Below are 72,089 nucleotides of genomic sequence, written 5' to 3'. Positions count from 1 at the left end.
ATATATATATATATATATATATATATATATATATATAGACACACACACACACACAACACACGAAATCGCGTAAGCGTATCAACGCAGACGGAATGGCAAATTCAATCATAATAACCCTTTATTTGTTGGCATTCTCTTGTTTTGCCTTGTACACTCCAGCATCCTCCAGCAGTAACCAAACAGATTTGCTTTCGTTGCTTGCCTTGAAAGAAGCCTTGAATGTCGATCCAAACGGAGCTCTAAACTCATGGAATCGAACTACAAACTTTTGCACGTGGAACGGAGTTACATGCGGCCGGAGGCACCCGAATAGAGTTATTGCCATAAACTTGAATTCTCAAGGCTTGATGGGATCACTTTCACCTCATATAGGTAATCTTTCATTCCTCAGAAAAATCAATCTCGCAAATAATATCTTCAATAGCCGAATTCCCCAAGAAATCGGTCTTTTAAGAAGACTTGAGTATATAGAATTTAGCAACAATTCGTTCACATGAAGAATAGTGCCTGAAAATATTTCCCAATGGAGAAATCTAGTTTATCTTAACTTGATAAACAACAATCTCTCTGGACCTATACCTCCGGAAATCCAATTTTTGGAGAAACTAAGAGATCTAGGCTTGGGTAAGAACAAAATCTCGGGGCTAATCCCTCATTTTTTTGGAAACCTAACATCTCTAAGAACCCTTTATTTAAGGTCTTGCGGCTTTGAAGGAGAAATTCCGCAGTCCCTTTCCCAACTTGAAGGACTAAGTTATCTTGATTTGGGTGACAACAATCTCATAGGCACTATTCCTTCAGCTATGTTCAATATATCTACTATCGAGCAATTTCAAGTTGATTTTAATGATATTCATGGAACCATACCCTCTACTATAGGCCTAACTCTCCCTAATCTGAAGCTTCTAGTCTTGGGAAAAAATCAATTTAGTGGGCGTGTTCCGATCACTCTGTCGAATGTTTCCTCCCTTGAATTATTGGTTTTGTCGGTTAATGATTTTAATGGGATAATGCCAAGGTTTGGGGGACTTTCAAAGCTTGATTCTTTATATGCTGCAGCAACCTTGATTGAAGATGATATTAGTTTCATTTCATCGTTAACAAACTGTACAAGCCTACGAGTTCTTGATTTAGGAGATAACCCTTTAATTACTGGTTCAATTCCGGAAACAATTGCGAATATGTCAACCCATTTTGATAGACTCGGAATTTATGGTACTCAAATAGTTGGAAGGATTCCTACAGGGATCGGAAACCTTATTCGTCTCACGCGCTTACAACTTTCTTACAACAATCTTGAGGGTCCTATTCCTTTGAGCATCGGTAGACTATTTAATTTGCGTGTTCTTGACTTGGAAGATAACAGAATTACATGTGATGCACCATCCGCAATTGGAAACTTGACTTTGTTGTACTCTCTATCCTTACAAAGAAACAACTTCTCTGGAATTATTCCCACGAGTCTTGCTAATTGCACCAACATGCGAGAATTAGATCTTTCTCGAAACAACTTCATTGGCCCAATACCCAGAGAGATTCTTATTCCCACCTGTTATGTTTTCTTGAATTTGTCTTACAATGCACTCACGGGTTCGATTCCAGTTCAAGTTGGTTCATTGACAAAGGTGGAAGTCTTAGATTTTTCTAATAACAGGCTGTCTAGACTTATTCCAAACTCTTTAGGGACGTGCAATAGTTTGGAATGGCTACATTTGGAGGGTAATTTATTCGAAGGACAAATACCTCAGGGACTAAGTTCTTTGATGGGCTTGACAAATCTAGATCTCTCACGGAATAATTTGTCTGGAACAATCCCAATTTTCTTGAGTGAGTTACATCTCCAAAAATTGAACCTATCTTTCAATATGTTGCAAGGAAAAGTGCCGATAACTGGAGTCTTAAAAATAAGACTGCGATTTCGTTGGAAGGAAATGAAAAACTGTGTGGAGGAATTTTTGAGTTAAATCTTCCTCCATGTTCTTCATCATCAATTTCCTCGAAGAATAACTTATCCACTCCTATAAAAGTAGTGATCCCAATAGTTGGAGTTGCAGCAATCTTGTGCCTCATCATTATTCTTTACAAGAGAAGAACTATCAACACAAGTTTGTCTTCTCTACCATTATCTGCCGGAATACCCTTTTTAAGGCTTTCATATGCAGACCTCTTACACGCAACAAATGGATTTTCCGAGTATAATATTTTAGGTCGTGGGAGATTCGGATCCGTTTACAAAGGAATTATCGATAATGGCCACAAATTTTTAGCCGTGAAAATTCTTAATCTTTTTGTAAATGGAGCTTCTAAAAGCTTCATGGCGGAATGCAACGCACTGAGTGGCATAAGACACAAAAATGTCGTGAAAATGTTGAGTGTTTGCGAAAGTGTTGACTTCCAAGGAAACGATTTCAAAGCATTGATTTACGAATTTAAGGCTAATGGGAGTTTGGATAAATGGTTGTACTACAATAGGGAACAAGAGAAAGGGCAATCTGAAACCCAACTTAGATATCTTGACATTAAAGAGAGGCTCAACATTGCTATTGATATTGCTCAAGCAGTTGAATATCTCCATTGTGGTACTAATTCAACAATTGTTCACGGCGATTTGAAGCCAAGTAATATTATTTTGGATCAAGATATGACGGCTTGCGTTGGTGATTTTGGATTAGCCAAGATTATTTCAAGCATACTTTCAGAAAGTAGTGGCACAATTGGAATAAGGGGTACCATTGGCTATGTCCCTCCAGGTATAATTTTCATTGCATTATATAATCCCACCAAATTTTATCTATTTAATTGATATCTTGTACGTATTTGTAGAATATGGCACGAGTAACACGATCACAACAAAAGGCGATGTGTATAGTTATGGCATCCTTGTATTGGAGATGTTCACAAACAGAAGACCAACGGATGATTCATTTATGGATCATGTCAATCTTCATAATTTTGCTGTCGCTGCGTTACCGGATCGTGTAATGGAAATTGTGGATCCTCTCATTCGAATAGGCCCTCATCAAAATTGTAGTAAGATCGAGGATTTTATGGCTTCTATTATCAGCATTGGAGTCTCGTGTTCAAAGGAAGTGCCGAGAGAAAGAATGTTGATGAAAGATGTTATTAATGAATTGCAAAAGATTCAAAAAGAAATATGTGGCTGATTTAATAACAAAGTTCATAAGCCATCTTTTCTTTGTATTTCCTTTTGTTAGAATTTGTGCTTTTCTCATTTTCTTTGTACTTCTATATATCAAATTTGTATAAAGTTGCTACATTTCTTTCTTCTTTTGTTTCTCTCTTTTTTTCTTTTTGCTCTAACTAGTATATACAGACTTGTGAAATTCTTATATAGATAATTCACTAAGCATAACTTTTGTGGGGACATGATTTATCATCACCAAGAAAAGGTGCAACACTCCACGTATAGATCAATTACCATACTAAAATAACATTTTAAATGATTTTTGCATACACATCGAAAATTCGTAAGATTCATATGTCGTTTATATGTGAAATGGGCACCCACTCTCATTGACTTAGGGGTTAAATGAGAATGTGTATTTTACTAAAACTCCGATAAATATAATTAAGAGGTGGTAAGTTGGTGCAAGTATATATTTAAAGTAACTCCAATTCAAAAGTATTAAAATGAGTTTGCAAATATTTATTTAATATACAATATTTTATTTTGATCTTAATTATCTTAAGGTATTTACTTCAACTGTAGGTATCAAATGGTTATTAATTAAAAATATTTCAATTAATTTATATATATAATTGCCATATGTCATTTTCTAAATGGACATGGGGTGGTTAAATTCATCACTCATTTTTGATATTTTACTCTGCAGTATGTGTTTTTACATTGCGAAAGATCAAATATCAAAATACAACTCTCATTAAAACGTAAATAATTATTTATTAAATATTTTCACATTGTAAATATTTCACTGTCTTTTGGTGTTATAATACATGAGTTCTTTTGTCTAACTTAAAAGTTATGTATCTACATTAGTGAAATAAAATTAAGTTTTCTATTTGCCCATCATATATAATAAGATAAATTTATTTTGTTAATTTTCATTTTTTTAAATATTTGTAAAATAAAATTATTTATTCTATAATATTTATAAGAATCAAAAATATATTATAGGGGTTACAAATAATCCCATCAATGAGTACTTATTCATAAAGAGATCCAGATAAAAAACTCATTTACCAATAAGTCCACGCATGGTCCAGATTTTTGTAAAGGACTAACATAACCCCTCATACTTTAATATGCTCCAATTTCATCCTTAACTTAAATTAACCTCAATTTGACCCCAAATTTCACAAATTATTCAATTTTGACCCAAAACTTTTTTTTTTCAAAAAAAATAATTAGCAAATTTTTTTTTTCCCGCCAGTCTCCGGCGTTGACTTTTCAATATTTTATTTTTGTTTTTTTTTTCTTCCGGATTTTTTGCCGGTTTCCGGCGTTGACTTTTTCGATATTTTTTTTAACTGTTATTGACAGTATAATTACGTTAATCTACTGTTAGTGACAGCACAATTACGGTCAACGTTTAGCGACGGACGTAAAAAAATAAATACAAAAAAAAAAAAAAGCCAATGCCGCGATCCGGCGGTGGAAAAAAACAGACCAGAAAAAAAGTCAACGCCGGAAATGGCAAACTTGTTAATCAATAATGGAAGACGGCTTAATCCCACTTTACACCTTTGAAATGTACCATTTTGGCACTTTGTACCCTTAAAATAAATTAATATTATTTTGCACCCTCGAAACATAATATATGATGCATAATGCACCCTACATGGGTTTTTAAAGCTAATAAAGATAATTTAATATTCCTAGTGGTATTTAAAAATTATATTTTTTATTACAAAAAAATATTTTACGAAAAAAATACCTTCAGCTATTTCGTTATCCAGTTATCTGAAAATTATATTTTCTTCCAAATATTTCTACCTAATGTTTCCACCAATTAGAATAAATGACCTATTAATCGAATAATTTAGTGATAAAAGTTTATTTGATAATTAACTTCATTAATAATTAGTAACAATAAATTTGGAATCATATACATGCAGTAAATTATAGATTTTTGCAAATAAAGTATATTGAATGTAAATTTTTTCGGAGAATATATATTATGACTACGATGAACATAACACATGATTTATATATTCAAATTTTTACACTAATAATGAAGGGAAAGTAAAAAAAGAAAAAAAAATTAAATTAAACTAAAATTCAAAAAAAAAAATCTTGGTAAAAGTATAACATTGAAATGTAAAATTGATTTTAAATATGTTGAAAAAATATTTTCTTGATATATTCATCATTTATTTAAGGGGAAAATTCAGTTTGCATTTCTCCCTGTCCATTTCTCTATTTCCCCCGGTCCCGTGTACGTGCTACATAGCTCAAATTTTATCTGTCGATTCTACAACATGAATTTCCTCTTTGTGTAATTTTTTTTTCTCATACTGTGTAAAATGGCAAATTTTCAGGTTGTATTCAGTGAAAACTTCCAAAAATCATTTCAGAAATTGAATCCTTCCAATGCTAAGAAGCTGGTCATAAGTGTTTTACTTAAGCTTGCAAGAATATAAATGTGGACTGGAAATGCGAGAGCTCTTCGTACATTGTGAAGCAAATTAAGGTGGGAAAATACTATGTTGTGTGCTCAATCGACATAGTTAAGGATCCTGTTTACGTGCAAATTTTCAAAGTGTGGGATATATTGCCTATGACGGATAGACTACAAAACTCTTGAAACGACTAGACAACATTTTTGCTATGTATACGGATGATTTTATCAACCGCTGCAATGAGAAGTTGTGCGAGGGGTACGTAAATTAATTTACGATTTCCTCTAATTCCAATTCAAAAATCGTGATTGGTCGCAATTAATTCCGGTTTTTTTTTTTTCAGAAATTTGGAGGTGCCAAAGAGTTGGTCGGTGTCCGATGAGATAATCCGGTTCAAGAATCAAAACGACAACAATGTAAATGCTAGCGTTGACTGCAGAAGTCATGTTGAAAATGCCAGAGTGAACGAGAGCTTACTGTTGATGAAATTTTACTCATTGTCGAGTGGTGCTGTGAATCATTTGCTTACTAATATCGAGGGTAGAGAAGTTGATCTTCCGTTTGAGGTCACCGATGAGGAGAGAGAAATAATAATGTTTCCAAGGAGCAGCTTTATATTAGGTCGATCTGGTACTGGGAAGACGACTATTAGGTCATCAGTACTCCATTGCCACACGGGATTCTATGACAGCTGGCGATGTTGCGCCTATTTTGCATCAGCTTTTTGTTACCGTTAGTCCAAAACTCTGTTATGCTGTCAAAAAGCACGTATCTCATTGATGCGATCTCTTGAGTATCATAAATATTTCCTACGAAACGTAAGATCTATTCTTTAATATTTCTCTCTGCATAATAAAACCCTAGCACAAGACGACTATTTAAAGAGAATAAAACCCTAGAATCCTAATCTAACTAGGAAAGATAATTACCTAAACTAATAAAATACTTAATATATATCCTAAACCTAAACACACGACCTTATATATGTTATAAATATACTAATCTAATTAATTAATAATAAAATACTAACTAAACAATTAATTAAACAATATATTAAATAATAAATCGTATCAAACCACCCCTCTTGAAATGAACCTTGTCCTCAAGGTTCTGCCCAATAATCGTCTCTCTTTTTTGTGTTTCCACCTATGCTTGACTTCATCGACTTTCTTTCCGAGCAAGATGTATTCCTTTGTCTTACCAATCTTCACAAGCACATGACTATCTTTCTTGATTTTATGAGTTAAGTCATCTCTCTCGGTGGAATCATGAACCTGGTCTCCAAAGCGACCCACTTTAGCCAAACAAAAACTAGATAACTTGGAGTGGTATTCCCCTTCACAATAAACAACTAATTCCACCGAATTCTCATCATGCTCCACAATAACAGCCTCATCAATTTGTGGCAAATTGTCGTTATATTTTTTTTCGAACAGTACTCCCTCATGCTCCACGACAGATTGATGATTTAAAATATTAGGTACTTCGACAATTGCACTTAAAATTGGATCTTCCTTAAAATTATGAAATTCTTTCAAAATTCCATGCAATTCTTCGTTCTCCTTCTTCGACAATTTCTTGTCTTCGTCCCAGATTATCTCGGTTGAATCTGATAATTCTTCTTTCGCAACACTAACGAAAATTTGAGCCTCTTCAAAAAATTCATCGTCGTCATCTTCCTCTGCCTCTTGCGATAGGCTTGGCATTGGTGGCGGCGGCGGATCTTCGAAAAAGTCATCTTCATCCTCTTCATCTTTCTCCGGTAATAGGTTCGGCGGCCGCGGCAGTGCTGGTGATGGCGGCGGTTGCGTTGGCGGTGATGCACGGTGGTCCCTTCGGCTTTTGTGGTGGCGTTGACGTCGTCCGTGACTTTGTTCGAGCAATTTCTGAAAATCAATCCGTAATCTCTCTATGGATTTCTCCAATCGCTCTAACCGTCTTGTTTCGGACATCATGATTTTCACAAAGTATTGATGTAATCTCAACTTTGCTCCAGCGTAGCTTTGATGTAATCGCTGCCTTGCTAACGAAGCGTTGGTGTTATCGCAACTTCGCTCTGATACCAATTGATGCGATCTCTTGAGTATCATAAATATTTCCTACGAAACGTAAGATCTATTCTTTAATATTTCTCTCTGCATAATAAAACCCTAGCACAAGACGACTATTTAAAGAGAATAAGACCCTAGAATCCTAATCTAACTAGGAAAGATAATTACCTAAACTAATAAAATACTTAATATATATCCTAAACCTAAACACACGACCTTATATATGTTATAAATATACTAATCTAATTAATTAATAATAAAATACTAACTAAACAATTAATTAAACAATATATTAAATAATAAATCGTATCACTCATCTAAAGAGGTGCGTTTAGAGCTCCAATTCATTGTCTTTTTTTTTCAATATGGCAAAAATAGCAAGAAATAGTTGGATAAACAAGCAATATGTTCTGTTTGAATCATATACTGATCCTTACTTTACTATTTGTATAGCTTTGCTAGTGAGAACGCCTCCGAAAATAACAACTTCGCGGATATGGATGATTTAGACGAAATGGCTGAATTTAGAGATATACCGGACACATATGTTGACATCGAACCAGAAAAATATCCTCTGATCATAACATTTCATAAGTTTTTAATGATGCTCGATGGTACTTTGGGTAATTCTTACTTTGAGAGATTTCGTGATGTAAGAGGCTCCTCACAGTACGAAGGAACAAGATCTATTGCACTGCAGACTTTCATAAGGAGAAACGAGGTTACTTATGACCGTTTTCGGTCCTTATATTGGCCCCATTTCAATGCTAAGCATACAAAAATTCTCGATCCCTCAAGAGTGTTCACTGAAATTATGTCGCATATCAAAGGAGGTCTAAAAGAAGGGGAATCGGGCGAAACCAAGCGAAGCAGGGAGGGGTACGTTTCACTATCTGAATGTAGGGTGTCCACTTTATGTGCAGAGAAGAGGGATGCGATTTATGATATTTTCGACGACAACGAGCAAATGAAAGTGGAACGTGGTGAATTTGATCTTGCTGATTTTGTGATTGACATTCATCTACGGCTCAAGAACGAGGATTTAATGGGTGATAAAATGGATTTCGTGTACATCGATGAAGTGCAAGACCTCACCATGAGGCAAATTTCCCTTTTCCGATTTATTTGCAAAAATGTGGACGAAGGATTTGTATTTTGCGGTGATACAGCACAGACGATTGCACGAGGGATTGACTTTCGGTTTGAAGACATTAGATCATTGTTCTATAATGAGTTCTTTATGAAATCATCTAGAATTTGTGAGCCTTCAGCTTCAGGGAGGAGAGAGAAAGAGGTTATATCGGATACGTTTTGTTTGTCGCAGAATTTCCGTACTCATACTGGTGTACTTAGGCTGGCGCAAAGTGTCATAGATCTTATTTGCCATTTTTTTCCACAATCGATTGATGTATTGGCTCCAGAGAGTAGTTTTATGTACGGTGAGTCACCTGTTGTACTCGAACCAGGTAGTGACGAGAATTTGATTATGAGTATTTTTGGACATAGTGAACATGATGGTGGAAAATGGGTCGGGTTTGGTGCTGACCAAGTAATTTTAGTACGGGACGATTCTGCCAGAAACGAAATTTTCAACTACATTGGCAAAAAAGCTCTTGTTCTGACTATAGTTGAGTGCAAGGGACTCGAGTTTCAGGTTAGAAAATTTCTAGTAAAGTTCATTTTTATTTTTTATTTTAGTAATTGTATCTTAACCACATTAAATTTGTGTTTTTTTTACAAACTGTCCCAACACCTAGCGTAAGTAACCCGCGTAACAGTAAAGAAAAACTCTGACACAAAAGTATATAATATTTACACGGAATTAAAGTAAAATTTTTATAATTATGTTTCTACATTAATGTAAGAATTATTCATGTAGGATGTTTTGTTGTACAATTTTTTTGGTTCATCACCAATGAGTGATCAATGGAGGGTTTTGTACGAATTCTTGAAAGAAAAGGATCTACTTGATTCCACTACTCCAAAGTCATTTCCATGTTTTAGCGAGTCAAGGCACAATATCTTGTGCTCTGAACTGAAGCAACTATACGTGGCGGTCACTCGAACGAGGCAAAGATTGTGGATATGTGAAAACGATGAAGAGTTGTCGAAGCCAATACTCGACTATTGGAGAAGGTTGTGCCTTGTCCAAGTGCGTAAAATAGACGATTCTCTTGCCTTAGCAATGCAAAGAGCTAGCAGCCCTGAGGAGTGGAAATCACAAGGAGTCAAGGTTTTTTGAATTGTATTTTCCCGGGTTTTTTTTTTTTAATTTTAATTATATTTTTTTGCATTATTTATTCTAATTGTATTTTTATTTTTGCAGCTCTTTTCGGAGAAAAATTATGAGATGGCAACAGTGTGCTTTGAAAAAGCAGGAGAAGAAATATGGGAGAAAAGGGCCAAGGCTTCTGGTCTTAGAGCGTCGGCAGACTCTATGCGTGGTTCAAACCCGAAAGAGGCACGTGTAATGCTTAAAGAGGCTGCCGAAATATTTGATTCTATTGATCGAGCTGATACTGCAGCTGAATGTTTTTGCGACTTAGGGGAATACGAAAGAGCAGGTACACTCATTGAATGAATAATTCTTGCAATTGGATTACCAAATGTAGAAAAAATTGAAAGGGTTTTTAGTTTTTGCATAACTCACTCACCAACCGTCTATATCTCTTTGGTCGATAAATCCATATCTTTAATATGTATTATAAATAAAGGCAAACTTAATGTATATGACAAAATTACCTCAACCCTTTAAACTCAATTCTTAATTGTAACCCCAATTTAACTTCAATTTCATCAATTTTGACCACAAAAATCCAATTTTGACTTTTTTTTGCCGCCGTTTTCCGGCGACTTTTTTTCGTCGTCGGTTTCTGACGTTGAATTTTTATGATTTTTATTTATTTATGCCTCCGGTTTCCGTGCGTTGACTTTTTTTTCTTTTCAAAAATTTCTATCCTCTTTTTTTTATGTTCGTCGTTGAACGTTGAGAGTAATTGTACTGTCTTTTTGACAGTACAATTACTTTAAATACAATAATACTACTGTTAATCACATCAATATTATTTTTTTTGGCTTTTTTAGTTTGTTTTATTGACCGGTCAACGTGATAATTTACTGTCTACTATTGTAATATAACTGTGGTTTACAGTAATATTACTGTCAACCACATGAATATTAATTCTTTGGTTTTTTATAATACTTGTCTTTGTTGAACGGTCAACATATTAATATTACTGTATTACACAATAATAGTGATTTTTGTTGTGTTAATATTACTGTGCTAGAGAGTAATATAACAATATAATATTGCGTTAAACAATAATATAATTAATATTACTCTCAACCACAGTAATGTTACTGTTTAAACATGCCAAAAAATGTTCAGAAAAATAAGGTTTAAAGAAAAATTCAACGCTGCCGGAGACCGTCTTTGATCGCCGATCAGTGACGACGGAAAAAAAAGAAAAAAAAAAAAATCAATACCGGAGATCGGTGGCGACGTAAAAATTGGGTTAGAGGTCAAAATTGAATAATTAGTGAAATTTGGGGTCAAATTGAATTAAATGATGAAATTGGAGCATATTAAAATATGAGTGAGTATTTTAGTCTTTTACACAAATCTGGACATTATCGATTTTTTTTGTAAAAGAGTTTTTTGTCTGGACCATTTTATGAATAAGTAGCCCATGATGAGCTCATTTGTAATAAGCCCAAAATTGAATAATACCTAACACCAAATGTACCTAGTCTTGGTCCTATGTTACCATCATTTTTTTATTTTAGGACGCGACAAAGAAACTTGGAAATGGTGGAGATAACATAAAGGTAGGGGCTGACATGAATCACCACTTCCTGAAATTTCAGAGAAATTCATGAAACTAATAGTTCGTTAGAACTCTATATTTTTAACTACATCATTAGGGTAAAATTCAATGTTCGAGTGAAATAGGAACCAAAAATGCTAATTTTGCATAGTTATTGTTGCTTGTAGCATTGAAACAGGACAACTTACAAACAAAAAGTAGTAGTAGATTGATTTTTTTGATTTAATTTCCTGGTGCAGGAAGGATTTATTTGGAAAAATGCGGTACGTCTGAGCTTCGAAAAGCAGGGGAGTGTTTCTCATTAGCTGGAAATTACAAACTTGCAGCTGAAGTTTATAACAAGGGGAATTTTTTCGACGAGTGCTTATCAGCTTGCACCAAAGGCAATCATTTTGACCTCGGTCTGCAATATATCGAGCAATGGAAACAACAAGCATCATTCGATACCGAAATTATTGCACAACAGTTTCTCGAAAAATGTGCTTTCGAATGTCATAAGAAAAAAGACAGTGCATCGATGATGAAGTTTGTTCGTGCTTTCTGTACGGACGAATCCAAACGCAACTTCTTGAAATCAAAGGACTGCTTTGAGGAGCTTCTAATATTGGAGGAAGATTCCGGAAATTTTATCGAGGCTGTACATATTGCACAACAGTTGAGGATTATTTTACGTGAGATTGATTTGCTCGAAAAAGCTAAAGACTTTCGAAATGCTTCTTTGCTCGTAATTTCGTATGTATTGAATAACTCTCTCTGGGTTAATGGAAGTCAAGGTTGGCCTCTAAAATCATTTCCTGAAGAGGAAGAGATTTTAGCGAAAGCTATTTCCGATGCAAAGAAGGTTTCGGAAAATTTTCATGCAACAATTTGTGCCGAGGCCAAATTTTTGTCAATGAGTTATAGGATGAACTTGTCCGAGTTGATGCAGTGTTATAGTGCTTCGAAGCAATATAAATCTCGTATGGTCGAAATTCTATCCGCCAGAAAATTCCTCGATGCCCAATTTCAAGTGCATCCGACAAAATACGAATCGGATCCTGAATTAATGCTCATTGATCGAAGTTCATTCGAAGAAAGAATGTCAAAGAACAAAGTCTCTGATGGAACGCTGGTTTTCGTTTGGAACCTATGGAAGGTGCAAAGCTTGGAGATCTTTGAATGCCTCGACTCTATCGAAAGGGCTGACCTCAGCGAATGTGAAGACACTGCTCGATTCTGTTTTAACTACTTTGGAGTGAGGTCGACAAATAACTCGAGTAACACCTATATATTGTCAAACCCTAATTCTGCATGGGTTCGAAATTCCGACAAGAGGTTCATTTTGCGGAAAAGAAACGTGGCAACTCTTGATGCCCGTGATTTTGCATCAGCTGCTCGAGAATATTGGAGTCAAGAAATAGTTTCGACCGGTCTAAAAGTTTTGGACGCTCTTCAATCTTGCTTGATGAAGCCCTCGTTGTCTATGTACTGCCAAAGTGTGTGCCTCGTTCACATTTTCGACATAACAAGGTTCGTCGAGTCAAAATCACCCACCACAAAGAAACTGCAGAACTTTCTGTCGTTATGCGTCGAGTCCAAATACTTCAACTCTGTTTTTCCTTTGGACCCTCGGCACTCGTTATCTGAGGATATGGTATCTTTAAGGGAATCCGAACTTTCCAATAATTTACTCGAAGAAATTTTCTCGAGAAATATTGTTAGCTCAAGGAATAATAATGAACTGACTTATAGGCAGATAGGAGAGGCGGCGATGACAATGCTCGGGTCTGGATTATTGCAGAGAAACGGAATTCATGAGAAAATTATTACAAGGCTGTCTGATAACTCTTCGTGGAAGTCATTCATCGAGAATCTGATCAGTGTGGAAGAATCTTCGAAAGATTCTCTTAGTCGCGAGTTTCATAATGCACTTGTAGAAACTTACAACATAAACTGGAGGGCGAGTGACTATATTTCTCCGAAATGCTTCTTTTATCTCGCGGAGAGGCTCTTGATTTTGGTTCCTCACTCCCGAGGGTTTTTTTTCACTACAAAATCGTCGTTCTTGGAATATTTAATGTGTCTTTCACCGGATGCAAATCCGAGTTCCGGTTTAGTAACGGACAAGAAATCGTATGCTGCAGACACGTTTAACTTTGTGGCGAGGGTGGTCAGAGAATGTCTTGATAACAGTGAAGCTACATTAGAATGGATTGCTCGTTCTAATATCGATGGCAACTACTATCTTCCGGTGCTTATGCTGAGGTTGTTCGTGATTCTTTGTTTAACGTGTCTGAATTCCAAGTTGTCGTTCAACGTACTTTTTGAGGTGCTTAAAGTGCCCCATATCAAATGCCAGCTGCCGCGGAATTTTTGCGAAGCGATTCGGTGTAGAAGGACGAACAATGTGTCGGATGAAGCTGCAGTTGCTGGAGCATTCAATATTATCGGGGATCCTCTTGTTATTGTAGCCTCGAACGAGAATAGTCGTCTCAAGTTTGTATGCCCCGATGCCGTTTTTCTTGACTTGAAGTCCTCGTGTAGAAATGAGGTCATCGGAAAACTATTTCCCAAGAGCAGTGATAAAGAAGCTAGCGTCGAACCTAATGTTGTTAGTGAACAAGTTACGGAATCTTCTAAAATGACAGAGGGTATTATTCTGGAATTACTTGACGCCTTACGGAATAGAAACGATGGAGATTCGAAGAGCCTTGTCATGATAAAGAAGGTAAGTGAAATTATTATTATTATTTATTTTTTTATTCGGGGAGTTAATAATCGGCTGATAATTTTTTTTTTTTTTTTATGTGTATGATATATCTCTCGTCTGCTTGTTTTTTTTTTTTTTTTTTCAGGAGGAAGTGGAGAAGCATATAAAGTTTTTAACTGGTGACATGGCAAAGTTAAGTGAGCGGAAGAGGTCTCGGTTTCACTCCGGTGAAGATGAAAATGATGTGCCGGCCGAAAACACCACCAGGATTGATGAACTGACCAAGATTTGTTCTTTGTTAGACACGAGGTTAGTCGTAAAAAAAAATATCATTTGGAATAACAAAAGTGAGAGAATATATACGATTGATATATAATATGGTATTAAAGCCTTTGTCATGATTGCAGTGACTTTGATACTAAAGCGGGCATGCTCAAGATTGAAGAGATTTTGAAGAGATTGGAAGAAAGAAGGCCAAATGTGAGTACTGTCGGATCTCAAAGTTGTGTTGTTTCTGATGACGACGAGGATGAAGATGGAGAAAATAATAGCAAAAACGGGGGGAAGAAGAAGAAACAGCACCCGAAAAAAGGGAAAGGAAAAGGAAAAGGAGGTAAACGAAAGTAAAAAAAGCATTGTCTACGGTACGTATTTTTGCTCCCTATTTGAGCATCTCTGATGTTACTTTTTGTTTTAAGCCCCGGGGTTGAATGCTCGAATCAAGTATTAATTTTCTCGTCTCACATTTTACACACTTTATGTGTGTGTGTGCGTGTGCTTAAGTATGTTATTGTATGGCCATGTGTTGAACTTCTCCTATTGTAAGCATATCTGGAAAATTGATGTCGGATTTTTAACAATCAATTATCCAATGGTCGATTCGTCCTTGCCGAATTGAAGCCAAAGAAGCATATGCCAAGACAAACGAGGCAAATTTGGTTAGTAGAACCCGATCGATTTCCCCGTCCAAATATTAATCGGCTGCAAGACCGAAGAAACAACGTAGGGTTTGTGAAATGATGCACCAATGTATCTCCACATAGATATAGCTATATCAGAATAAAAGTATAGGGTATAAATTAATCGATCATCACGAGTAGGATCGAGCCCCACAAGATGGATTTCATCTCGTAAATACTTTGAGGAAATAGTGATAAAACTTATTATAACTAAATGGCAAGCCCAAATAAATATTTGGTTCACATCATTTATAAAATTCATTATAGGGAAAATTAGAAAGACCACCACCACCACCACCACCCATTGGAAAAATCAAGTAAGGTGAACTTTCTTAGCTGATGCATATATCATTAATAAGAGGGTGTTTGGCTAAGCTTATAAGATGTTAAAAGTAGTTTATAGGATGTTTTAGAGCTTATAAGCTCTTCCAAAGTGTTTGGTAATTTAAAAAAAAAAATCTTAATTTTTTAAGCTGTTAAGAGCAAATAAGATCTCTTTAAAAAAGTACATCTACCCTACCTTTTTATTTAAGATCTTAGAGCAACTTCAATGCTAAACATCAAAATTGGATTATCAAATACTCATTTGATAATTAAGATAATATTTTAATATTCATTTACAATTTATCTACTCCAACCATGGTTATCAAAATTAATAATCAATTGGAAGTTTTTTAGTGGTTTTATTTGTAATTGCCACGTGTCATTTTGTTATTGGATGTTTAAGTAGTTATCTTTTTGATAACTCAATTTCCAGGATGTATTTTTACATTCAAAAAGCTATAATATCAAAATACTTACTCATTTTGATACTTCCATTGGAGTAGAAATTTTTTATTTCGGGATATCAGAAAGGTGGTTTATGGATTTGATAATCCATTTGATACTCCCATTGGAGTTGCTCTTATAATGAGTAAAAATAAAAAATAAGCTCATTATCCAAACACTCTAAATATTAATCCTAAAACAGCTTATTAACTCTTAAAACATCTTATCAGATGTAAGAACTTATCAACTGTTTAAAATAAATTTAACTAAACACCCTCTAAATCTCCTCACGTGCCATTAAGTGGTAATTTGCCTGAACCTGTGTGGTCTGGTGAACCCGCTGATCTATCCAACTTGAAAGTGTTTGGTAGTACTGCATTTGTGCATAAAAACATGATAAACTTGAACCAAGATCTGTTAATTAGTGTGTTTTTTTGGTTATCTTAAAGAGTAAAGGTTTTTAGATCTTGATTATGAGTACAAGTGTTATGTTTAATGAAAATAAATTTCCTTGTTTGCCTGCTCCAAATATTGTTATTGTTGATTTTGGCTCAAATGAGGTGGAGATTCCTTCTTCTGATACTTTTTGTGATTAAAATGATAATTATGACTATGAAAATGAATCTGATCAAATTGCTGAAAATGTGTATGATCAAAATGTTGAATCTAATGTGCCTTAACGTTAATGATAATTTGGATAACTATCAATTGACTAGAGATAGAACTAGGAGAACCATTAGAAAACCTCAGCATCTTGATGATTTTCAACTAGTATCTTTTGTGCTCAATATTCTTAAAACTTTAGATGGAAATGAACGAGATAATTGCATAGAACGCCCTGTGAAATCTCGAATGGCTAAAAAACCCATCGTGTTAAAAATATTAGCGTAGACCCCCTTATATTATTTTTAACAAAGCACACTATTTCTTATTTTGAAATTAACAGTTGACTTATATGAAATGACTAAACTAACCCCATGTTGTTTAATAATTTATGTTTCAATTAAATAAATAAAATACAAAAAGAAAAAAAAAATTATCACCCACGGCCATCATCTTCCTCCCCCAACCCAATTCTTCCATCGAGCCCTCCGTCGCCGTATCACCACCACCACCTCACCACCTGCCTTCCCACCCCAAAAAAAGACTATGCTTTATGTTTGATGGATTCATCCAGATCTCTTGTAAATCAAGATTTTGGATCGAGTTACATTTTGTGCGTGTGTGTGTGTTGCTGGGGCCTATGTTTTTTGTGCTTGAAGTGCCTTTGTCTGCCGGTGAGTTTAGATGAAGAAATCAACTTTTGTTGTTTTTTCTTCTTTTGCAAACGGGCTGGTTATGAAGATGAACCGCTGTATATTGTTTCTTTTTTTTTTTCTTTTTTTTTTTTTTTTTTGGCGAGGAGCATATCTGAAGAATGAGAGGGAGAAAGAAGATGATGAAGTTTTGAGAAATTATAAAAATTGCAATTTAGAGAGAGGGCTTTTCTAAAATTATTAGGGTTTGAATTGAAAATTCTGAAAACTCAGTAAAACGCAATTTGGTTAAGGTTAGGTTTGACTTTAGCAAAACGCCAACCCTAAACTCAATAAGTAATACTCCATATTTTCCTAAATATGTGTCGTTTTTCACATTGACACAAGTCTTAAGAATCTCAATAAGTATATCTGGATTTTAGGAAAACAAATACTAATTAATGCAGAAAGAGTGTTGAAAAATGAAAAGTTAACAAGGGTATAATTGAAAAATATGTAATTAATACAGCCTTGGAATTGTAAAATTACAGATAATATGGAAAAAACAAAAAAATCCTAAAAGAGACAAATATTGTGAAACAGATGGGGTATTTTATATCCATCAAAATATATCTAAAGCAAAAGACAGAGATAATTTAGTAGCATTGAAGGTTAATTTTGCTTTTGTTAAAGACTCAAATAACCTCAAATAATTTTTCATTTATTGCTTAATCACCGTCTTCCATTATTGATTAACAAGATGGCTCTTAAATGAGTTGGTTAATTCTAGCTTAATCCTCGTCATACTTCACAAGTGTATTTTCAACTATCAACTATATATTTTTTTCTTACATAATGCCTCGTGGTACTATTTTAATTATGGTGCGTGGCTGGATGTTGACGTATGCATAGTTGAATTTTCACATGTACATATCCTAATTTGGCGGAATGATGGATTAAAATAATAGAAGTAATGTCAAATAGGCTCATGACAAGGGTACTTAATTAAAACATGGACATTCAACTATATATCTTTTCTTACACAATGCCTCGTGTTACTATTTTAATTATGGTGCGTGGCTGGATGTTGACGTATACATAGTTGAATTTTCACATGTCCATATCCTAATTTGGCGGAATGGTGGATAAAATAAAAATAAAGCTCGAGTAATGCATGTAATAATATTTATACATAGGAATGGCAAAAGAATTTGATCCGCTAGCATACATGGATATATGATTAGTTTAAAATTCAATATAACATTAGGTGTGAAAGTGATTCTTTTAACCAAAACTGAGGTCAGATTAATTAGATGTTGCGTCTGGTTATTTACATTGGGTGAATTTGATCTGTAGATATATACATAATAAAAAATGCACCCATGTGTATGTATGCTTAGTGTGTATTTATATAATTAAATCTACGTTCAAATCCACCCGATATAAATAACCAGGTGTCTCATCTAAAGCCCTGAAAATGAGAGGCCGAAAAACTAAGGAAATAAATACAAAGAATATGTTCAACATGTTAGTGATTCTGATTTGCTACTGCAGCTTCTCTGGTTTGACTTAGTTTTGTAGCTAAACAAATTGTCTTTTGGCATGCCACAATTAGTGAATCCTATGTAATTTATAGTGAAATAAACCGCGCCACTTATGTATTCTCGATCAAATTCGAATGTGATCATTGTCAAAATCGAGCTTGAAATTAAACTACTCAGTCGACCAACTCAGTTAACCTTTACCTATTGAATCAACCTTTCGACATACTTTTTTTTAGTATTTTTATCGTATTTGTTTTTCATCCGATCTTCAATCAAAGATAATTCAAAATGATTCCAACTCAAAGAGCTAAAAATCTTATGGTTTATATTTTCTTACATTCAAACACCTCAAATAGACAATTGCTGCCAAACCCAGACTAACAACGTAATTTGAGGGACTCTAATCCAAACCTAAAATTTAATTTAACGATTTTATATCTAATAGGGCCCATATTAATTATCTCATCAGACGTTAACGTTATACCCACTTCTGGGCGACTAAGTATATTTAAATCCAACTATACTTTTCATTGTTTCTCATGACAGTGAAAATTATAGTTTTCATCCCTCAAGTTTGTACTTATTTCACATTCGGTCCTCCATGTTCAAAAAAAACACATTTCATCCCTCATGTTTCAATAATTTAAATGTTTGGTCATTTCCGTCAATTTATCGTTAATTCCTCAGTTAAGGAAATGATGGACACATACTCGATTCTGTTACTAGTAACGAAAAATTGACGGAAATGACTAGAAGTGTTTAATTTTTGAAACATGGAGGACCAAATGTATTTTTTGTGAACATGAGGGACCAAATGTGAAACTAGTACTAAGTTGAAGGATGAAAACCGTATTTTACCCCTTCATGATATTTTTTGGGCAAATTACACCCACCCCTGAGTTATGGTCAAATTACGATAACCCCCTCCTATTTGGGTAATTACAGCCACCCCCTCAACTATGTATTATCTTACGAAAAACCCCCTCCAGAGGTAAATTTAGGGATGTTAAATCGGTAAAACCGAACCAAAATTTCGGTACGCCAACATTTCATAACGTTTACCGAAATGAATAAACGATTTGGTTCGGTAAATAATCGAATTACATAAATTTTATGTAAAAACATTTAAAAAATGAGGGGTGACTGTAATTACCCAAACAAGAGGGAGTTTTTCATAATTTCACCATACTTCAGGGGTGGGCGTAATTTACCCAATATTTTTTTTAATAGTGCATGGCTGGACATTTGGCATTAGCTGCTCAAGAACCTTCACATGTAAATTCCCTAAAGCCAGCTCAAAGTTAATTAGCTTTATAAAAAGACATTACTCACAAGAAATGTATGTAATACAACAATCAATTCAACCCTGATAATATATCTAACCATGAAAGTTAAGGTTGTTAGCAGTAAGTTGATAAAACCATGTACCCCAACTCCTCCAAACCTTAACAAGTACAAGTTGTCTTTCGTAGACGAGCGCGTCCCGCCGATAAACGTGGGCGTCGTTCTGTTTTATCCAACGTCGTCAAATATTCGTAAACATCGCTTGGAGGAATCATTGGCTAAAATCCTCCCCGAATTCTACATTCTTGCCGGAAGATACGTCAAGAATGACTACGTCGTCGATTGCGGTGATCACGGTGTTGAGTTCGTAGAAGCAGAAGCCGTCGAAGTGGAGTTGGTCGATTTATTGGAAATCAAAGAAGCAGGGCTACTAAATGATCTCCTTCCGAGCAAATTCTACCGAGTCGACGAATCTTCGGAAGATCCGTTTCTATCGATCCACGTCACGGAGTTGAAGCCGTGCGGCGGGCTTGTAATAAGCGTCAGCGTTTGTCACAGAATTTTCGATGCATCTTCTCTCGGGACATTCGTTGCCGCGTGGTCAAATGCCACAAACGATAGCAACCATCCGATCGGGATTCGCCCGAGTTTCGAGTCGCCATCGTTGTTTCCGGGGACGAATCCGGACCAGGATTCGTCGCCCGTTAGGACAACCTATGATCCTAATATTGTCGTCAAGAGATTTTCGTTTGACAAGGATGCGATAGCGAGCCTTAGATCGAAACTATCACAAGGGACAAAACAAAGCACGAGAATCTCCAGAGTGCGTCTAGTGTGCGCGGTCGTAGCCAAGGCGTTGATCGGCGTTGACCGGGCGAAGCACGGAGGAGAATCGAGATCTTGCCTCATGTCGCAAGCGGTGAACATGCGTGCGAGAACAATCCCGCCTCTGCAAAAGCACTCTTGTGGGAATTTGATATTATTATCACCCACGCCGGGCTTTATTTCTCCGGCCGAAACAAGAAATAATAATAATAATAATAATAACGTGGTAATTGGGATCGAACGACAACTGGTTGATATTCTCGGTGATGCTCTCGATAAAACCATAGCTGATTGTGCCGAAATGTTTTCTCCGGGTCGTTGGCGCAGTGTAATGATGGGCCCCGTGGAAGATATGTACGGGAAACTAATGAGTGGGGAGGTTAGTTATTCAATCATGTTTAGCGATTGGAGTAAGTTTGGATTCTACGAAGCTGATTTCGGGTGGGGGAAGCCCGTCGGCGCCCGAATCGGGACAATGACTCTTGAAAACAGCGTAATACTAATGGATAACAAAGAGGGTGACGGAATCGATGCGTGGGTGCAGTTGAATCGCAATGACGTGCCTCTCTTCGAACAAGACCACGGCATCAAGTTATATACAACATGATGTCGTGAACAGTTTGAGATTATGTATGTTTTTTTTTTTCTTCGAATTTTGAATTAAATAAATTTCATTGTAATGATTTCATTCGGTCGATAGTTAAAACTGATTCGAGTGTGTAATGGCTTCGATCGCTTGATACTTTACTATGTGTAACATGCATCTAGTTATTTGTTTTACTTAAACGAGCACATCTTTTGCTAATTCTTATAATACATGAGACGAGATAAATACTCGATTCGAACACTCGACTCCCCGGGCTTAAAACAAAAAGTAACATCGGAGATGCTCAAAACGGGAGCAAAAAGACGTACTTTAGACGAGGTTTTTTACTTTCTTTTACCTCCTTTCCCTTTCCCTTTCCCTTTCCCCTTTTTCGACTGCGGTTTCTTCTTCCCCTTTCCTTTTCCATTTTTGCTATAATTTTTGGCGTCTTCATCCTCGTCATCATCAGCAACAACCGAACTCGAAGGAATCGTCTTGTCACCATCCGCCACTTGAGATTCAATAGTACTTACATTTAGTGGATCGTTATTCGAACTCGACATTAATCGAGGCCTTGTCTCTTCCAATCCTTTCGTAATTTCTTCAATCATCATTTCTCCCATCTCCAGCATCTCTTTAGAATCGAAGTCACTAATAATCATCATGACAATGAGTTAACATGATTTATCAATCGTTTTCTTTTCAATTTAGTTATTTCCGAAATGATTTTCTTACAACTAACCTCGAATCTAACAAAGAACAAAGCTCGGTCAATCCCGCAATCATTGTCTCGGTTTCGTGCAGCGCATTTTCATCTTCTCCGGAGTAAAAAGCAGTTACAAACTTTACATGCTCCTCCACTTCCTCCTAAAAGAAATCGAAAAAAAAAGCAGAAAAGATATTAGCCAATAATTCGACACGTTAAAAACTAAAATCGCATGCACTTATTACCTTCTTTCTCAGGACAAGGGTCTTGGAATCTCCATCGTTTTTATTCTTTAACGACTCAAATGCGTCAAACAATTCCCAAATAATAACCCAATTTAACTCTATTCGAAGATCCCCTTTTCCAATCCCCGAGTTTTCCAAATGTGAATCGGTTTCCAATGTCGGTTTTGAAGATTTCGTAACGGTAACTTGTTCACTAACAACATTTCTTTCGACGGTAGCTTTTTTATCTTTGTATAAAGATGCTTCAGTACTCCTCCTAGGAAATAGTTTCTCGATGACCTCATTTCTACACGAGAAGGACTTCAAATCAAGAAAAACGGCATTCGGGCATACAAACTTGAGCCTATTCTCGTTCAAGGCAACAATAACAAGTGGATCCCCGATAATATTGAATGCTCCAGCAACTGCAGATTCGTCCGACACATTGTTCATCCTTCTACACCGAATCGCTTCGCAAAAATTCCACGGCAGCTGGCATTTGATATGAGGTACTTGAATCACCTCAAAAAGTACGTTGAACGACAACCCCGAATTCAGACACGATAAACACAGAATCATGAACATCCTCAGCATAAGCACTGGAAAATAGTAGTTGACGTCGATAGTAGAATGACCAATCCATTCTAATGTAGACTGACTGTTATAAAGGCATTTTCTGACCACACTCGCCACAAAGTTAAACGTATCTGCAGCATACGATTTCTTGTCCGTGACGAAACCGGAACTCGGGTTAGCATCCGGTTTAAGGCACATTAAATACTCCACGAACGACGACTTCGTAGTGAAAAAAAACCCTCGAGAGTGGGGTACCAAAATCAAGAGCCTCTCCACAAGATAAAAGAAACATTTCGGAGAAATATAGTCACTCGCCCTCCAGTTTACGTTGTAAGTTTCTACAAGTGCATTATGAAACTCGCGACTAAGAGATTCTTTCGAAGATTCTTGCACACTGATCAGATTTTCGATGAATGACTTCCACGACGAGTTTGCAGACAGCCTTGTAATAATTTTCTCATGAATTCCGTTTCTCTGCAATAATCCAGACCCGAGCATTGTCATCACCGCCTCTCCTATACGCCCATAACTGAGTTCATTATTATTCGTTGAGCTAACAATATTTATCGAGATAAGTTCTTCGAGTAAATTATTGGAAAATACGGTTTCTCTTAAAGATACCATATCCTCGGATACTGACTGTCGAGGGTCCAACGGAAAAACAAATTGGAAGTATTTGGACTCGACGCATAACGACAGAAATTTCTGCAGTTTCATGGTTAGTGATTTCGACTCGACGAACCTTGTTATGTCGAAAATGTGAACGAGGCACACACTCTGGCAGTACATAGACAACGAGAGCTTCATCAAACGAGATTGAAGAGCCTCCAAAACTCGTAGTCCAGTCGAAACTATTTCTTGACACCAATATTCTCGAGCAGCTGATGCAAAATCACGGGCATGAAGAGTTGCCACGTTTCTTTTCCGCAAAATGAACCTCTTGTCGGAATTTCGAATCCATGCAGAATTAGGGTTGAGCAATATACAGGTGTCGCTCGAGTTATTTGTCGACCTCACTCCAAAGTAGTTAAAACAGAATCGAGCAGTATCTTCACATTCGCTGAGGTCAGCCCTTTCGATAGAGTCGAGGCATTCGAAGATCTCCAAGCTTTGCACCTTCCATAGGTTACAAACGAAAACCAGCGTTCCATCAGAGACTTTGTTCTTCGACATTCGTTCTTCGAATGAACTTCGATCAATGAGCATTAATTGAGGATCCGATTCGTATTTTGTCGGATGCACTTGAAAATGGGCATCGAGGAATTTTCTGACGGATAGAATTTCGACCACACGAGATTTGTATTGCTTCGAAGCACTATAGCAGTGCATCAACTCGGACAAGTTCATCCTATCACTCATAGACAAAAATTTGGCCTCCGCACAAATTGATGCATGAAAATTTTCCGAAACCTTCTTTGCATCGGAAATAGCTTTCGCTAAAATCTCTTCCTTTTCAGGAAATGATTTTAGAGGCCAACCTTTACTTCCATTAACCCAAAGAGAGTTATTCAATACATACGAAATTACGAGCAAAGAAGCATTTCGAAAGTCCTTAGCTTTTTCGAGCAAATCAATCTCACGTAAAGTATGTCCCAATTGTTGTGCAATATGTACAGCCTCGATAAAATTTCCGGAATCTTCCTCCAATATTAGAAGCTCCTCAAGGCAGTCCCTTGACTTCAAGAAGTTGCGTTTCGATTCGTCCGTACAGAAAGCACGAACAAACTTCATCATCGATGCACTGTCCTTTTTCTTACGACATTCCAAAGCACATTTTTCGAGAAACTGTTGTGCAATAATTTCGGTATCGAATGATGCTTGTTGTTTCCATTGCTCGATGTATCGCAGACCGAGGTCAAAATGATTGCCTTTGGTGCAAGCTGATAAGCACTCGTCAAAAAAATTCCCCTTGTTATAAACTTCGGTTGCAAGTTTGTAATTTCCAGCTAATAAGAAACATTCCCCTGCTTTTCGAAGCTCAGACGTACCACATTTTTCCAAATAAATCCTTCCTGCACCAGAAAATTATATAAAAAATATTGTTTATATGCAATAACTATGCAAAAGTAGCATTTCACTCGAACATTTGAATTTTACCCTAATGATGTAGCTAGCAAACTCGTCGAAATTTATTTATACGAACGCTTAAAATTTACAAATACTCCTCTAATTTAGCTTGTAATTCCTCCTCTCGTATAATCTAAATTTTATCAACGCTAAGTTAGATGTCGAATTTAGGATTTTTAATATGAGTAAAATCTTCCAAGTTTCTTTGTAGCGTTCGTAAAATAAAAAAATCATGCAACATAGGACCTAGACCGGGTACATTTGGTATTAGGTATTATTCACTTTTGGACTTATTCATAAAAATCCGAACAATATTCAGAGGTGTGTAACAGATTAAAATACCCCTCACATTTTAATATGCTCCAATTTCATCATATAATTCAATTTAACATTAATTTTGACCCCAAATTTCACCAATTATGCAATTTTGACTACAATTTTGACCATTGCCGCCATTGACCTCCGGTCTCTGACGTTGATTTTCCTTTTTCTTTTTTCCGCCGCTGCTGACCGGCGATCAAAGCTGGTCTCCGGCGGCGTTGACTTTTTTTTTCTGAACATTTTATGGCCCGTTTAAACAGTAATATTACTGTTGTTGACAGTAATATTAAGTATGTTATTGTTTAACACAATAATATTGTTATATTACTATGTAAACACAACAAAAATCACTACTCTTGTGTAATACAGTAATATTCCAATAGTAGACAGTAATCAGTGTACCTGCTCTTTCGTACTCCCCTAAGTCGCAAAAACATTCTGCTGCAGTATCAGCTCGATCAATAGAATCAAATATTTCGGCAGCCTCTCTAAGCATTACACGTGCCTCTTTCGGGTTTGAACCACGCTTAGAGTCGGCCGAAGCTCTAAGACCAGAAGCCTTAGCCCTTTTCTCCCATGTTTCTTCTCCTGCTTTTTCGAAGCACACTGTTGCCATCTCATAATTTTTCTCCCAAAAGAGCTGCAAAAATAAAAATACAATCAGAATAAATAATGCAAAAAATATAAATAAAAAAAAAAAACCCGGGAAAATACAATTCAAAAAACCTTGACTCCTTGTGATTTCCACTCCTCGGGGCTGCTAGCTCTTTGCATTGCGAATGCAAGAGAATCGTCTATTTTCCGCACTTGGACAAGGCACAACCTTCTCCAATAGTCGAGTATTGGCTTCAACAGCTCTTCATTGTTTTCACATATCCACAATCTTTGCCTCGTTCGAGTGATCGCCACGTATAGTTGCTTCAGTTCAGAGCACAAGATGTTGTGCCTTGACTCGCTAAAACTCGGAAACGACTTTGGAGTAGTGGAATCAAGTAGATCCTTTTCTTTCAAGAATTCGTACAAAACCCTCCATTGATCACTCATTGGTGATGAACCAAAAAAGTTGTACAATAAAACATCCTACAAGATTAATTCTTACATTAATGTAGAAGCATAATTATAAAAATTATTAGTTTTTTAATTGAAACATTATTAATTGTAGAAGCATAAAATATAAGGAGTAAAAAAAAACCCATTAAATTTAGTTGCAAGAAGCATTATTTCTGACCTGAAACTCGAGCCCCTTGCACTCAACTATAGTCAGAACAAGAGCCTGTTTGCCAATGTAGTTGAAAATTTCGTTTCTGGCAGAATCGTCCCGTACTAAAATTACTTGGTCAGCACCAAACCCGACCCATTTTCCACCATCATGTCCACTATGTCCAAAAATACTCATAATCAAATTCTCGTCACTACCCGGTTCGAGTACAACAGGTGACTCACCGTATATAAGGCTAGTCTCTGGAGCCAATGCATCGATTGATTGTGGAAAAAAATGGCAAATAAGATCTATGACACTTTGTGCCAACCTAAGTACACCAGTATGAGTACGGAAATTCTGCGATAAACAAAACGTATCTGATATAACCCCTTTCTCTCTCCTCCCTGAAGCTGAAGGCTCACAAATTCTTGACGATTTCATAAAGAACTCATTATAGAACAATGATCTAATGTCTTCAAACCGAAAGTCAATCCCTCGTGCAATCGTCTGTGCTGTATCGCCGCAAAATACATATCCTTCGTCCACATTTTTGCAAATAAATCGAAAAAGGGAAATTTGCCTCATGGTGAGGTCTTGCACTTCGTCGATGTACACGAAATCCATTTTATCACCCATTAAATCCTCCTCGTTCTTGAGCCGTAGATGAATGTCGATCACAAAATCAGCAAGATCAAATTCACCACGCTCCACTTTCATTTTCTCGTAGTCGTCGAAAATATCATAAATCGCATCCCTCTTCTCTGCACATAAAGTGGACACCCTACTTTCAGATAGTGAAACGTACCCCTCCCTGCTTCGCTTGGTTTCGCCCGATTCCCCTTCTTTTAGACCTCCTTTGTTATGCGACATAATTTCAGTGAACACTCTTGAGGGATCGAGAATTTTTGTATGCTTAGCATTGAAATGGGGCCAATATAAGGACCGAAAACGGTCATAAGTAACCTCGTTTCTCCTTATGAAAGTCTGCAGTGCAATAGATCTTCTTCCTTCGTACTGTGAGGAGCCTCTTACATCACGAAATCTCTCAAAGTAAGAATTACCCAAAGTACCATCGAGCATCATTAAAAACTTATGAAATGTGATGATCAGAGGATATTTTTCTGGTTCGATGCCAACAAATGTGTCCGGTATATCTCTAAATTCAGCCATTTCGTCTAAGTCATCCATATCCGCTAAGTTGTTATTTTCGGAGGCGTTCTCACTAGCAAAGCTATACAAATAGTAAAGAAAAGGTCAGTATACGATTCAGACAGAACATATTGTTTGTTATCAAGGTTCCATTTATTTTCAGGTTTGAAATAAACGGAATCACATTTCTTGCTACTTTGGCCATTTCCACATTCTATTGTAAAACGACATGTAACGCATTTTGAAAAAAAACAAAGACGACGATGAATTGGAGCTCCAAACGCACCTCTTTAGATGAGATACATGCTTTTTGACAGCATAACAGAGTTTTGGACTAACGGTAACAAAAAGCTGATGCAAAATAGGCGCAACATCGCCAGCTGTCATAGAATCCCGTGTGGCAATGGAGTACTGATGAAGCTTCTGGTACAACTTCATAGTCAAAATAGTCGTCTTCCCAGTACCAGATCGACCTAATATAAAGCTGCTCCTTGGAAACATTATTATTGCACGCTCTTCATCGGTAACCTCAAACGGGAGATCCACTTCTCTTCCCTCGACATCGGTAAGCAAATGATTCACAGCATCACTCGACAATGAATAAAATTTCATCAACAATAAGCTCTCGTTCACTTTGGCATTTTCAACATGACTTCTGCATTCAACACTCGCACTACTATTGACTTTGGTTTCATTTTGATTCTTGAACCGGATTATATCATCGGATACCGACCAACTCTTTGGCACCTCCAAATTCCTGAAAAAAATAAAAAACGGAATTAAATTGCGACCAATCAAGATTTTTTTTAAGTGGAAAAAATGAAGATAAAAAAAATCAATTGAAAATTAATTTACGTACCCCTCGCGCATCTTCTCATTGCAGCGGTTGATAAAATCATCCGTATACATAGCAAAAATGCTGTCAAGCCGTTTCAGTAGCTTTGTAGTCTCCGTCATAGGCAATATATCCTACACTTTGAAAATTTGTACGTAAATAGGGTCCTTAACTAAGTCGATTGAGCACACAACATAGTAATTTGCAACCTTGATTTGCTTCACAATATACGAAGAGCTCTCGCATTTCCAGTCCACGTTTATATTCTTGGGCCGCCAGCCACTTGCAAGCTTAAGTAAAACAGTTATCGCGAGCTTCTTAACATTGGAAGGATTCAATTTCTGAAACGACTTTCGGAAGTTTTCACTGAATACAACCTGAAAAATTTGCCATTTCGGAAATTGAAGAATCGACGGATATAATTTGAGTACAACATAAAGAAACGAGTTGTACCTTCCAACTTGAATTTTTGAAGAGTGGACTATTGCCACTAAGAAGGTCTTCGAGTTGTTCCAACTCTTTCTTAACGTCTACAATAGCTTTTTGAATGTCGCAATCTTCGTCGGCAGTGAAGAAACGATCGTGTTCCTTAGCATCGGATATTAGTGCTTTCCAAACTGCATCACTTTCACTCAAAGTTCTTTCGTTTCCTAATATCCAGAGACAATGACTAGGAAAAAAGAAAAAAAAAACACACAACATGATCATTATCGAACAAAAAACCGTAAATTAAATCCAAGTAAAAAAACCATGATCATAATCATTTGAGACGGCATACCGAGCTCTTGTCAAAGCTACGTTGGTTCTTTGAGGGCTCGACAAGAAACCAATGGATCCACCTTTACTAGACCTTACAGTTGATATAATTATTATATCTTCCTCTCCGCCTTGAAAGCCGTCGATTGACTTCACGTTGACTATAAACTTTTCGAGGTTCCCGTACTTGCGCTGAACCTTGTCTTGAATTGCTGCAACTTGCGCCGCGTATGGGGAAATCAAGCCGATGCTGAGTTTCTCATTTGATCCATACCATGCTGTTCATAAAGTTCGTAAACGACAACATAATAAGACTTCAGGATTATTGAAGTGAATTAAATTTTGGGATTTTTATGCATACGTCCTATATCTCATTCGCCAATAAACTCATTCCATTATAAATAAAGGCAAACTTAACGTATATGACAAAATTACTTAACTCTTTAAACTTAATTCCTAACTGTAACCTCAATTTTACTTCAATTTTATCAATTTTGACCATAAAAATCCAATTTTGATTTTTCTTTTTTTTTTTTTCTGCCGGTTTCAAAAAAAGTTTTCAAAAAAAAAAGAGAAAATAAGTCAAAGCCGCAAAGAGTTGTGTTGACCGCCGGTCAGCGGCGACGGAAAAAAGAAAAAAAAAAGGAAAAAACAAAGGTTAATGCTGGAGACCGACGGCCAACGACGGCGACGGTCGAAATTAGAGTGAAAATTGGGTTAGAGGTTAAAATTGAATAATTGGTGAAATTTGGGGACAAGTTGAGTTTAAATTGGATTAAAGAATGAAATTGAAACATATTAAAATGTGAGGGAGTATTTTAGTCTTATACACAACTCTGAACATTGTCTGGAAAAAAGAGCTTTTGGTCTGGACCCTTTTATGAATAAGTAGTTCATGATGCACTTATTTGGCCTTAAATTCATGACACGACAAGAATTTGATGAGGCTTCCAATGAACATTGTTAGCATACCTTTGAAGAGTTTGTGCACTAGCATCACAGCTACAGCCACCTCAACCATATTTCTTCGACTGCGCCCGAAATCATCAAATTCTTCGTTAATCCCGGGAATATTTATAAACGAATAAGGCCCGTATATCCTCCCTTGAAGATAGCATCTTTCGTAGCTTCGGCACTGCACAATAGGCGCATCTAATATCTGGTTCCGATAGAAACTCGAATTCGGAAACCGACTTATTGACGGATGCATTCGGTATTGCACATTAAGCAGATGCTTAGGGTGACCTAACAAACTCAATCTTTCAAACATACTTCTCCCAAATCCAGCTTTTTCCGATATCTGCGCGAGTATAAAAAGTATTATAATTAATAATTAATATAATGAAATTAGTTAATCAAACATTTATTTACCTTGCTCTTAACTGTGGCTGGTAATTGGTATTCGTCTCCAACAAGAACTGCATGCATCAAACCCGGGATCTGAAGTGCTATGTTCGATTCACATTCCTTCACTTGAGCAGCTTCGTCGATCACCAACATTTTGAAAAGTTCCGTTTTACATTTGTGCAGCGTATATGCAGTTGAAGTGGTGCAAAAAATTAAAGTAGCATTTCCGAAACAAAAATCTGCGGATGTGGAGGTTATTCCAACGCCATTTGGCAGTCCGAGTTTATCTAGAGAAGCCCTAACGGATCTCAGAACATTCAGACATTGGCTTCTGATATATATTATGGACGATGTATCAACACAATTAGTTCCGTCTTGTAAAAAGATTCTCTCTAGTTCTTCAGATGTCAAGCTGCTCTTGTCGTCAAACAACAACGTCTCAATCGAATCGAGAAGAGACATTAGTTGCATTATGCTTCGAAACATCTGCTCGCGAACGAAACTTGTTGGTAAATGAGTGATTAGCGTCGACATGCAATCTCTCAGCGGTGGTGCTAAATTTGCGAATCCATCCCTAGCAAACTCCAAAAGTGATTTGATTAGCCCATTATTATTCTCCACAAAGATTTGATGATGAGAAACACAGTCTTCAAGAAAATCGAGCATCGATGCAACGCAGTGCTTCCAACCGGTTATTGTCGATAAGCAATGTACAAGCTTCTTAACACGATAATCCAAATAGATTTCTTCGATGTCGGCGCCAACTTTAAGACGATCGTTGTTTCCAAATATGAACATGTCTCCTAAAGGACAAGGCAATAGGTTGCCTCGAGACTCGGTTAAAACAGAGTTTCTTACTAGTGCTACCACACGAGAGGCGAGTTCTTTAACTGCGGCGTTTGTCGGTGCACAAACGAGTGTCCGAACGTTCTTTTTCAGGAGAAGATGAAGCAAGTTGCTTAAGGTTGACGTTTTTCCAGTTCCGGGTGGACCCCATATGAGTTCGACTGATGACATGTGGCTGCACTCGGATTTGGATAGACATGCCGAAATCGCGTCGAGTTGCGATTCATTTAACTTGGACGATAAACTCGATCGCAGTTTCTCCTCCATCTCAACATTGTATTGGAAAGGGCAAACTTCACACATTTCCACTCCCTGTTTAATTGGTAAATATATACACTATGTGAGGCATATTTCGAAATGCAATTGGACAGAGTTTAATAAACGGAAAAAGAAGTCGAGACAAGAATTAAATTCTTTCTCCATAAGACATTATTGACTCGTAGTAGTGCTAACGGTTCTAGCCAATTGTTCCCAAGATACAACGACTTGTGGGTATTAGAGTTTGCAGCATAACAAGGCTCGAAGTACAGGCGAACAAAACGAGAGCTTTGGACTTTATAAGAAATGGACTTGATAAATGCAAGAATATGCAATGAGATGCTATGATGAGAAGTGAATTCAATTTATGAATTGAATTCCATGTGAAAAATGAATTATACAAATGGTGGACAAATCTATTTATAGATTTTCAAAGGTTATGACCACAACTCGCAGCTCTTAGAAAACTAAATTCATGAAAAATTATCACACCTTTTCTCATTAATTAGACACCTATTCCATTTAATAGGTGATTAAACCCTCCAAATTTTCCAATGGTGGCATTTCACTTCTTCATTTTCAATATATTATATTAAGGGATTTTATTAATTTCTCATTCATTAAAATTAATTTTGGAAACTAAATTTAATCCACTTAAATAATTAACCAAAATTAGTCTAACACTCAAAAATTTCCAACAATCAATTCATGCACGATTTTGAAAAAAAAACGAGTAATACAGTAGTCTTTACCAAGTCATTCGCGGTGATTGATTTCTCGACAAGGTTCAAATTCCGACGCATACGTAACGCTTTCCATATTCTTTTATGTGGAATTATGTTCATCAAGTGAATCACATAGCGCGGCCTTTTTTTAACATCCTCGGTTTCAATCTGCTCGGCGGTTTTGAGTACGAAACTATCATCGTTCTTGATATTATTTATACATGCAAAAATATACGTCCCGCCGATAAGTTGTGAGCGGGAATTAGCTTCGGGGTTCGAATCCGAAAGAAGAACAACATCACCCGGCAAGATTCTGTGCCGCTCACTACCAGAACCACTGGCAACATTTCTCCATTGACCAACCTTAACATTGTACACGAATTTCCCGTGTGTTCGCTCCGTAAAAGATGCCACCTCAGTAGAAGGTGCATTACATACAGTTTCGGTGGCGGAACGAAGTTCGGCACGTGTTTCTTCTAGTAAAGGAAAGATGTACGAACCAAGATACGTATCAACGGATTCAAATGACTTTGGAATGTTCTCCACCTACATTTATCATAGAAATTGAGCCATATTTGTATTGTATAATTTACACATTAATTCATTTTAACGAGCATGGTAAAATATTGATGAAGTGAAGGTAAATCAAAAGTTACATGGTTGGGGGCAGAGTCTTTTAGTTTTTCTTTAATTAGTCATAGAAATATTTATTGAAGAAGTAAATATATGTAACATTTGTTTTAATGTAGTAAAATTTAAATATAGTATATTTCAACTTGTTGAAACTCTTTGAAGTTAGCGATGAACAATGTGAATTGTTAAAAAATGCAAAGATTGCTGGAAAAAATATTTTAAAATCTCGAAATGGATAAAAATTTGATTGAAGAATTAATATCTAACTAATTATAATTCATGTAAGACATTTCAATCACATCAAATGCAAGAATAAGTGTAAACATTTCCAACAAATACTTAAACTATGTAAAATAATAATTCAAAATTTCAAACTATTTTTATATCAAATATCATTTAATGCTAGTATCTATAAATGATACAAAATATTATTTGGGGGCCCCTATTTTTTTCTAAAAATCAGGAACCCGAGGTGACCGCCTCTCTCGCCTATAGTCAGAACCGGTCCTGTCATCTTTTCCTATTCATTTTCTTAAAAAAATTAGTCCGTCATTTTAGATTAAATCCATGAATTTTACAAATAATTAGCTGTAATCCATAAAAAAATAATGAGATAAAAACAATATTTTTAATTCCAACTTTTGACTATAACCAGTAGTGTACTATCCAAAAGTCTGAACGAATATAATTGTGATTATTTTAATGATTAAATTATAATGAAACCAAAAGAAGCCAAACAACAATGATTATGAAAGAAACCATATTAAAGGACCATTTGTAAAAAAACTATAATATTAAAGAACCCAATTAAACAATTTTCATCATAAATCAGTTAGATGTTACATCTGATTATTTATTTGTACCGGGTAAATTTGAACTGTATATTTAATTAAATAATTATTTACTAAACACACATGCACATGAGTGTGTAATTATATATACATCTACTGTTCAAATCCACCTAGTGTGAATAACCAGATATAACATCTAATTTCCCCATTATTACAAACCTATAAAGACGTACGTTATGCGCCGATGAATACTAACTTACTAAGAATTTTGATTTTATTTCGAAACAAAAAATCACAATACGGCGTTGTTTTTAACAAAAAAGTGCATTGCAAAGCGTAAATGCAATTTAATTCCGATCTACATTTGATGACATATAACTATGTTTCTCGGCTGAAATGCACAGGTAGATAGATCTTTATCATTCATATGCACTAATGCACACAAAGACACACACATACACATCAGTATGTGTAGATCAACGGTAAATAAACACCTGGTATATATAACCTTCACCAATAACCTTCACCAGGTGTAGCATAAAAATAACCGATTATGCCAAAAAAAAATTTTATATATATATATATATATATATATATAGGAAAAGAACCTGGTCTTTGTAGAGATTATCATTAAAGATGTCTTGAAGAGACCATGAAAGCACCAAATCAGTGAACTCGTCTTTCGGCGACGACCGATTGCTTGTGCCGGCCGAACGATTCCAATCCATTTTCACTTCTGATCAAACCAACTTCAAAAACACACACACTCTCTCTCTCTCTCTCTCTCTCTCTCTCTAAACTGCCACGTCAGCCAATCTCTTGAAATATCCTTGCTAATTTCATCAGTAAATATGAGCATAGAACTGTTGCATGAATGAAAAATGAAGAGTCTTTCAGTGGAAGTAAAACACATCATACTTAAGTGTGTAGAAAAGAAGAAACAAGAATTGATATTCCGTACTACAACCCCACTAGTAAGTGATCAAAGGCTTTAATTTGAGCAGATAAAAAGTCTTTGAATATATTTATGGTCTTTTCCATTTTCCCATTCTTTGCTGACTTATGGTCTTCCTTTTATTCTATTTTTAATTTTCTCACTCTATGTTCAATTATTAAAGAAAATTAAACCTTTTGCTTTCTCTCTTTTCTCCCTCTTCTTTTTTATTTGTTTATTTACTATTTTTTTTTTGGCTTTCTTTTTAGATATCAAGAATAAAGCCACAAAACTTCCTAGCTAAGTATCAATTCTCAATCATCATCCATATAAAACATGAATATCGATGCATAAAATAGAAAATAAATAATAAGTAATAATACTCCTTTCGTCCCAATTTAATGACATTTTGGATTGTTGTGCACATATTAAGAAAATAAATTAATTTGAATAGATTATAGTAAAAAACATAGAAAATCACTAAAATACTCTTGACATTAGTTACAACTAATTAATTATGAATGATAAAGGCTAAAATTGAAAATAATGCAATTAATGTTTCATTAAAAAACCAAAATGACAAATAATTAGATACAAGAAAAAAAAACACTCTCTAAAAAAACAAATAATATAGGACATAGGGAGTAATAGGGCTTTTTATAAGGAGGTCTCTCATGACTTTGTACAACCTACACCTGGCGAAATACGCCATGTGCATTTAAACCGTAGATCTACACATAATAACACACACCCATATGTATGTGTGCTTAGTGGGTAATTATTTATATAGATTTACGGTTTAAAATCACATGGTGTATTTCACCCGGTGTAGAATCTCAAAAGTCATAAATAAAATTTTGTTGTAAATACATTGAATAACTATTTACGTTAATGGATGTCTATTAATAAGCATTGACCCAAAATCCAATTATTCGATTTTTTTTTCTTCGGAAAACTTTCTATTTCTTCAACATTTTTTGGCTATTTAATCAGCAATATTGTTATGATTGACAGTTAAATTAACTATATTACTGTTTAAAAAATTAATATTAACTATTTACTTTCTAGCACAATAATATTAACAAAAAAAAATCAATATTGTGTAATAAAGTAATATTAATATATTGACCATTTAACAAATGCAAACATAATAAAAAGTCAAAAGAGTTAATATCAATGTGGTTGACAATAATATTACTATAACGAGACAATAATATTACCGTCAACCACAGTGATATTACTCAAAAAAAAAAAAACCACAGTGATATTATTGCGTTTACAGTAATATTACAATAGTAGACAGTAATATTATTACAGTAATCAGTCAACAAATCAATCAAAACAAAAAAGCCAAAAAAAGAAAATAATAATATTGATGTGGTTGAAAGTTATATTATTGTGTTTACAGTAATTTTATCGTTAACGACAGTAATATTATTACGTTTACTTGTCAACAAATAGAACAAAAAAAAAAACAAAAAAAAAAAAACAATAATATTGATGTGGTTGACAGTAATTGAACTGCCAATGACAGTACAATTACGTAAATGTACTGTCAACGACAATATAATTACTGTTAGTACAATTACGGTCAACGATCAACGGCGGGCGTAAAAAAAATGGATAAAACATTTAGGGAAATTCAAACAAAATCAACGCGGAAACCGGCGGCGGAAAAAGCCGCCAAAAAAAAAATTAAAAAAATTAAAAAAGTCTACGCCGAAAATCGGTGGCAAAAAAAAAAAACAGAAAACAAAGTTTAAAAAGAAGAAAAGGTATTGTGGTCAAAATTGATGAAATTAGAATTAAATTGGGGTTACAATTATGAATTGGGTTTAGAGGTTTGGCGATAATTTTGTACTATACAGTAATTTTGTTTTTTTTATAATACATATTAAATGGATGAACTTATTGGCAAAAGATATATATAACCCCTGAATTTAAAGTAATAAAGATAGTTGGTCAATGACTTATGCATGGTTCGACAAAGCTGGCAACGTCTTTGAAACGATATGGGTTTGATCAATCATACTCGGATTATTCACTTTTTGTTTACACTAAAAGTTCGATTTTTTTGAGTCTACTTGTTTACGTTGACGATTTGGTTATTGGTGGAAATGACTCTCAGACAATCGCCTAGCTCAAGAAGTATCTTGGACGTTGTTTTCATATGAAAGATCTTGGTAAACTCAAATACTTTCTTGGCATAGAAGTGAGTGGTAGGATTGAAGGCATTAGTTTGTGCCAACGGAAATATGCGCTCGAGATTGTGGCCGAAACGGGGCTGCTTGGAGTTAAACCATCAAGCGTTCCAATTGAAACAAATCACCATCTTTCCTAATTGTCTGACAAGCCGCTCATTGATGACCCAGAACGATATCGACGGCTGGTAGGACGTTTGATTTATTTGACAATCACACGACCTGAGCTCAGCTGCTGTGTGCATGTGTTGGCTCAGTTTATGCAACAGCCGCGAGAGGATCATTGGGAGGCAGCCTTGTGTGTAGTTCGGTATTTTAAGGGATTTCCGGGTCAAGTTATTTTGTTAAGGTCGGACAATGACTTGCATTTACATGCTTATTTTGACTCAGATTGGGCGAGCTGCCCAATTACTCGTCGATCATTAACGGGTTATTTTGTGTTTTTTGGGCAGTCGCCTAGTGCGTGGAAAACAAAGAAACAACACACCCTATCCCACTCGTCTGCTGAAGTTGAGTATCGCTCGATGGCCACTACGTGTTGCGAATTAAAATGGTTGAAGGGATTTTTGCATTGTCTTGGTGTGTCTCATCAAGACCCAATCCGCTTGTATTGTGATAGTCAGGCGACCTTACATATTGCAGCCAATCCCGTTTTCCATAAACAAACAAAGCATATTGAGATTGACTGTCACTTTGTTCGGAAAGAGATACTACAAGGGAACATGTCCATTTCTCACGTGCGTGTACTTCAGAACAATTGGCTGATATTTTGACAAAAGGACTTAGGAAACAACAGTTAGAACAGGTTATTCGCAAGTCGGGCATTCACAATCTTCATGCGCCAACTTGAGGGTGAGTATTGGGATTTGGATATATCTGGTATATGCGTATATAAGATATGCTTATATAAGATAGGAGATATATATTCTTAGTAGTTTACTTTGATAAGTATCTTTTCTCATTGGTAAGAGTTGTAGCTATATAGTTTGGGTAACCTTATATATGTACAAGTCGTAGAATCGAATAACACACAGAGAGGAAAATTCTCTGAACATGTATTATTCTAAACAATATATTATTATTTTGAATCTTTAATATTTTTTATTTCTGAAAATTATTCTGAATTTTATTTTAGTTAATATACTATTGACATTTAATACTAATTAATAAGTATACATAATTAATTTTAAATTTGGTATATCAATTTCATAACTTGATTGATATATATATATATATATATATATATATATATATATATATATATATATATATATATATATATATATATATATATATATATATTATAAGTAATTGTTTAATTTTAGTTATTACTAGTACTAAGTAAAATAATAAGATGTGACACAAGATGATGTCACATGCACTGAGCCGTCACACTTTAGGATCACTGAAGTGACACAGGGTGATGTCACATGCACTGAGCCACCACACCTCAGGTATGCTACTCGTAATCTCGAGAATCATAGAAATTTAAACACAATTTTTCTACCCACAGGAGAAGAGGATTCTGAGGATGATGAAGAATGCTCCATTGAGAAGATTCAACAACAACTGAACGATCTTCTAAAGCAATGTCATGAGGTTGGTGATGAAAACAAGCGTTTGAAGGAGAAAGTAAAGGAACTGGAAGAGGAGAATGAAGCAGTTAAAATCAACCTGAAGGACAAAATCGATGAGCTTGAATTGGAAAATGAGGTACTGGAGGTAAAGCAGGATTTTGCTTTGAATGATATTGATAATCTAAAAGAATTGCTAAGACATTTGCGAAACAACGATTGCAATAAGACAAGGCAGATCAAGAAAAATCTTGCTCCAATGAAAAATGCTGAACCCTGCCTCAACCTGAAGTGTGACAACTCCCCTGTTGCAACAACGTTAGAGGCATCAGTCAGTAAGTTAAATCGCACTACGATTCTTCCTTCAAACAAGTTAGATGAAATTTTAAATGCTCATCCCTCAAATCCTGATAAACTTGGTATTGGCTATATTGGGAGTAAGTTCGATGGTAAACCAAATCCAAATCGAAAAATTAATTTTGTGAATAATACTGTCAAACCTACTCCACAACATGTTGCCTCACAGTCTTATACAAAAAAGTTTGTGCCAACTTGTCATTTCTGTCACAAAGTAGGACATGTTAGGCCAAAATGGTTTAAAAGATGGAAATTGATAAATAAGAGTTTAGCATATCAATCATTCAATTTCGCTGCATGGGATCACAATTCCCAAAGAAGATACTCTGATAATAAATGGATGAATAAGTATAATGCAAACTGCTTTCCTGCTATTCTTTCTTTAAAAGCATGTACTACTAACTCTTGGTATTTTGATAGTGGTTGCTCCAAGCATATGACAGGTGTACCTAATTACTTAAAGAACCTGCATAATGTGTCTGGTGGAAAAGTTACTCTTGGTGATGGAAACAAGGCCTTTGTGAAAGGAGAAGGTACCTAACCTTGACAACGTTCTGTATGTAGAGGGTTTGAAATCAAACCTACTCAGCGTAAGTCAGCTATGTGATCTATATGACTCAGTGTTGTTCACCAAGCGTAAGTGTGAAGTGTTTGATCAAAACAACAGGTGTGTTCTATCTGGTTATAGATCCTCTGATAACTGTTATAAAATTGATCAAACTGACCAAGTTGAACAGTGTCCCCTCACCACCTCTAATATCACAGATCTGTGTTGTCATCGACTGGGGAATTTGAATTTTCAGGATCTAACACGAAATATCAATGCAGGTTATGTGAAAGGTGTTCCCCAACTAAACTCCAATACACCAGATTTATGTGGCGACTTTCTAATGGGGAAGCAAACTGAGAGCATTGGAAGAGAAATACCAGAAGACAAAATCACAGAAGTATCAGTGCCGACATATGATGTCACAACTGAAGATGTTACCACTGGTAAAGAAGGTATGAAAACTTGCAATAAGCCCAAGGTTGATTTACAGGAAATCTTCAGGTATGTCTATTTCACTTCCACTGTTGAACCAAAAAACATCAAACAAGCAATTCTTGATGAATTTTGGGTGTTAGCCAAACTTGAGGAACTTGAGCAGTTTTCTCGAAATGACATGTGGGAACTGGTCCTGAGCGATGACAAGGTAAAACAACTAGAGGATGGGATATTTATCTCAAAGAGCAAATATGCCAAGAACGTGGTAAGTAAATTTGGGTTGAAAAAGGAAAAGCCTTTAACAACACCAATGACCTCAATTGAGAAGTTGGGACGAGATTGTGATAGCACAGACATTGATTCCACACTATACAGGAGCTTGATAGGAAGTTTGTTTTATCTTTCTACTAGTAGATATGATATTTGTTTCAGTGTAGGTATTTGTGCTAGGTACCAAGCAAGCCCTAAAGAGAGTCATTTGACTGTTGTAAAGCCGCATTATCCGATATGTTAGTGGAACACCCGAATTGAGAAAATGGTATTCAAAAGATACTAACAATTGTCTTGCAGGGAACAGTGATGCTGACTGGACAGGAGATGTGGATGACACAAAAAGCACCACATGAGGTTGTTTCTACATAGGTAACAATTTGGTATCTTGGTACAGTAAGAAACAAAATTCTATTTCCTTATCTAGTGCTGCGTCTGAATACATAGCTGCATGTAGATGTTGCACTCAACTCCTTTGGATGCAACATATTTCAAAGAATCCTGTTCAGCATTCTAGGACAAAACATAGAGATATTCGTCTTCATTTCATCAGGAACTTAGTAGAACAGAAACGTGTGACCATAGACTATGTGTCCACAGACAATCAGTTGGCTGGTATTTTCACAAAACCCTTGGATTTCCTTAGATTTGATTCCTTGCGTAAAGCGCTTGGAATTTGCAATGTGCAAAATTAAGCTATAAAAATGATAGTGCAATCATTTTTTTATTTTGTCCGGATTCCACTTGATCTACTAATCGGACATATTATGTGTCACCTTCTTATGTGATAACATCGCACATCTTATGTTAATCCTTGTTTTTCTTGGAATATTAGTGATGGAGGTATCATTTTGACTAAATGTGGTTTGCTAGTTTTTGTGGATTAACCTTTTGTTTCCGCGGTAAGTTCCGATAGAAGTGTGTTGCCCCCTCTATCGGGAGTGATCAGTGCCTATGGCCTCATTCATCTCAAAGATCATACTCCAATAGGAAGAATTATGCCATTTACATATGCATTCCCGACTTCTTATTAAAAGCTATGTGAATTCTTAAAAAGGTTGCCCTCCTAATATTTGGTTGAACTTCATGTCAACAAATCACAAAAAAAAAAAAAAAAAAAAAAACTCCACGGATTTTTGCCAAAATAATTAAAAAACCGGGGGGGGGGGGGGGGGGGGGGGGGGGCAAGGAAAAAAAAAGAAAGAAAAGGGAGATGTGATTTTTTGGGATGTTGTTCAGGTATGTATTAGTGAAATTCTTCTTGAAGTTCACGATCGAATTGCTGTGCTAATCGCATATGCATTCATAACCCCATTAAAATACGTAATTTATGATTTCTTGAGTATGGTCATGGGGCTCTAGGTATATCGTGCATCCAAGAGCATGTTGGTGGCATTCTATCGTGTCTTGCTCTAAGTTCTTTTGGTTAATCCTTGAAAACAAGGCACTCTACATTTTTGCTCTTGTGACCTCCTTGGTTTTCTTTCCTTGTAAAACTTGGGTTCTACATACTACTGCAATATCCCAATATATATATATATATATATATATATATATATATATATATATATATATATATATATATATATATATATATACTTCTTCTTGATTTTTTTTCACATCTCTGGAAATCTAGGGTTTCTGAATTTATTGTGGCCTCTGGCTGACTGTTGACACATGGCTATCTTGATACGTGATCTGTTCGAATCTCTGAAGAAGTGTGTGGGAATATACTTCTGTTTTATCATGATGTTTTGTGGGATCTGTTATCATCCTATCTTTAGGGCTTCTAGGATTTCTCAATTTTTCTTATACTCGACCTCTCTCTCCAATATCTCTCTATGTTTTTCGAAAGCTACTCGTCTCTTCTCTTTTCTGTGCTCCACAAATTTTCTATGGAAAGAGACAAATCGGTCGAGGGGTCTGAAATGAGGAAGCACAAACAACTGTGCATCGCCGTCCGACAAGAAGTCTGGAAAAACGTCATGGTATGTGACGACAACAATGGTCTCTATAGTTCCCATCTCTCTCGTGGCCACAATTCCGGAGCCCATACTCACACATGTGCAGTCACTCCCAAGCTCCAAATAAGGTATTGTCTTTGATCCTCTGGACAATATTCTTGTTGAAAGTGATCCTTCTATGTCTAATCCAGAAGACGTCGGTGGTGAAGACCATGTCGCAATTGAAGAAGCTACTTTCAGCGCCCATGTGCAGCTTCTCCGGCCTCAAAGGAAGTTTGAGAGCAGTTATGGTCTTGAGGATGAGTCATACGCTTCGAGTGGCCACCAATCTCTTTATGAGCAGACTTATGCCACCTTTACTGCCGTACATCCAACTAGATCTGAGTCATCAGAATCTTCACGGAATCCTAACTTTCTGTTGATTCTCCGTTGTTGGGTCTCGCGGTTACTTGCGAAGGGAAATTTTTCAACGTGGCTCCTGAATTGAATAAAGATTTTTACCGGTGTAAGAATCAAATCATTATTAAGCCCTTTGTATCAATGACACCATAGCCGTTGTGATCACTGTATGCTGGGTTTCCCTAAAGCGTCACTCATGTTGTTTTTATCAACATTGGGGAGTGCATCTTTGCTCAAAATGGAGCTCTTGCTAACTCTCGCTCAAAAAGTTGGAGTGTCTGTCTTTTCCCTCGTTGATCTATCACTCACTGTCACAACATTTCTTAGTGGGAACTTCAGCTTCTATGCCTGAACGACCAATCACTATTCATCCTAAGGTATTGGTTGAGCATTTTGATGATCCTCAAGAAGATGCTTTGCATGTGGTCCAGGTTGCTCTCAAGGCGAAAAAGAGTTCACTTAATGACTTTGCCTCTATGACCTCTATTGTTGCTACTGAATTTAGTATATCAACGAGGATTTCACAAAAATTCACGTGAGCATTACATCTGTTCTCCCAGCAATGCATGTACAATTTGCAACTTTGGCACAGTCTGGTCAGAAAGGGGGAGTAGCAACAACTCTAGATGCCCCAGCAAAAACTGCCATACACAAGGGAGAAACATCAATGAGGAAGCAGCAGTCCACGACCGCAAGGCAAAGTGTCCAACAGTTCTAATGATAATGATCTGCTCTCCGACTATGATTATTAAGGGAAGTTTCCTTGAAAAATATTTTTGTTGTCCTTTTTTGAACTGCTTAAATTTATGTCTTATTTAGGACTGTTATGGTTATGATTACTTTCCTCCCTTTTGGATATCACCTTGGTTATCTTTATTTTGTGCCTTGGGCTTGTTTTGGATAACTTTGTGTTGCAGGAAATTTCTCTGTTACAACATCTATGTGTTGCAACTTTGATTGTACTAACAGTAAGTGATGCAGGGGGATTTAATCATTTCTGCAGATAGAGAAAATCTCATATGCAGGGGGAGTTCTTGTTAAATATGGATTCTGACCAATCTATGCCAAAGGGGGAGATTGTTGGCGCCAGATTTCCGAATATTAAAGATCGAGGAAATCCGCCGAGTTTTGGAATTAAAAGATTGGCAAAGATTTATTTTCCATATTTATTTTGGAATTTATTAGAGTCCTATTTTATAATACTTATATTAGGACTTAGATTTATTTCCATGTTGTTTATTCTAGTTATGAATCTTTTGTATTTATCTAGAATAGAAGTAAAAATCAACTAGGATTCTATTACTAGTTAAATAGATTTCTTGGGATTCAAGTTAGGTCTTAGGGCTCATTTTCGTGGTTATATAAGCCTCCAAGACGTACAAGAACCATGGGCATTATTTGGGAGAAAAACCACTTCATAGCATCGAAGCTTTGCCAAGGCGTTCTGCAGAGCAGGACTGTGCCATCGTTTCACTGTGCCAACATATACAGATTTGCTGTATAGATCTCAAGGGAGATCAGCCACATTTTCTGAAGGGAGTTCAGGCTTGAAGAAAGTTCAAGACACGCGGAGTGGAGCTGCTGTAGATAGAGACACAGAGTTCGAGTTGTGTACAAGAACGGCGTAAAAATTAAAGAGGGAGTCTTTATTATTATTAATAAGTCCTATTAATGTACACTGTAAATCTGAACTAGTGAAATCGTGTTTGCAGGTCCACATGGATGTAGGGCACATTTGTGTCTGAACCACATTAATTTCTTGTGTTCATTTATTTGCTTTAAGTAGTTTATAACTGTGTTAACACAATAATTGTAGTTGTAACTGAATACTGTTTCCACAAGTTAACTGTTACAACTTAGGTAAATTGATTTCTATAGGCATATAAATCTACAGTGAGGATGACTGAGATGACATATTATTGCCGATGAGTTGTAGGGATGAAGGGCAATCACTCATTCTTAAAACCAGCAAGAGAAAAAAAATGTATTAGCAAAGATTGAGGGTTTTTTTTATCGTTACAGAGATCGCTCTGGTACAATAAAGAATTTGATAACATTGTTTTGTATATTTCATTGACACAAACAACACAGTACAATATATAGAAATTACAAGGGTCGGTGTCCTATTGATATGGACAAATAAAAGGAAACAAATCAAAATAAATAAGAAAATATTACAAGCAATAAAATCAGAAGAGTTAATGATTCCAACCAAAGTTTTTGTTGATTTAGGTCCTCAGTTTATGCTCTGTCGCTTTTAAATATCGTTATTCTAATAGGTACGACAATTGTAAAAGGAATATGTAATAAATAATTTTAAACAATATGAAATGATGTTGAGGACTCACAGTTCAAGTATTTTCGACGAAATTTTATGATAGTTTGGCCCAAAAAAATGTCATTGCACCAAGAAACTAACTGAAAATATAAAATCCAAAGTTACTATTTGTGGATGAGAATTATCTAGAAATATGTATTAATTTGTCATAAAGTTTTTGAGGTTTCGATGAATTTTCTAAAAACATCGTATTTGTATTCGTATTCGTATTCGTATTCATATTCGTATTCGTATTAGTATTAGTATTAGTAGTAATATTAATATTAATATGAGTATTAGTATCAGTATAAAGCTGACCTCCGTGCAACGCAAAGGTGAAGTACTAGTACTAAGAAACCGAACATGCTACTAACTAAATAATTAATTAGTCAGTACGGAGTTAATCCAATCTCATCTAATTCAGTATAGGTAACCGAACGAGCCCTAAATGATATGGCCCTTTATGTCGTATGACAAATAAGAGATGCAGCATTCGTCGAATCCCAAGAACTTGTAGCTGTACTGTGGAGCTGTATTGGATCTTCGGTGAAGAGAATTCAACCCAAATGAACAAAAGCCGTGCATCGAACACTATACATTGATCTCAAATTTCAATATCGGCATTATCTCTTTTATATAACTTGAGTTCGTAGGATTAATGGTTTCGTTAACCATACTGATTGAAGAGGAAATTTAGTTCATCCCATCTAGCCAATGGCAGGCATCCTTCAATGAAACCAAATGTCAAGGTTATATAAAGTATTAATTCGATTTTCCCCAATATTTCACTAATATTTTTTTCAAATATTATATCTACATATATATACTTGCTCGTGATTTTTTAACACAATGCCGGTATTTATTTATTTAATGACTTATAGTTTGCAATGGGACGACGGAGATACGGGCCCGTCATCCATTTGAATGATAATGCCTGCACGGATTTCGAATCTATGGAGAAGGTATTACATAATATCTTTGCATTTAACAATATTTCGAATTATGTAAATTATTCATATCGTTTTAATTAGAGCTTTTAGTGTGTTTTAATGTTAATTGGTGCTTGAAATGTTGATTTATTGTATTTTAGGTATAAATTGATGAATTGGATAAATAAAGGGTCAAAACTATAATTTTGGAGAAAATATGGGCGAAAAGTGAAAAAGTAAAAAATCTGAAGAAATATAGCCCGGACGGCCGTGTGGGAACTTTTTACACAGTCGGAGAGCAAGAGAAGCAAGAGAACGGAGAATCGAAGACGAAGACTTGACGAATCTTCATCATAATTCTTCTTTTATCTATATTTTCTAAATCTATGTCTTATATTTTTATTATGTTTTACGTAGAGAATATGAGTAGCTAAGTTTTTAATCTAGGATTTTATTAGAACCCTATGTGGTGATTTGAACCTATTTTTCTACTTATTATGCAAGTTTAATTACATGATTATTTCTTCTATCTGATCTTATTTAGTGCATGAACGTAGCTAATTTATGTTGCTATTTGTTATTGTGAGAATTGATTGACATATCGTTTTAATAATTAGAACAGGGCTAGAAGAACCTTCCAGTAGTTTTCACCGGATGAGTGTGTTAATTGCATGTATTATCGTAGACATAAATATAATACCTTACGTAGCTGTTTACGAGACTTGAAATTTAATGTTTTATTCATAATTGATTTGCATAGACATATAGTGAATCATTTATGAAGAATAGACTCATAATACACGCGACAACGTGTTATGAGTAATTGAGTGTCTCGGGTTAATAATCGGGAATCATAACTTGCATGATAGAGGATTAATTGGGTGACGATTTATCGCATAGGGGGAAGATAAAATCCTACATCCATTTTTATATTGATATTTTCTCGTATTTGTTTGCTTTCATAATTAGTTTAAATATCTAGTTGAATAAATTGACAACCTTGCGTAGGTTGGATAAAAATCATAGTTGTTACAATTTGGTACTTATGATTAGATAATTTGAGTATTCCGTGTGGGATCGACATCCGACTCTTACGAGTCCACTTTTACTACTTGTTTGCGATACGTGCACTTACGTGTTAGGTATTCGGCTAAGTTATCTATTTATTCTAATATTTAATTTGAGCATTTTTTCTTACTTTAGCCGTTTTATTTATTTTATTTAATTGTTTTATTTACTTATTTTATTTTTATTATTTCTGTTTTAGGTACTTTTTATGCGAAGACGACACGACACAAACTTGCTACCTTTTGATCCCCGAACGTTTACGCACGCCAGGAGAAATCAACGGTTAGCTCAAAACGTTCTAGCAACAATGGAAGAAGAAAATAATCGCATGAGAGATGACGAAGGACGCTTACAAATTGCTGAAGGAAATATCAACAACCAGCAAGAGCAATTGCAGCTCATTAACCCACCACCTCGTCAACGAGTATTGCATGAGTACATCGTTCCGACACTCAATGGGTTTCTATCAAGCATCCAACAGCCCCCTATTGAAGCCAATAATTTCGAAATTAGATCGGGACTCCTTACTATGCTCCAAAACAATGGATTGTTTAGCGGATTAGCTCATGAAGATCCGCATCTCCACTTGGTTTACTTTCTCGAGACGTGCGACTCGTATAAGATGAACGGGGTATCACCTGAATCATTGCAACTCCGCATTTTCAAACACTCTTTACAAGGAACAGCCCGAGAATGGTTACAAACTCGTGCACTACACTCCATCTCATCTTGGCCCCAGCTAGCACAACTCTTCATGAACACATACAACTCCCCCACCAAAACTGAAAAAATGCGGAGAGAAATACAAAACTTCATACAAGAAGTAGACGAAGCGTTATTCGAGACATGGGAGCGGTTCAAACAGCTAATTCGAAGATGCCCACGGACTTCAAGAGTTGCGCCAACTGCAAATATTTTACGATGGATTGCAAGATAACTCGAGGACGGTGCTTGAATCTGCAGCTGGAGGAATGTTCATGAGTTTGACCTATGACGAAGCATACGAACTTTTGGAGCGAATCGCTAGACATAAATACATGCGGGCGTCAGACCAGTCAAATAGCGGAGCCAATAAGACGGGACGAATTTTGGAGTTAGACGGGGTCACTGCAATCACTACCCAGTTAGAAAAGCTATCAAAGCAAGTAGCAGCTTTGCAGACTCAGCAAGTTCGTGCAGTCCAAGGTCCCGACCAGTGCTTAGAAGAAACGGAGTCTCTAAATTACGTGAATGAAACCAACTGACAACAGAGGAACCCGTACTCCAACACATATAATCCGGGATGGAAAGATCACCGCAACTTTGGATGGGGAGGAAATCAGCAAGGACAAAGACAAGCACCACCTCAAGGTCAACCTCCTAGTTATTCACGACCAGCTCCCGGATTTCAAAATCCACCTCAAGCCCCACCTCAAGGTGGAGATCTCGCAAATATCTTAGCACAATTCATGACATAAACTCAAGATTCCATCCCAAATTTGGAAGCACATATGGGTCAATTTGCAACCCAGCTAAGCACGAGGCCGTCGGGAGCACTACCGTCGAATACGAAAGATCCTTGAAAGAGCAACATCGAGTAGTGCAACACTATAAGTTTAAGGAATGTGAGACAATTGGAGGAAGCCCCAAGAAAAGAGAAGAGAAACACGGTGATCGAGAAGCCGAGAGTGAGTGGGGAAAAAGAAGCAACTCACGAAGAACCATTATCATCCACAGTGATTTCACGAGCCCCTCCAATTCCATACCCTCAAATGTTTCTAAAGAAGAAGATCGATGTCGAATACCAAGGATTTTTGGACAAGTTGAAGGAAATTCACATAAATATCCCTTTTATCGAAGCACTTCAAAAGATGCCAAAGTGGGTGAAATTCCTCAAGGATTTCGTGACAAAGAGGGAGAAATTGCAAGGGGAACGAGATGATCCAACTCACGAGCAATACAGTGCAATTCTTACACGACCCCATCCACAAAAACTCGGCGATCCAGGTATGTTCACTATTCCTTGTACTATTGGAGGTAAAAGTTTTAGGTCGCTCATTGATTTAGGCGCTAGCATTAATATTATGCCTTATTCCACTTATAAAAATCTTGTGTTAGGTGAGATTGAACCAACGACTATAACTCTTCAATTAGCCAATAGGTCTTTAGTTTACCCAAAAGGTATTTTAGAGAATGTGCTAGTAAAAGTGAACAAATTTATCTTCCATGTTGATTTCGTTATACTTGATATAGATGAAGATTGGGAGATACCTCTTATTTTAGGGAGACCATTTTTAGCCACGTCGAAAACTCTAATTGATTGTGCTAGTGGTGATCTTACGTACAATGACGGTGCATGATCAAACGATCAAATTTAATGTTTTTAGTGCTAATAAAAACCCATGTGATAATAATGAGTGTTTTACTATTGATCTTATGGATTTTACAAATCATGAAAATTTTGATGTTTTGATCTTGGACCATGGGAAAGAATCTTTGAGTGCAGGAGATGATGGCGGAAAGGGGAGTCTGAAGGATCAAGTGTATTTTTTTGGACTCGATCTCAACTCCTCAGAGAGATAGTCAAAAGAGTTGGGGTGTTAACGACGATGAAAGTGCAAGGAGGATATTTCCACCTAAACAGCCAAACAAGCCACAAGAGATGAATAAAGTCAAAGGGAAATTGCACAAAAGACAATTGGTGTTATTGTGCAAATCCCGTTTTTGGTTAGTCCCAAGAAAGCGCAATTCAAAGTGGTCGGAACCATTTATTGTCCAAGAGAGTCTCCCTCACGAAGTAGTCAAGATAAATGAGCGAGATTCGAATCGTACATTCAAAGTGAAAGGGAGCCGGCTCAAGCCTTATTTGGAAGCGAGTAAAGATGGTCAAGTGACTTCGGTCGCTTCGGCTTAAAGATAAAGAAGCAACATCTGGCTGAAGACTTTAAACTTAGCGCTTCTCGGTCGTATTTTTCTTTAATTTTATGTTTTGTTTTTATTTTCATGGGCATGCATTCTAATTAATCTATTTGAATTTTAATTTTCAGGGTCGAAAACGTGGTCAGAGGGTCCAGACGGCCGTCCGAAAAGCCAAGCAAAAGCCCAGACGGCCGTCTGAAATCCAGAGACCAGCCGTCCGAAAATACGTGCATATTCTGGGACGGCCGTCCGAACATAAATTAAAAAAAAAAATCCGCATCAATTCTTACACCCCGATAACGACGATTCCGACCAAATCAGGTTATTTCTATTCTTGAACTATGTTTTAATTTTTGTTGAAGGCAGCGAAATTTTTAAGTTTGGGGGTGGAAATATTTTTATTTGTGCTTAATTGCTCTAATTTGCATGCCTTAGGTTTTCTTTTTGATATCTTTATTTGAGTCGAATGCATCGATGAGTTATGATGATGAGAGATGATCAATGTTTGATGATGAGATTGCTTGTTTTATTGTGATAAGGATTAGATGTTTGTTTAGCTTTAGATTCAACGGAACTTAGAAACGAATTATTGCTAGGAATCACATTTTGTGCATTGCTTTGGTTGAATGTTTTGCATTTTAAATTTGGAATTAATTTGTGTTAGATCATGTTATATTCGGTTTTAGAACTCACCTTAGGAAATTTATTATACAAAGTATTGAGTAGTGAGTAATTTGGGATATGATTTGAGCCTTCTTTGAACCGTTTGAGCCTTTCAAGCCGACCTTTTTATCGAAATTATCCTTAGAACCATGATTTGAGCCTCGGAGAAAAGGTGTTCTTTCTTTTAGCCAATGTGTATAAGGTAGAATAAATGGAGATTCTTGAAAAATTACCCCTTGGAGTTCGGTTCAAAATTTTTATAAGATCCTTCTTCTTCCTCTTCGAAATTAAAAAAAAAAAAGAGAGAGAGAGAGAGAGAGAAAGAGAGAAGAAAAAGAGACTAGAAGGGGGATGAAAGGACTAGTTGTTGAATTATTTTTTTGAAAGCTGGATCCATTGTCTTAAGAGCAAAAGTGGAGACTTTTGAACTCTTAAGAATCGAGTTTATTAAAAGTCCTTATAGGTGAATTCATTGTTTCAAACGCCTATCTTACAAATTTTGGCATAATCACCTCAATTCAAGAAGCATAGCCACATATACCCATATTTCCTACCTTGAACCAAAGAGCCTAACAATTGAAAGAAAAAAGCCCCAATGATCCCAACAGCTTAATATTCGGTATTAGTAGAGTAGAGGATTGGATGCTTGAAGCAATTGCATGATTTGTGGTTTTTTGCAATGGTAAGTGACTAAGTGCTTTTGAATTTTAAGCTTGCGAATGCCTAAAATTTTTCATTATAATTACAAGTTCTGAAAACGTGAAGTTGATCGTTAATCTATGTAATGAAATGTAATTGTTGATTTTTTTTTTGTTTATGAGTAGATTTTGCTCGAGGACAAGCAAAAGTTCAAGTTTGGGGGTGTGTTAAATGTATATTTTTACACTTATTCATATCGTTTTAATTGGAGCTTTTGGTGTGTTTTAATGTTAATTGGTGCTTGAAATGTTGATTTATTGTATTTTAGGTACAAATTGATGAATTGGATAAATAAAGGGTCAAAATTGCAATTTTGGAGAAAATATGGGAGAAAAGTGAAAAAAGTAAAAAATCTGAAGAAATATAGCCCGGTCGGCCGTCTGAGAAATACACATAAAACTCAGACGGTCGTCTGAGAAACAGAAGCGGTCTCTACTTTTGAGACGGCCGTCTTGAATTTGTACTAAAAATCCAGACAGCCGTCCGAGATCACGTAAAGGCGCACTGAAAGACTCCTAGTTGCACAACGAAACTACCTTCTTCTCCAAGTTTCCCACCCTATATAAGACCAATTCAAGCACACAATTAGGGGAACTTTTTACACAATCGGAGAGCAAGAGAAGCAAGAGAACGGAGAATCGAAGACGAAAACTTGACGAATCTTCATCATAATTCTTCTTTTATTTATCTTTTCTAAATCTATGTCTTTTTATATTTTTATTATGTTTTTCGTAGAGAATATGAGTAGCTAAGTTTTTAATCTAGGATTTTATTAGAACCCTATGTGGTGATTTGAACCTATTTTTCTCCTTATTATGCAAGTTTAATTCCATGATTATTTCTTCTATCTGATCTTATTTAGTGCATGAACGTAGCTAATTTATGTTGCTATGTGTTATTGTTAGAATTGATTAACAGATCGTTTTAATAATTATAACAGGGATAGAAGAACCTTCGAGTAGTTTTTACTGGATGAGTGTGTTAATTGCATGTATTATCGTAGACATACATATAATACCTTAGGTAGCCGTTTAGGAGACTTGAAATTTAATGTTTTATTCATAATTGATTTGCATAGACATATTGATGGTGCTCGAATTTATCACCCTGAAGACCTTCTACGAAATCCTACTTTGAGCATTGCCGGAGAATCCACCACTGGCCGGATCGGGCAGCGGTGGCTAGACGTATAAATAATAAAATAAAGTTTGTAGAGAAAAAGTAAAGAAATATATTATTGATGTATTAAAAACGTAACCCTAATGAGGGTTTTTACATGTGTTTATATAGGTGAGTTAATAGAGACGTATAATCAGCCAATTATCTCTAAATTGCACGTTTCCTTCTTAATTTATCCGATATTATCGCCTTTCCTTGTATAAAATATCTCCTTTCCTTCTTCTTCGAGTCTTCCCATGCAGTTCGCGCCTTGTCGTACGAGTTAATACCTAATTTGGGCCACAAATTCGTACAAACTCCTACGGCCCAGCTCGTGTTTCCTCCGCTGACCTATTTCCATGGGCCCAACCCAAGCTTGCCAAAACGGGCCCCATCATCTACTCCCCCCTATTCTCTAGTAAACCTATTGAAGTGGTTTGCTTGAGAATATGAAAAGTCAAAAATCAAACATCCCATTTTTTTTTCGCTTGCTTTTAGCTTAAGTCACCCGTTTCCGCTTTTCGCGGAGCCTTGACGTTTTATGTTTATTTTCGAAACACGCGATTATTGAAGTATTAGTGTTTTTATTTTTGTTTGATTTTCATAAGCATAAGTGGTCAATATTTTGTTTAAACGAGCGTAATGAGCTCAACTGTGTGAACGTTCATAACTTACTTTTCAGGTTCGACAATTGTAAAATGAATATGTAATTAACTACTAATTTTAGGTGTAATTACAAAAAAGCTCATAGTGGACAACTTATTTCAATCTAGGCCCACCCGCAAATATCTTTTACAAAATAATCAAGACAAATTCAAGAGGTGTGTAAAGGACTAAAATACATCCTCCCATTTTAATATACTTCAATTGCATCACTTTGACCACAATTTTAGCACATTTTTTTCAACTTTGACGCCTAATCCAATTTTTGCTCCAATTTTGATCGTCGTCGCCGTTGACCATTGGCCTCCTGAGTTAATTATTTTTTTTTAACTTTTTCTCCGCCACTGCCGCTTACTGACTGTCTCTACGGCGTTGATTTTTTTTTTTGTTTCTTTCAGTTTTTTTCCCACTGGCGGTCAACGCCAATCTTTGGCGATGTTGATTTTTTATTTTTATTTTTAACACAACAAAATCTTTTTGTTACATAGCAAATTATTATGTAATACAACAACTTATTATGTTGCCCGTCAACAAAGACAAACAAAATAAAAAGGTAAAAGAAATAATATTGCTTTGGTTGACCAACCACATTAATATTAGTGAGGTTCACAGTAATATGACTGTCAAACACAATAATATTACAATACTAGACAATAATATTATTATCTTGACTAGACAACGAAACAAACAAAAATAAAAAGTTAAAAGAATTAATATTGCTCAGTTGAGAGTAATAAGACTGTCAATCAGATCAATATTACAATTCTAGATAGTAATATTATTACGTTGACGGGTCAACATAACAAACAAAAGGAAAACAAAAAAAATAAACATTGATATGGTTAATAGACATTGATGTGTTTATAGTAATTTTACTGTCAACCACATTGATGTTATTGTCAATGGTGAGCGACGATAGGGAAAAAAAAAAAACCTAGAAAAAGAAAAGTCAACATCGCCGAAAATCGGCATTGACCACCGGCGGGAAAAAGTAGAAAAACTAAAATTCAACGCCGGAGTCTAGCGGTTGAAAAAAAAAATCTATAACAAAAGTTAAAAAAAAAAAAAAAAGAAGTCAAAATCAGATTTTATTATTCTATCAAAGTTAAATTATGGTTAAAATTACAAATTGAGTTAAAGGATTGTGAGTAAATTTTGTCATAAACATAAAGTTCGCCTTTATTTATAATACATGTTAAAGGATGAGATTATTGGCAAAATAAATAAAACACATAAATCTAGACTGTAGGTCATGGGCCTCCTCACACAAATCCCATAATTGTAAACAATATGCAATGATGATGAGGACTCACAATCCAGGTGTTTTGGACTAAATTTTATGATACTTTGGCCAAAAAAGTTCTCATTGGACCAAGAAACTATCTGAAAAGAAAACCCAAAGTGACCACTTGTAGATAAGAATTATCTTGAAATATTTATATGAAGTTGTCATAAAGTTTTTGATGTCTCTATGAATTTTCTAAAAATCTTTTTGTTCTACTTACCTTCTAAAAGGTACTTAGAATGGTTAATGTAGTGTTTTACGGATCCACTCCCAACCTTAAGATTCAATCATTTTCCAACATCCATTCTAGGGTAGAGAAGTATAAATAGGATTTATGATTTTATTTGTAAACTATCTACGCAATACATTTAACCGAAAGGCCCACCGGATAGCACAAACTTCATATTGCTATGATATTGTCCCTAGTTCAATTGGTTCATGCAATCTTCAAAAATACCTGTAGAAACTGCTTCGCTCTAGAAACTGCTTCGCTCTAGAAACACGACACATACAAATAAAAATGTGTTGCTGGACAAAGGCACTACAATTATCAAGGATTTGACGAAGCTTTGTTCTTGGTTAGATATAAGGTTAGTTAGAGCAACTCCAATGGAGAAATTAAATGGAGTATCAAATGAGAAAACTACCATTTTGATACTTCAAAACACAAAAAATCCCCTCCAATGGAGACATTAAATTAGTAGTTTTCTTGATACTTCACCTCATGGAGTTGCAAAAATGCACTCCAAAAAGAAAAGAATCAAATAGTCCTTAATTTTTGGAACCACAATATTAACAGGACAAAAATTTTAGTATCAACACATTCCTATATAATAGGGAATACATATATCTATTAATTTGTTTTTAATTTAATTTTATTTAAATATAATGTATTTGGGTTGAAACACAAAATTTTTTTGGAAGTATTAAAGTATTATTTCAAGCATTAATTGAATGTTTGATACTTCATTTTAATGCCATCCATTGGAGTTGCTCTTATGCATGAGAAAATAATTATTTGGATGACCAATAAATCGAATGTGTTCGCACCCTTCTGTTATGATGATTCATTTTAATGTTTGATGACATGACTCCTGATTCACTTTTTTCTTCATAATAATCATAGGATAGAGTTCAAATTTACTTACATTAATATCATGATTGTAGTTATTTTGATACTGAAATGTGATGGAGATCAAACATGTTTTGAAGAGATGGAAGACAGATATCCTCAACCAAGCAGAGAAATGGAGTTTTTTTTCTTCTTAGATTTGAAATTCTAGACTAGTCTTGCAAGTAAAAAACAAGAACAACTTGACTGTATAGGTATCAAATTAGTTGATTAACTAAAAACTTAGTCGACTAACTATATGTTAGTCGACTATATCAATCAACTTGGATCAGCTTTACCAATCGACGGAACGTAGTTGACCATTCCTTGAGCGGGTGAGTTTAGTTCAAATGAGAAAGTGGGGTATTTTGAGTAACATAAAAAAACTAACCGCTTAATCAAATTTAAAAAAAAAACAAAAAAAAAAAGTTTGTTCTTACTTCAAATGAAAATAGTTATAATTGTCAAGAAATATGTGAAATTGATAAATTGTTCGACGAGAATGATACTCGAGAATACAAGATTACACTTGTGGTGATAAAAGTTTCTTACGAATTACAATTATACGAGCGTACTCAAATTTCAAGAACCATCAAATTCACGCTGCAAATCACAATTACCTAGTAATCAACATGAAAGACCTTGAAGAAAAATGTTAGGAAAGACCGATACTCACGCATAATGGAAAACTCAAATGTTTTTATTTCTTCAACGTGGAAAGAATGAAAACAAAAGAAAAGCATAAAACAAGTACGATGAAGTAAGGGGCAACTGTTGGCACCAAATTTCCGTTAGTGAAATTCGCCATATGTGGAAATTAAAGATTGGCAAAGATTTGTTTTCCATGTTTATTCAGGAATTAATTAGAGTCCTATTCTTGTAATATTTTTATTAGGACTTAGATTTATTTCCATGTATTGTATTCTAGTTAGGTATCTTTTGTATTTATCTAGAATAGAAGTAGAAATCGACTAGGATTCTATTACCTAGTTAATCATAGGGCTCAAGTTTGGTTTAGGGTGGTGGATTTCGTGCCTATATAAGGCCCTCAACCTCATATGAGTCCCATGGAGCTTTAATAAGAAAAATCCCAGCATAAAGGCTTTGAAGGGTGCAGCCCGTGCTGCAGCCCTGTCTGCACGGCAGGTGTGGCAACAGAACAGGTTTCTTCTACCAGGCCATAAAGAAGATCGGCGTTTCGGGAAAAGTGCTTAAAAGATCTCGGGAGAGGTCGATCCGCCGTTTGAAGGAAGTTCAACATTGGAGGAAGTCCAAGAGTGCGGAGGAGGAATTGCTTTGATTATCAACAAGTTTGAGTCGTGTGCAAGAACGGCGTATCACATAAAGAGGGAGTCTTTAGTGTTTTATTAAGTCCTATTAATGTACACTTAAATCGGAACTAGTTTTGCAAGTCCTCGTGGATGTAGGGTACATTTGTATCCGAACCACATTAAATTGTTGTGTTCTTTATTCTGCTTTTCGTAGATTTATTACTGTGACAACACAACAATTCTGTTCCGTCACCTAATGTCGTAACATGTAGTCTGTCTCAACAGATGAGTAGATATTCATAGGCATTCAAAATTCAACAGCAACTATTACGGGCACCAACGAACTTACTGACTAGAAACAACACATATATGAACAAGACTTCCATCATCTGTAGTTATAGAATGACAGATGATTCTTGCCAATTACACAACCATAAATGGTATACCCCTTTGTGACTGTAAGACAAATAAGAGAAGCAGCATTCGTCGAATCCCGAGAACCCAAACGTAACAAAATTAGGTGAAGAGAATTCAACCCGAACGTAACAAAATTCCCTGCATCGAACTCTATAAATTGATCTCAAATTTCAATATCGGCATTATCTCTTTTATATAACTTGAGTTCGTAGGATTAACGGGCTTGTTAACCATATCGATTGAAGAGGAAATTTAGTTCATCCCATCAAGCCAATGGCAGGCATCCTTCAATGAAACCAAATATCTAACACGAGTTATTGGCAAATGGAATGAGGCAACATCTATGCAGCATGGAAACTTCGACTTCTTAACGTTTCCGTGTTTCGGAAACATTTCGTGTCGGAAACTCGAAGACATCTGCCGGACACATTATGGGCCATTTCGCAATTTCTAAAAAGTTAGAAACACGTTTGAATAGCAAATTATCAAATATTTTTGTTGTTTCCCGAATTATTAACATGATTTAATGATCAATTGCAAATTTATAGTAAATTTATTTTAAATATGTTTGTATAAAATATATAAAAAGAATTTATATATAAATAAAAACTTATATATGTTTATATAGCATATTTAAAATGCACCCCTATTCTATTAATATTTACACGTTTCCCCCAAGTTCCCGTATTCCCATTTTCGGGACATAGGGCTACATGATAGTAAGGACGAAAAGGCAAGTCTTGGTTCATCGCTTTCATTAAATAGGAAACGTTTTCATCGATGAAGAAACATTTTAAAATAATCCATAACTACATCGAAGACAATATTCGTAAATAATCAGCTGTGCACAAACACTTACTCTACGGTGAAAAAACAAGACTTTCTACGGTTCTTTGTTTCTTACAGCCGTCAAGAAAACAACGCCATATCAGCGCATTCGGTGCAATAGGCATCCCCAAAATGAGTTGCTCCGCTTCTTTTATATGTCCGTATCTAGTCAATAAATCGACAACAAGGACGTAATGGTCAATATCCGGTTCAACTCCGTACTTCACTTTCATTTCTCTATACAAATTCATCCCCTGTTTTACCAATCCACCGTGTCTACAAGCCGAGAGAACACTTGAAAACGCAACTTTATCGGGCTCGATACCCGTTTTCACCATCTCTTTAAATCTTTCCAACGCTTCATTTGCATGGCCATGCAGTCCGAGGGTCGAGATAAGAGCGGTCCAAGAAATAATGTTCTTTTCTGTCGTCTCGTAAAATATTTTAATCGAACTCTCGATGCTTCCACATTTCCCGTACATGTCAATCATGGTGTTGCAAACAAATGTATCGCGTAACTTATAACTAGTCTTGAGAATATGACTGTGAAGAGAACTGCCTAAAGCGAGGTTACACAATTTGGTACAAACACTGAAGAGGCTCACGTAAGAGTAATTGTCGGGACAGATTGGAGATCTGCGCATGTGATCAAAGAGTTCGAAAGTCTCTTTATAATAACAGTTTCGCGAACAAGCTGCAATCAGAATATTCCAAGATACCGCGTCTGGATTCTCTATATCGGCATAGAATTCTTGGGTTTTTTCGTACTGTCCGGTTCGGTTATAAATCCACGCAATAATATTGGATGAAACAACACAAGACTTTGTCTGAGCAGATCCGACAAATGTCAAAGCTTCGGATACCAGACCGTTTCTTGCGTAAGAGCTTATAAGAGAACTCGACACGTAACTATTCTCGTGGTAACCCTTTTTTATTGTCAGCGAATGAAGCTGTAGCAACTCCGTTCTTAATGACGATTTAATAACGATCGAAAACGACAGCTCGTTCGGGTGATAGCCTGACTGAATCATTTCTCGAAGCAGCGTTACGGAAATTGAAGAAGAACCCATGCTCGAATACCCCAGCATTAACGAATTCCAAGAAACAAGATTTTTCTGAGTTATACAATCGAAACAGACACGCGCTTCTTGCAGTTTATCACATTTCGCGTAGAAATTAACCAAAACGGTGCCGCTGTACACATCAGACTCGTATCGTTTCTTAATCAAATTCGCATGGATGCATTCTCCATACGATAAAAATTGCAGCCTCGAACAAGCGGTGAGCATGTTAGTGAATGTTCTTTCATTAGGTGATGATCCAGTCCTACACATTTTCAAGAAGATATCAAGTGCTCTGATTGGTCGATCGCTATTTGCCATTGCGCCAATTAGTGTGTTCCACGAGACAATATCCTTAACAGGAGCACTCTCAAACATTTTCTCCGCCGACAAAGTGGTGACACATTTCGCGTACATGTTAATCAGACAGTTGTGCACCGAAGCTACGTTATCGAATCCGTACTTTATCACTAGCCCATGTATTTGCTCTCCTAATTGCATATTAACTTCTTCCAAACAAGTTAAAACGCTCACGACAGTGTATTCCGATATTCCAACTCGACTCATTATCATCTCCGATAACATAAAAATGCAATCTTCCAAATAACCCATCTCACTTAATACAGATATCATGCTATTCCACGTCACCGTGTTCTTTTTAGGCATGTATTCTAATATTCCAAGAGCTTCATCTAAACATCCATTTTTCCCGTACATCCCCAACAACGCTGTTCCAGCAAAAGCGTCTAAATAAAACAGCCCCGTCTTTTCAATCAAAGCGTGCAACTGCATTCCTTCAAGAACATCCAACAAACGGCACGATAATAAGCCGCCGAATGTGAATTGCGTCGGCTTAAAACCCCACCTTCTCATTTCCAAAAACAGTTCCAAAGCCTCCTGCAAAAACCCATCTCGACTGTAACAAGTTATCATGGTATTATACGATACAACATTCCTCTGACGCATTTCATCAAACACCTTGCGAGCCATGAAAATTTCGCCAAAGGACGCATACTTTGAGATGATATTGTTGTGGAGGAAAACGGGTTCTTGTGCGGGAAACCAGCCCACTGTGATGACGAGTGCGTGTAATGATTTTGCTTCTTTGAGTGAACTAATTTCGGCGGGGTTTTGGAGCAGAGTCGCAATGCAGTTATGGTGTTTGATATGTTCTCCATTGGAGCTGGCTGAGAAATGAAGTTTTTGGGTAGAAGAGATGCGATTATGGGTGAAGGTGGAGCGATACGAGGACTTGCCAAAGATCGATGCTAAATTTCTCATGCAGTAAAGGAAAAAAAAAAATTCAAGGTTCAACCTTGGACATTCGTTAGTGACTTGAAATGAGTGTATCTATTTCAACGCTTAAAAAATTGGGTAAATTCCACTTTCCCCCCTTTTACTTTGGTTCGATATCACTTTACCCCCTTCTACTCTCGATTGTATCGATTTGCCCCCCTGTACTTGAAAAATTGTCACAATGTGGCCCTCGCCGTTAGTTTTCAGACCTTTGAAACACCGTTTCAACTAAGTCTGAAAATTACAAAAAAACCACCCCTTCCAGTTTAAATAATTATTAGAAAAAAAAAAAAAAATTGTGGCTGGCGTCGTGGACTATGTTTTCTCGTTGTCTTGAATTTTTTATTATTTTATTTTATTATTATTGTTATTATTATTTTTTAATAATAATTTGAACGGGAAGAGGTGGTGTTTGTTTTTTTTTTTTTAATTTTAGAGCTTAAATCAAACGGTGTTAAGGTTAAATGTCTGACAACTACTAGCGAGGGCCATATTGAGACAATTTTTCAAGTGAAGGGGGCAAATTGATGCAATCGAGTGTAGAAGGGGGCAAAGTGATACCGAGCCAAAGTACAAGGGGGAAGGTGGAATTTACCCAAAAAATTCCCATCTTCATTTTATCTTATACTCCACATGTCCCATATTATTTGTCTTTTTAGGATGTTCTTTTGTACCAACTTATTTGTCATTTTAGAATTCTAACAAAGCATTAATTGCTCTTTTATCAATTTGGCCCCTTATCACGCTTAGTTAGTTAATTGAAAAATAATTAATGACAATGATATTTTAGTATTCACTATGATATTTTTGGTATAATCTATGCGTATTTATTGAGTTTCTTAATATGCGCGCAACCACCCAAAACAAAATATAATATAGGACATAGGGAGTAATTAATAACCTTAGGCCTCATTTGCTTACCTACATTAGATTAAATGAGATTAGATTAGATTGAATTAATTGCCTACTGGCCAACTAATTAATTAAGTAATAATATGCTTGGTTTCTTAGATGGGTTAATATGCTATGGCCCCTAGGTGAAAACATAATTAGATGTGTAATACAACTCTAATAATTTTTTTTGAACTAAATCCTTTAGAAAAAAATATGACTCACATCCTTTATTTTTTTTAATCCCTAACTTGCCCTTAACATAGATTCATAAATTCTAGAGTCACATTATTTTCAGATCTAGTTTCTCTCTCTCTCTCTCTCTCTCTCTCTCTCTCTCTCTCTCTCTCTCTCTCTCTCTCTCTCTACAATTCCATTCATTGGTTGGGGGGGGGGTTTCTATGGCGCAAGCGGTGAAGGCGGCGGCAATGAGGTGGATGGTTATGGAGACAAGGAGGCGGTGACTATGATGGTGTGAGGTCATATCTATGGTGGGAGACGGCGGCTATGATGGTGTGATGTCAGATCTATGGTGGGTGGCACCGACTATGGGCGGCTAGGGTTTAATTTGGTGGCGGCTATGGTTTAATTTGATCGGGGACTAGGGTTGGTGGGCGGATAGATTTTGGTAGATAGGGTTTGGCGGCGACAAGGGAATTGTTGATTGCTAAGTTTTGGCGGGGCTGGAATTTGTTAGTTGCTATGGTTTGACGGCGGCTGAAAGATGTTGGATGTTAGGGTTTCGCAGCGGCTGGCAGTTGTTGGGTGATAGGGTTCGGAATAGTACACCATAGTATCCCTTAGTATGCCATAGTAAACCATAGTATACCATAATACACAATTATACAACATGATGTATTATTTAACAAAACGCAAAAATATATTTTTTTCGTAATTTTTAATATAATGTTAAAAATAAGTTGTTTATAATAATAAAAAAATGTTGTAATGAAAAAAAAAACTAAGTCTGTAAAAATAAAATAAAATAAAATATGTTAGATGAAAAATGAAGATGCATGATAAAAAATGATAAATGCAGTTTGAATTTTACTTAATGCAAATTTCGAATTTGTGGGTGGAGGGGTATTTTTTGAATGAATTTAATAAAGAATGTGAAACAAATGTTTAGTTGGGTTTGTCATTTAGTTCTAATAAATCTTGTCACGGACCTATATTTTAAGATCCCTTTTTAGATTACATGCTGTATTCAATTTGTTAAATTTTGTTATTATATGTAAATTGTCTATAGAGTCTTTTATTTAACAAAATTAAATTATTATTTTAAGGATAAAGTAGTAGTTTTGCATTAATTTGGATTTTGGGTGGGCTAATTAATAAAATTTTGGGCTTTTATTGCATTAATGTGGATTTTGAGTGGGCTAATTAATAAATGAGGTTATTTTACATAATCCCCTAGCCACCAAATAAACTAGGGATAAACCCAAGCCCAAATCATCCTTTGACATACCCGCTGGAGAAGGGAAAGTACTATACTACCCTTATATGCAATTTTCGGCCAAACTGCATTCAGCACTTCTGGTACTGTATTTATCATTTTCGCTGATTTATTTATTATTATTATTATTTTTTTTTATAAATAATAATAAACCTGTTTGTTAAATTTATATATATTTATTTTTTTTTAATTTTTTTAATTTTTTTTTTAAATTAATTTTTTTTTTTAATTTTTTTAATTTTTTTAATTTTCAAAATAATATGTTTGCTGTACCGAAAATAACTACATGTAACTATAGTACCTATAGTAATTTGTAGTTATGTTCGTTTTTTTCCCCATATTTTTAGTCGATCAATTGTATACACACACGAATATTGGCTTATACAAAAGAAATTCATAAACCCCAATAAAAATTTACAAATGTCAATATTTTTATTATAAATCACCTCAAAACCAAAAAAATTAAAACATTGAAAATACACAAATATATGCATATATAACTACATGTTACTATATATGTATAGTAATGTATACCGTTTGTCAAACACTACTTCACATGTGACTTCAACCAAAATTTTTGACACCTTCAAGGAGAGGATCAATGGCTTTCATAAGCTGCAATTGCAAAGTCAAAACAAAAAAAATTACTTAGTAGCAAATCAACAAAATTTGAAGAAACATCAAAACACTCAAAAATCAACAAACACTAAGAGATCGAGAGATAGAGAGAGAGGTTATTGCTGGAAAATGCTACAAATTTTAAATCAAACATACAGTGAATCCTCACCCTCCTTCGCCTCCTACCAAAACCCTAGGCGCCGCTACTAACCACCCACAGTTTCGCGCACCCACAAATGCAAAAAATTATAGAAATAAATCTGTAAACATAAAAATAAACAAAATTACCATCAAAATATTGATCTCGACGAGAGGAATCCAACGGTGGGTAGCCTGTCAAATTTCGACTGGTGGAACACAAAGAACACCTCCGGCAAGACCATCGTCGTCGAATGAAAAAAAATTACAGAAACAGATCTGCGCTCCAAACTGAATGAAATCACCACCAAAAGAAAGAGCCCGACGAGAGGAATCCGACGGTAGTTAAACCATCGAATTCCGACCACCAGAGAGAGAGTTATGGCTCCGGGAAGCAATTTCACCGGTGGGAGGTTTGTGGAGGCGGGATTTTGAATCTGGGAGAAGAAGAGAGATCGAAATGTGAGTGTCTAGGGTTTAGAACTGATTTTAAAAGGGTATTATAGGTACTTCAGAGGAGCCCAGGGGGGTATGTCAAAATATTTTTGAAATTAGGGGGGTTTCCCTTAGAGTGTAATCCACTTGGTAGTTAGTTCTATATAATTTGGGAATAAGGGGGGTCTACAAAATAATCCCATAATAAAAATTGGGGCTTTTTTTTTTTTTTTTTTTTTTTTTTTTTTTTTTTTTTTGCATTAATTGAAATTTTGGGTGAACTAATTAATAAAAAAATGGTAAATTGCAACCAACTCCCTGAGGTATGGTCAAATTACGAAAACCCCCTCCTGTTTGGGTAATTACAACCACCCCTCAAATATAAATCTTCTTACACGTCCACCCTTGCGGGTTCAAATTTAGTGGAATCTGTTAGGTTATATGGAATATTCTCAATTTTGTACCCGTTTTACCCCATTCGAGCTCCACATTTTGAAGCTAGACGATCATAAGATGTATTTTTTGGCTTGTATATATCAGATTGTGGTGCATCAGACACTGTAATTTTGCACAAAACGAGTACAAATTAGAGAACATTACACGAAATCTAGATGATTATGTTGAATTTGACATCATAAGGGTGGAAATGTAAGAAGATTCATAGTTGAGGGGAGTAAATGTAATTAGCCAAATAGAAGAGTTTTTTCTTTTGTAATTTGACCATACCTCACGGGTGGTTGTAATTTACCCATAAAAATGGATAGGTTAAAATATAGGTATAGGGAGAAAATTATCATTTGAGTGAGGGCTTGAGTCCACCACTACCCAAGAGTAGACTCTTCTCTAATTCTAATGGATATGGCATATGTAAATGGAGTATATAATATATAATAGTCAATAATTTTAAATAATATGAAATGATATTGAGGAGTCACCATCCGTATGTTAGGACCAAATTTTATGATAGTTTGGCCAAAAAAGTGGTCATTCGATCTGGAAAATTTGCTGAAAAGATAAATTCAAAGTGGCCACGTGCATGTAAGGATTATCTAGTAACACGTAGAAAGTTGTCAAAAAGTTTTCGAGATATCTACAAATTCTCTGAAAACCTCTCTGCACTTACCTTCTAAAAGGTACCTAGTGCTCTACAATTCTATTACCAACGGTAAGATTCAGTCTTTTGCACAATTCATTCCGAAGTGGAGAAGTATAAATAAGAGTATTGTTTTAGTTGTAAACCATGCAAACAAATATACTTGTAAATATTTAGAGTATAATAGTAAAATGTACATCAAATCTTAAAACAACAAGTCAATGACAAATATTATTTCTAAATTATGCTTAGGCCCCATCATCTCAATACTAACTATGTGTATTATGTAAATATGTAGGGGTCATTGGCAATTGGTCCAGCAATAGGTTCATCAAACCACTACAAAATAGCACTAAGTCCACCTTTAAAATTCATCGGTTGTGAGAGCTCTAGCATTTTTTGTACTGAAAATACCCTACCTTACATAAATTAGACAATTATCATTTAAACTGAATTTAGCATTTTCGTATATTTCTTTTATTTATTTTTTATTTTTTTTAGCAATAATTTGTTTTTTCTGAATTTTTTTTTCCCGATAAATTTACTACGGCGAATATGACTACAGTCGAATATACATATGTCTATGGTCAAATGTATCATATTCTTTCTTTCTATTACCCTTTTTCATATTTTCAACGTAAAATAATATATTTTCGATTATACTGTGTGGTATAGTCATGTATACCTAATTATATATATAAAAAAATATCACCTATTATGTAAAAGAAGACCTCAATCACCATCCACATAAAAAAGAGAGAAATTTGAGTCTTATATAACTACATTAGAAAAAAAAAATTACAAAGTTTATATGACTATATATATATATATATGACACCCACCTCATTCGGAGTTTGCTCATCCAATATGCAATATTTCTCATTCGGAGTTTGCTTGCCCGATATACAAAATGGGCAATAAGAAAACAATTGAAAAATCAAAAACATTAGCCATCATTTGATCACAAGGGATGGGCACAATATAAATGTTTCTACATACAAACACAATTCTCAAAAAAGGCAAATGTTTCTACATACAAACACAATTCCCATAAAAGGCAAATTAACAATAATTGGAATATCAAATTCATGTTAGTTTTACTTTTTTTAATGTTTTATTTTTTGGTTCACTAATTTTTTATTTTAATTAATTAAATTGTGGGTAATTCAGTTATGGTATTAAAGTGATTTTATGGTAATTTATTTGTAACGTTGAAGGCAATAAACGACCATGATGGGTGGAATTTGTCTTCTGCCGTTACAAATCAATCGTGGTCTTCTCTCGTCTATAAAAGAAATCCACAGCTCTTCTCCTCAACCAGATGCAATTTGAGAATTCTATCAATTACAGAAATACTTAGTGAGTTGTGATATTTATAAAAAAAAAAAAAGAGCAACAGTGGGTTTAATATGTTACGGCATATTGCATGAATTGTGTGCAATTATATGTAATTGAATTATTCTATATGGATACTTTTTAAAGTATATGAATATATTGCAAAAAATCGCGTCTCTGCCATTATTTTATAATTTTTATATGAAATTGAATATGCTGTTGTATAATTGACACGTGATACGTGTGTGTGGTAATTACATGTCTCTGTGTCCCTTATCACTCAATTAAAATAAAGAGAATATTATTAGTTTTATATTTATGAAATTTACTAATCTTGTAGTTGCTAAAGTGACCTAGATTAGTAAAATCTAATAAATATAAGAACTATATGAAAGTTTATTCATTTACATGATATTAAAAATTATAATATTCTCAAATTGCAGTCATAATTAAGAAATTGAGACTAATTCAAAGGATAGTCGATTTTAATTAATTATGAACTGGGTAGGGTATCATAATTTTTATCACTCAACCATTAGAATTGATTACCTAAAGGCAAAATGACTAATTGACAGTGAGATAAATTATGTTAGACCCTTCTTAGGTGTTATAAAAGATTATTTACACCAATATAGAGTGAATAATAGGTATGTTGTATTTCACCCAAAGGCGAACTTGTAGTGACTCAAGGTCTTATGTGAGCATCCTTTTATCTTTACCTTATTATATTTTCTATATTTATTTTAGTTGCTATTCCTACTTCGTTGTACTCGCATGCTTCTGGCATTAAGACACTCAATGGGGCTAATTTCTCCAAATGGTATGAACAAATTCAATTCACCTTGGGTGTTATAGATTTGGACCTAGCATTGCTTACTGAGAAACCTGGGAAAATAACAGATGCTAACAGTGAGGAAGAAGTTAGCCTAGTTGAAGCTTGGACCAAGTCCAATAGGCTTAGTCTTATGCTTATTAGAATGACCGTTGCTAATAACATTAAGACTTCCCTTCCTAAGGTTGACAATGCTATGGAACTGTTAATGACTATTAAAGAACGCTTTAAATCAGCGGACAAGTCGTTCGCATGGACACTCAAGACTGGATTGACTACCATGAAATATGGTGGTGATAAAGGAATTCAGGAACACATCATGAATATGACTGATAAGGCCGCCAAACTTGGAGCTCTTGGCATGAAAGTGGAAGAGTCATTCCTTGTGCAATTTATCCTTAACTCACTTCCATCAAAGTTCAGCCCATTCAAAATCCACTATAATACTCAAAAAGATAAGTGGAATTTGAATGAGCTGACTAGTATGTGTATTCAAGAGGAAGTGAGATTAAAGCAGGAGGGAAATCACTTTGCATTGGCTGTAACTCATGGAAGTATGAAGAAGAAAGGGAAATATGTGAAGAGTGGAAAGAAATTCGCACCAAACAAAAGATATGAACCTGGTGAAAGTAGTCAGGGTCATGGAAAGGCTTTTGTTGTCACCTGTTACTTTTGTAACAAAAATGGACACGTAAAGAAGGACTGTGAGAAACGTAAGGCTTGGTTCGAAAAAAAAGGTATTCATCTTTCTTTTGAATGTTATGAATCAAATCTTATTGAAGTTCCTTCTTACACTTGGTGGCTTGATTCTGGTGCGACAACTCATATCACAAATTCATTACAGGGATTCCTTACAACTCGGAAACCGTAGCAAAGTGAAAAGTACATCTATATGGGGAACCGTCTCAAATCTAAGGTGGCGTTTGTTGGCACTTATCGCCTCATATTAGAGACGGGTCACAAGATGGATCTTGAAAACACTTTTTATGTACCTTCGTTTTCTAGGAATTTAGTTTCTTTGTCAAAACTGGATGTTTGTGGTTATTCAGTTTTAATTGATTGTGGAAAACTCACTTTTATGTTTAATTCAATAATAATTGGTTCCGGTATTTTACGTGATAGTTTATATAAAATATCTTTGAATTATGAGTTTGAACAATCATTATTAACCACTCATTCGGAAGTTGGCGTAAAGCGAAGCCTAAATAACGAAAACTCTTCTATCTTGTGGCATAAACGATTGGGGCATATCTCCAAGAAAAGAATCGAAAGATTGGTAAAAACTGGAATTTGGGAAAATCTAGATTTTACTGATTTTCAAATGTGTGTGGATTGCATCAAGGGCAGGCAAACCAAACACAATAAAAGGGGTGCCACAAGAAGTAAAAAGCTTCTTGAGTTAATCCATACAGATTCTGCTCACTACCTATTCCATGTTTTAGTGGAGAAAAGTATTTTATCACCTTCATTGATGATCTATCTCATTATGGTTATCTCTATCTAATTCATGAAAAATCTCAAGCCGTTGACATGCTTGAGGTGTTTGTTACGGAAGTCGAAAGACAATTAGATAGAAAAATTAAAGTTATACGATCAGATCGGGGTGGGGAATACTATGGTAGATATGATGAGTCGAGATAAAATCCTCGCCCATTTGCTAAATTCTTAGAAAAGCGTGGTATTTGTGCTCAATACACAATGCCTGGAACACCACAACAGAATGGAGTTGCTGAACATCGTAATCGTACTCTTATGGATATGGTTAGGAGTATGTTAAGTAATTCAACTGTACCCATTTCACTTTGGAATGAAGCCTTGAAAACCGCTATGTATATCTTAAACAGGGTTCCAGTAAGGCAGTCCCAACAACTCCCTACGAGTTGTGGACTGGTAGGAAACCTAGTTTAAGACATTTACATGTTTGGGGTTGTCCTGCAGATGCTATAATATACAATCCAAATGAAAAGAAATTGGACCCTAGAACAATTTCTGGATATTTTATTGGTTATCCACTAAAGTCAAAAGGGTACAAATTTTATTGTCCTAATCATACTACGAGGATAGTTGAAACTGGAAACGCCAAATTCTTAGAGAATGGTGAAGTTAGTGGGAGTGTTGAATCAAGAAAGGTAGAACTTGAAGAAATTAGGGTGGATATTTTACCATCTTATTTACATCAAAATAAAGTTAATCTTCAACCTATACAGCAGGTTGAAACAAATGATTCACCACTCAATTCACCACTCCATCAAGATGTCATCATTGGCAATACTGTAGAACCACCACAACCGGTAGCTTTGAGGAAATCTCAAAGGGAAAGAAAATCTGCCATATCCGATGATTATGTGGTGTATCTACAAGAATATGATTTTGATATTGGTATTCAAAATGATCCAGTTTCATATTCACAAGCCATGAAAAGTAAAGATTCTAGTAAATGGATTGATGCTATGAATGAAGAGTTGAAATAAATGGACTATAACGGTGTCTGGGATCTTGTCGAATTGCCTAAGAACACTAAGAAAGTCGGTTGTAGATGGGTCTTCAAGACCAAACGTGACTCTAAGGGCAATATCTAAAGATTTACAGCTAGACTAGTGGCCAAAAGTTTCACTCAAAAAGAAGGCATTGATTATAGAGAAACTTTCTCTCCAGTATCTGAGAAAGACTCTCTTATAATCGTTATGGCCCTTGTAGCTCATTATGATTTGGAGTTGCACCAAATGGACGTGAAAATCGCTTTTCTGAATGGGGATTTAGGTGAAGATATCTATATGGACCAGCCTGAAGGATTTGCAAAACAAGGAAAGGAACACTTGGCTTGTAAATTAAAGAAATCCATATATGGACTTAAACAAGCTTCTAGACAATGGTATATAAAATTCAATGATACCATTACTTCCTTTCGATTTAAGAAAAACACTGTTGATCAGTGTATATATCTAAAGGTCAGTGGGAGCAAGTTTATCTTTTTAGTCTTGTATGTGGATGATATTTTACTAGCAAGTAGTGATCTTGGTTTGCTTCACGAAACCAAGATTTATCTTTCCAAGAATTTTAAGATGGTTGATATGGGTGAGGCAAATTATGTTATCGGGATAGAGATCTTTAGAGATCGATCTCGAGGATTGTTAGGCTTGTCTCAGAAAGGATAAATCAATCGAGTTCTTGAAAGATTTAATATGCAGTTTTGTTCAGCCATTAATGCTCCTATCACGAAAGGTGATAAATTAAATGAAAAGCAATGTCCAAAGAATGATTTGGAAAAGGAGAAAATGAAATTGATTCCATATGCATCTGCAGTTGGAAGTCTGAGGTATGCACAGACTTGTACTAGACCAGATATTAGTTATGCAGTAGGAGTACTTGGTAGATATCAAAGTAATTAGGGAATAGATCATTGGAAAGCAGCAAAGAAGGTTATGAGGTATCTTCAAGGAACAAAGGATTACATGCTTACTTATAGGAGATCGGACCAATTAGAGATTATTGGTTATTCAGACTCCGATTTTGCTGGTTGTGTAGATAGTAGAAAGTCCACATCGGGCTTTGTATTCCTACTAGCTGGTGGAGCAATCTCTTGGAAGAGTGTAAAGCAAAGCATTATTACTTCTTCTACAATGGAGGTTGAGTTTGTAGCATGTTTTGAGGCCTCGAGTCATGCACTATGGATGCAAAATTTTATCTTCGGGCTTAAGGCTGTTGACTCAATTGCTAAGCCTTTGAAGATATATTGTGATAACACCGCAGCCGTTTTCTTCTCTAAGAATGGAAAGTATTCAAGTGGATCCAAGCACATGGATCTTAAGTACTTGGTTGTTAAAGAAAGAGTCCAGAAACAACAAGTGTCAATAGAAAATTTAAGTACAACTCTTATGGTTGTTGATCCATTAACCAAGGGATTGCCTATAAAGACATATGAGGAACATGTTATTAGAATGGGTCTTTTGAGCAATCCATGATTTGATGAGTTATGATTATGTAATTGACACTTAATTTATTTAATCAAATGTTTCTGTTTTCCTATTTCCAATTATGTGTGCACATATTATATTTGGATTTAACGGGATTTGTCCTAACAAGACAAAATTAAAAGGAGCTATTATGGATTAGAATAGTAAGAGTTATTAGTGGCGTGATACATACAAGGAAATATGATGAATGAATCATATGACCGCTATGATTCACATTAATAACTTAAACTAGTTCTAGTATTAAAGTACTCTATTTACCTATTATGGTAATCACCTTAATTTTCTTTTTAAAATCGTGATCACGTGTCAAATGTTTTGTATGAAGAACCCACCGAGTCAAATAATTTTTAAACTTATTTTTCTTAATCGATTCAGTGGACCAAGTGGGAGAATGTTATTTTACGTTTTTTAACGTTTTATTTTTTGATCCACTAATCTTTTATTTTAATTAATTAAATTGTGGGTAGTTCAATTATGGTATTAAGGTGATTTTATGGTAATTGATTTGTAATGTTGAAGGCAATAAAAGACCATGATGGGTGGGATTTGTCTTCTGCCGTTACAAATCAATCGTGGCCCTCTTCTCTCGTCTATAAAAGAAATCCACAGCTCTTCTCCTCAACCATCAGATGCAATTTGAGAATTCCATCAATTACAAAAATACTTAGTGAGTTGTGATATTAGAGAGATAGAGAGAAGAAGGTGTGCTACGAATAAAGTTCTCAGGAGATTCGAAGGAGGCCTGGGTAGACTCGGCTTGTAGATTGCTCATCGTTTCTATCTAAATCCATGGCGAACGGTATGTCGATAATCCCAATTATATGATTATGTTCTTAAGATGAATTTGATTTCAAGATTTTGTGATTAAAGTTTTCGGCATAAAGTTAAGTAAAAGTCTTTCAATTCAAACACATAATGACACGAGAAATATTACGCGGAAAACCACATTGTGAAGAGTAAACAAAAACATGGAAAAATCTCACCATATTGTGATTGCTTACACAATTAATATCCATGGTTAGGCTCCATAGAAATTATAGAAATATATTCCAAAATATTCTTCCCAAATATTAGCCACATCCAATGGTTTAATTGCCCGAAATACGCGTCCAATCAAGATGCCCGGAATCTTCAGTAACAGAAAACAGAACCGGTTGTTTTAGGA

General features: G+C 35.5%; 5 protein-coding genes and 2 pseudogenes across 7 annotated transcripts; 4 read left to right on the top strand and 3 right to left on the bottom strand.

Annotated features, from left to right (window-relative positions):
- Positions 1 to 40: 40 nt before the first annotated feature.
- LOC105957845 (uncharacterized) lies at positions 41 to 3,291 on the top strand. The gene is given in 3 exon segments (XM_012981820.2): positions 41 to 1,896; positions 1,899 to 2,750; positions 2,824 to 3,291. Coding segments are annotated over 3 exon segments (2,997 nt in total). The 5' UTR covers positions 41 to 92; the 3' UTR covers positions 3,165 to 3,291.
- A 2,197-nt stretch (positions 3,292 to 5,488) lies between these two features.
- On the top strand, positions 5,489 to 6,381 carry LOC148769694 (uncharacterized; annotated as a pseudogene). Its single transcript, XR_016031982.1, has 2 exons — positions 5,489 to 5,859; positions 5,945 to 6,381. The product of XR_016031982.1 is annotated as an uncharacterized LOC148769694 (transcript).
- A 1,724-nt stretch (positions 6,382 to 8,105) lies between these two features.
- LOC105965862 (uncharacterized) lies at positions 8,106 to 15,028 on the top strand. The gene is made up of 6 exons (XM_088820951.1): positions 8,106 to 9,306; positions 9,532 to 9,885; positions 9,979 to 10,216; positions 11,719 to 14,186; positions 14,314 to 14,477; positions 14,576 to 15,028. The coding sequence occupies exons 1-6, from the start codon at positions 8,149 to 8,151 to the stop codon at positions 14,793 to 14,795; spliced, it is 4,602 nt and encodes a 1,533-aa protein (XP_088677077.1). The 5' UTR covers positions 8,106 to 8,148; the 3' UTR covers positions 14,796 to 15,028.
- A 4,904-nt stretch (positions 15,029 to 19,932) lies between these two features.
- Positions 19,933 to 21,569, top strand: LOC105965863 (pelargonidin 3-O-(6-caffeoylglucoside) 5-O-(6-O-malonylglucoside) 4'''-malonyltransferase pseudogene; annotated as a pseudogene). Its single transcript, XR_016032248.1, has one exon. The product of XR_016032248.1 is annotated as a pelargonidin 3-O-(6-caffeoylglucoside) 5-O-(6-O-malonylglucoside) 4'''-malonyltransferase pseudogene (transcript).
- On the bottom strand, positions 21,534 to 34,914 carry LOC105965865 (uncharacterized). The gene is made up of 14 exons (XM_088820950.1): positions 34,413 to 34,914; positions 32,408 to 32,926; positions 30,576 to 31,709; positions 30,177 to 30,504; positions 29,227 to 29,482; positions 28,902 to 29,118; positions 28,473 to 28,825; positions 27,900 to 28,370; positions 26,492 to 27,695; positions 25,990 to 26,343; positions 25,666 to 25,903; positions 22,321 to 24,887; positions 22,112 to 22,236; positions 21,534 to 22,020 (listed from the first exon to the last, which is right to left on the bottom strand). Exons 7-14 carry the CDS (start codon positions 28,568 to 28,570, stop codon positions 21,714 to 21,716), a joined length of 5,364 nt encoding a protein of 1,787 aa, XP_088677076.1. The 5' UTR covers positions 28,571 to 28,825; positions 28,902 to 29,118; positions 29,227 to 29,482; positions 30,177 to 30,504; positions 30,576 to 31,709; positions 32,408 to 32,926; positions 34,413 to 34,914; the 3' UTR covers positions 21,534 to 21,713.
- Positions 28,583 to 34,532, bottom strand: LOC105965866 (putative ATP-dependent helicase C29A10.10c). The gene is made up of 7 exons (XM_088820298.1): positions 34,413 to 34,532; positions 32,408 to 32,926; positions 30,576 to 31,709; positions 30,177 to 30,504; positions 29,198 to 29,482; positions 28,902 to 29,098; positions 28,583 to 28,825 (listed from the first exon to the last, which is right to left on the bottom strand). The coding sequence occupies exons 1-7, from the start codon at positions 34,530 to 34,532 to the stop codon at positions 28,583 to 28,585; spliced, it is 2,826 nt and encodes a 941-aa protein (XP_088676424.1).
- A 22,773-nt stretch (positions 34,915 to 57,687) lies between the features above and the next one.
- On the bottom strand, positions 57,688 to 60,347 carry LOC105965872 (pentatricopeptide repeat-containing protein At3g58590). Its single transcript, XM_012990417.2, has one exon. The coding sequence runs from the start codon at positions 60,135 to 60,137 to the stop codon at positions 57,828 to 57,830; it is 2,310 nt and encodes a 769-aa protein (XP_012845871.2). The 5' UTR covers positions 60,138 to 60,347; the 3' UTR covers positions 57,688 to 57,827.
- Between the last annotated feature and the right edge of the window lie 11,742 nt (positions 60,348 to 72,089).

This window comes from Erythranthe guttata, chromosome 7, assembly GCF_056151865.1.
Source record: "Erythranthe guttata isolate IM_541 chromosome 7, IM_541, whole genome shotgun sequence".
Lineage (NCBI taxonomy): Eukaryota > Viridiplantae > Streptophyta > Magnoliopsida > Lamiales > Phrymaceae > Erythranthe > Erythranthe guttata.
Note: the sequence above shows the minus strand (reverse complement) of the source record. Positions and strands in the feature narration are given on the sequence as shown.

Coding starts and splice junctions, on each gene's coding strand:
- LOC105965862 (XM_088820951.1), top strand. CDS start 8,149: ATGGATGATTTAGACGAAATGGCTGAATTTAGAGATATACCGGACACA. Junction 9,307..9,531: donor GCAAGGGACTCGAGTTTCAG/GTTAGAAAATTT, acceptor TTATTCATGTAG/GATGTTTTGTTGTACAATTT. Junction 14,187..14,313: donor GCCTTGTCATGATAAAGAAG/GTAAGTGAAATT, acceptor TTTTTTTTTCAG/GAGGAAGTGGAGAAGCATAT.
- LOC105965865 (XM_088820950.1), bottom strand. CDS start 28,570: ATGACGGAGACTACAAAGCTACTGAAACGGCTTGACAGCATTTTTGCT. Junction 25,904..25,989: donor GGAAATCACAAGGAGTCAAG/GTTTTTTGAATT, acceptor TTATTTTTGCAG/CTCTTTTGGGAGAAAAATTA. Junction 22,021..22,111: donor TGTTCTTTGTTAGATTCGAG/GTTAGTTGTAAG, acceptor GATGATTATTAG/TGACTTCGATTCTAAAGAGA.
- LOC105965866 (XM_088820298.1), bottom strand. CDS start 34,532: ATGGATTGGAATCGTTCGGCCGGCACAAGCAATCGGTCGTCGCCGAAA. Junction 32,927..34,412: donor ATAATCTCTACAAAGACCAG/GTTCTTTTCCTA, acceptor TGATAAATGTAG/GTGGAGAACATTCCAAAGTC. Junction 31,710..32,407: donor CAATCACCGCGAATGACTTG/GTAAAGACTACT, acceptor CCAATTAAACAG/GGAGTGGAAATGTGTGAAGT.
- LOC105965872 (XM_012990417.2), bottom strand. CDS start 60,137: ATGAGAAATTTAGCATCGATCTTTGGCAAGTCCTCGTATCGCTCCACC.